We start from the raw sequence: 72,089 nt of genomic DNA, 5'->3' as shown, positions 1-72,089 counted from the left end.
TATATACACACAGTCGTGTGTGCGTGCACGTGTGTTTAACTTCATCAATGTTACTCATATCGTGTGGAATGACTGTGTTTTTAAGGGATACGGGAGCATTTGGTTATAAAGGACACGACGTTTTTAGTTTGAAGACATATAGTTTAGGAATCTAACGTCATCCATGTATCTTTGTGGTATAAAGTACAGTTTTGACGCATTGCAATGTTGCATACAACCATAATGTGTCTATGCACGCACACATATAATTACATAGTTAAAGTAAACGAGTAGGTAAGCATGATTATGGAAGGTCGCAGAGGAACTGTCTTCGGCTCTTCGCATTATAGTGATGACCGAGTGCTCTCATCGCTACAAGCAAATTCATATTTATCAGTTTGGTAAAATTTCCCATTTATCATTTCATATATAGTTAAATAAAATTTTTTTTTTTTACTAGAATTAACATGTTTATGGTATAGGTTAGTGTTATGGTGTGTGTTCAACACATAATCAAATTTAAATAGATAATTGTGAAGTTCATTCAAGCATTCGTACTTAATGCTCAGCAAATATTATATGAAAGAGATGTGTCTCGTCAATCATGATTTAAACCGTAGATATAAATGTCCATCATGATTGTCTACTTCAAATTGGTTATGTATTGAATGATCCTTAAGTGTTTCTAATACATGTAAAACTATATATACATTATGCTTCATGCTATTTGGAATTTCTTGGGTTGTATCTGACCCATTGTTTACCTCTTTTTCACGCATCTCGTAACTATAGAGGTAAAAACTTGTATGATATTATCGTATAAATACACTAAAAAAACAATTGTTTCTTTCTCATGATTTTCTGGTTAAATCTAACTCTAAAATCAAAATATTGATTAGTATTCACTTTATTATTTGCGCATATGTCAACCAAAAAGTATTTATTAATCTTATGTTGTAGCTTAAACTTATATAACTTACCTTGGCCGATATATTGTTTGACAACCAATCAAGACCTTCATATAGCCCTTCACCAGATGTTGCACATGTACTCTGTATATACCTGTTATCATTTTTATTTACATAACTTAAAACTATATACAATAAAATTGGCTTATTGTCACAAAGTTATTTTTTTCATTTGGTAGAGGAGGAAACATATTACCAACGACGATTACGTAACGAATGAAGTCCAAGTTTATCAGTGATTTCAGCAGCCTTCATTGAATTTGGAAGATCTTGTTTATTTGCAAACACGAGTACCGTGGCCTCACGAAGTGCATCCTATAAAAAACGACGTTTGCTATTAGATTCTTGACCCCCATTCGTGATGATAAAATATTACTTTACTTTAAGGGAAAATCAAGGATTTTGACGGAATTTATAAAGGCATGAAGGCTGAAATTGGAAGGTCTGGCCTTTAATAAAGTTATTGTAAAATTTGGATCGGAATACCTTTTTAAATACATTTTTCTTAACATAACTTTTTCTCTGGTAACAGTATTTCTATGAAAAATACTCTAAAATAAAATCTTGTCTAAGGCCGGTAAATAAGTTGAGCCATATGAAATAATTACCTCATTGAGTATGCGGTGAAGTTCATCTCTAGCTTCGGTAATCCTGTCTCGATCGTTGCTATCGATCACGAATATAAGCCCCTGTGTGTTTTGAAAGTAGTGTCTCCACAAGGGTCGGATCTTCACATAATATGAAAACAATCAAAACATAATCATAGTTTGAAAGTAGTTATAACTTATAAGTGATGAGTTCCTTAGTGAACTAAGTTTTGTGTACCTTGTCTTGTCCGCCGACATCCCATACCGTGAAGCTAACATCCTTGTACTCCACGGTTTCGACATTAAAACCTTGTTTAATTTCATAAAATTTTGTTTAAACGACAAAACTAAACGAGCTAAAGGGATATAAATATGAACAAGGATTGAGGTACCAATTGTTGGAATGGTAGTAACGATTTCTCCTAGTTTAAGCTTGTACAGAATTGTGGTTTTGCCTGCAGCGTCGAGTCCTACCATTAGAATCCTCATTTCCTTCTTCGCGAATAACATTTTCACCAATCGCGATATTGCCATACCCATTTTCTCTCGATACGAAACTTGGTTTGGTCGAATCAAGTGTTTAAAATGATGATATTAAAGAAGTAAGGGGTGTTTTAGACTTTTAGTGGCCAATAAAGGAGCAAGGAACTTGATTCCAATTGGAATCAGATGTCATGAAAGAGTAATCAAAAGAGAATAGGATCACTTTATTTAAAGACTTTTGAGTGTTGTTTTTCAAAGGAAAAGGAGATTCCAATTCCATGGTATTAATCTTATGTAAAATTCTACATGTTTGAACACTACTGATAGGCAAAGTCGACGATATTGGTTGGCATAAAAGACCGGATGTTACAATAAACACAATGGCATAATATGCTAAAAAATACTTTATGAAATACCAATGCATTCTTATGGTAGGCAAAGTCAACAGGTTGGATGTCACAGTAAACATAATATGCAAAAATAAAAGTTTGAAACACCAATTCTTTACGTTGTCGGATTAAAAAATATAAACTTAAATCTAGACGATTAAAGATCACAAGGTCATAAGAGGTGACCCCTTTGAATGCACATCAGAAGCATCGGACACCCTCAACCTTGTGTTAGCAGCGTCATCAACTTCCGCATCAACAACCGTTTTCCTCTTCTGCGAATCGGGATTTGACAGGTCAACTTCCACAGTTTGACCCGCACCCACATCAGTTTCACTCATAAGAAGCGTAGCTTTCGCTTCTTCCATAACGGATGTATCCTCTTCAGCAGCATACAGTACCTTCTTAATAACTTCAACAACCTATAAAAAAAGTAAATATTTGTTCAAACATTTTCAACTTTTTTTGTCCAAAACATGTAAACGAAATACGTGTTGTAGAACAATTACAAGCAAATTTGAGACGGTGGGAAGTTGGCATATCATTTCAACATCTCTCAACTTTGTAAAGTAGAAATCTCTCTCTTTTTCAAGACTCTCCGATGCTGATTTCAGGTCAGCAACCTGTATGTAACAAAATAAAATTTAACATTTATGTTTAGTTATATGACTAAGATCAAAGTTTGAATTTTAAAACTGTGGTACTTGTAATATAAATATACTAATACCTGTTGATCATATGCAGATGTGCCAGCAGTTGAAGATGGTTTAGTGTTCTTGACCGAGGGTGCGTCTGCTTTTCGAGTATTATGAGTTTTGAGTGCAGCTGTGGTGCCACGAGTCGGTTGTGATTGAGCAGATTTCTTTGTTATGTCTTTTCCACCTTTGCTAGCTTCTCTACGCTCCTCGGGATTGTAACTGAAAATGTAAAGTTTAAAAAGTTAATTTTCAAAGGATTGTGTAAACTTAAACTTAGGGCATTATGAAAAGGATTAAAAAGTTACTTTTGATAATCGCCGCTAACAGAATCGCAGTATCGCTTCATCCATTGCATGAATTCAAGATTATCAAGAGGTCTTCCTTTCACTAGCCTGCTCACCTCAATGTGCTGTCATCAAAGAGCTTATTGTTTAATTAGTATATGAACAGAGTATTATACTTTATAGACATCATACTTTTTGCTAAAGTGAGTAAAAGAAGATTAAGTATGTAAGTGAATCTCAGCATCATGCATAGTTTTTTTTTGCAAAACAACTATTGCAGACTGCTTAAAATTGCTCAGTCTAGCATAATAAACGAGTGTGCATTTGAATTTTAGCAAGAATAATGGTATGTATACAATGAGTTGCATCTATGAAACTAATTCACTCATTTGGATTATTTAGTGTATGATATCAGAAACAGTCACAGTGTAAATCTTCCATTTATTATGTTGTTTATTTAAATTTTGGCAGAAATAATGGTTAGTGTATAACTATACATGAACTGCATCTAAGAAACTAACTCACTCATTTGGAATACTACATTTGTGTATGGAATAACAGAAACTGATCACAATGTCAAACTTCCATCTATCATTTTGTTCATTTAAATTTTGGCACAAATAATGGTTAGTATATAAACTATACATGAATTGCATCTAAGAAACTAACTCACTCCTTTGGAATATTACATTTGTGTATGGAATAACAGAAACAGATCACATTGTCAATCTTCCATCTATCATGTTGTTCATTTAAATTAAGGCACAAATAATGGTTAGTATACAATGAATAGCATCTAAGAAACTAAATAACTCATTTAAAATACTACATTTGTGTATGGAATGACAGAAACAGATCATAATGTCAACCTTCCATCCATTATGCTACTGATTTGAATTTTAGCAGGCATGAGGATTAGTATGCAATGAATCACACATTCGGAATATTACACTTGTGTATTGTATCAGAAACAATCACAACATTAATCTTCCAACTATTATGTTATTCATTTGAATTTTAGCAAGTATGATGGTTAATACGCAATGAATTACTCATACTACACTACAGAAATTAATCCACTCATTTCGAATTACAATTGTTCATGAACAAACTTAACAGAAACAGATCACAATGTCAAGCATGAACAAACTTAATTAGATCAGAAAATATTTTAAATACCTTAGTGATGTTGAGTTTGGTGAAAACATCCTGAAGAATCTTGAAATTCTGAATCATCTCGTACTCCGTTCTGGCGTCAAAATTGACCTTGTGCATTGGCACCATTCCAGGATGAGCGGCGTCCATCAATTGACAGTGAACAGCACCGGTACACGCCTACATTCAGTCAATCCATTGAAAGTGTACACTTATTTCGAATTATATACATACACTCAACACTATCAACATTATTAGGTCATATAATATCGATTATTAAACAGCACCGATACATGCCATGCCTACATCCAATCAATTCAGTGAAATCGTACACTTAATTCGAATTTTTAAACACACATTCACTGCTATCAACAATTAGGCCATATAAAACCGCTTTCCGCGGATATAAAACAGAAAATAATAGCAATTATCAAACAGCACTGGTACATGCATACATCCAACATTCCAACCAATCCATCGAAATCGTACACTTAATTCGATTTATACACACACACACACACACAACAGTCACACTATCAACATTATTAGGTCATATAATAGCGATTATTAAACAGCACCGGTACATGCCTATATCCAATCCGTTGTAATCGAACACTTAATTCGAATTTTAAACACACATTCACTGCTATCAACAATTAGGTCAAATTATACCGATTTCCACAGATATAGAACAGAAAACAATAACGATTGCATACATCCAATCAATCCATTGAAATCATACACTTAATTCGAATTATATACACACACTCAACACTATTAGGTTATATAATAACGATTATCCAATAGCATGTGATATTAGTGTTTGAATTATGATGAAATCATACACTTAATTCGAATTATATACACACACTCAATGAAATTAACACAATTAGATCAAATAATACCGATTATTCAATAGCATGCGATATTAACGTTTGAAATTATGATGAAATCGTACACTAAATTCGAATTAGGTCATATAATAACGCTTATTAATCAGCACCGGTAATTCGAATTATATACACACATGCAACACTATCAACATTATTAGGTCAAACATTTCACAACGATTATTGAACTATATACATAAACTAAATGCTATTAACACGATTAGTTCAAATAATCATACGATTAACGTAACGTACCTCTTCGACTTTGTTGAGAGTGAGATGAAGAGTGTGTTTGATCCACGCTAATAACTCAGACCGGCCGACGAAGTAAGCCGCGTCCATTATTCCGATGTTCGTTGCCATTTCTAGAGAGAGAAACTGAAACTGCGGTAGAGAGAGAGAGAGAAAGTGTGTTCGAATGAAAGACAGAAACGGGCTTTTGTAGGCGAATTATTAAAATATTATTTAAAATTAGGCGCTGTGATTTTTTTTTTAATTCTTTTCCAAAACTGAAATATCTATTGGCATAAATGCATAATTTCACAAAACACGACAAACTTTTCCAAACAAGTTTTTTTTTCTCTTAATTTGTTAAGCAACTGTAATTTTTAAATTTGAAGAATCTTGTTGTCCTTCTCTAACCGGCATATGCTGTTTTAATCGGGCATACACTGGCTTTCAAAGTTTGGCTTGGGCGTTGAAGAAGTGTGTATCGACTTATTTGTATACGATCAACGTTCCTCGGGTATGAGTGTGCTATATCACCGATGGTTTTCCGAGATACGAGTTCTTCCACCTACAAAACGAACAGCACCGTGAGCTTACCTCTCAGAAAGGGACAGAGGGGTCCTCTTTGGGGTAACCCTCCGGTGTGAGAATCAGATATTGTAGGAGAGGATAATCAGGATGTGAAAATGAGTAAATGACTTAGAATATATTTTCTTGCTTGCCTCCAACTGTGGAGGCGGCCTAGTATTTATAGTGCTAGGGTTTTCAATGATTTGGCTCAGACCCAATTAGGGCCTTTTTAGCCTCCCCCTATTGCTTCGCGCCACGTGTATTTAGGACACCTGGTGCTCTTTCATTGATTATTCTCTGACCAAGGTATTTCACCTGACCCATGTGCCATCACGTGGTAGCACATGGGCTTTGCTGAGTTGTCCACCTTTCATTGGCAGCTGTCAACCTCAGCACATTCTTTATTCCTTAAAAGATACCTTCTGGAAGGTTGTCTGATGAGCACAATCACGGTTGTCCTTATCCTGATTTGGATTAGATTATTGTCTCATTTATGCGCCTATCCTGGGGATGCGCGGGGTCTTCTCTTATTCTCACACTGAGTGTACGCGCTGTGTGCATATGCGATATGCGCCACGCACAGGTGTTTCGTGCGCTTGCGCATAGGTTTCGGCTTTGTGTCTTCGTGACATATTGATTTCAAGCTTCTTATCCGTACTTTATGGGTTGACCCGCCCCGCTCGATGTTGGGGCGGGTGCATACCCCTTCAAGCCCCCCAGTCTAATGTGTGTCTTGTCTCGCGCGAGCGAGGTAAGGGAGATATTAGACTCAATGGTTCGCTTTTTTAATAGGGTTTGTCTTTTCTTTTTCATTTCTCATATGTGCGTTGCGCGAAATTCCATCCCTTTGGTTAAAACGAATCGTCAATGCACGTGGTTGGTTGGTGTTGACATGCATCAGAGGTGGAGGCGTTATGTGTCAGACCTTTCGTGTGCTCGAGGTGCTACAGTGGCCTTTCATGTCTCCTCATACAGTGTCAGGAACACGTGTCGCGCTTATGTTGGCCTACGCCTGCGAGTGGGGGCGCGTGAGCGTAGATCTGATTATTACTTGTTTATCTTTCTCTCCCCTAGGCCTATAAAACCAAACCTTTTTGAACGGTTTTTTCTTCATCTCCATTGTCGCTTTAGAGCTTTACTTGTCTTCTAACCCTTCGATTCAGAGCCTTTATCTTTGCTTCCGGATTCTGTGTTTAAACAATCGGATTGCTCTTATTCTGCAATCGCATGTCTCTTAACCCAGACACTACCGAGTCCCCCAGTAAAGGCCGTGTGAAGTCGATGGTTATCTCTAACTTGAAGAAGACCGGCAAGGGTATTCGGGTTGCCGAGGCTTCGTCGGAGGAGGGGGGAAAGAATAAAACGGCGAAAAGATGGGACGAGATCCCCTGCAAGTTGAAACAGCCTGAGCTTGATAGTCTCATTGCTTCTCAGGGTTTTCTCCCTGAGTATGGTTGTCTGCTCCCGGCAGCCAGGCAGACGGCTGCGGATCCTCCTGCCGGCTATATCTCTCTATATTCTCATTTTTTTACTCACTGTAACCTTCGTCTTCCGATGACAAGGTTTATAGGTGCGCTCCTTCAATTTTATGGGATTCACATATCCCAAGTTCACCCTTTTGGGTTGGTGCGCATGACTCATTTTGAGTTTATGTGCAAAGCTCAGGGCGAAGAGCCTACTCCTCGCCGCTTTCAATATTTCTATAAACCAAAGGTTCAAGATTCTTGGTTTTCGTTTATTCCGCGCAGTCAGAAGGTTAAATGCTGTACTGTCACTTTTAAGAGCCTTCATGACTGGACTGAGAAGTTTTTCTACGTCAAGGCTGGTGTGATTCCAATCCGCATGGCTATGCGCGCGATCACTTCTGCGCCCGCGGATGACAATGTCCTTAAGAACCCAACGGGCACATGGGTTAAGAAGTTATCTGCCGAACCATCCCCCGCCAAGAATATTTGCGAGGAAGCGCTGGTGGGGGTTGGTATGAGCAAGAGGTGGACTGACAGCGAGACTGAGCCTGTCATCCGTGTTGATGGCTCTGGTGGGTTGTTTGTTCATTGCATTAATTCTGCGCGAGTATAATTCGTTTTGCTGATATCACTTGTCTTGTTTTATGCAGACAGCAAGGAATACATCCACGCCGCCTATGACGAGCATACGGAGGGTGGATCTGCTGCGCTGAACCCTGGGGAAACCGCCTTTCCTGATCGTTTTGACGATATGTTTATTCCTGTTGACTTAGAGTTTTGCCTTGTCAGCGATGTGCCTGGTAAGCCTTTGTATTTGTGCTTAGGCCCTTAGAATACCAAATTTGGTTTTATCATTTCTGTTGCGCGTATTGTAGGTGCGCTCGCTAATTATGAGTTAGAGCCTGTGGAAGAGGAAGGGGAGGAGGCAGAAGCTGAAGCGCAAAAACTCAAGCGCAAGGCTAAAGGCAAAACTGGCGCAGGGGCCAGTAAAAAACAGAAAAAAGATGATGCTTCTGTTGCCCAGAATCTTCCTCCTACTCAAGTGAAGGGACTTGAGAAAACCAAGGGTTTTACTTCCAAGTTTTCCTCGTCTTCTTTGCCTCAAGGTGTGGGCAATCCTCCAGTCCACACGAGGTATGGTGCTGCCACCTCATCTCTGCGCGCGGCGGACAAGGGAAGCGGTGCTGCGCCTGCTGTTTCGTCTTCTCCAACAGGTATACTTTGTTTATATTTTGTGGTTTTATGAGCGTGATTCCGATAGAGTTATTAATGAAGCTTTTTTCACTCAAATGTTTGTAGAGCCGGCAACGTTGGTGGCTCAACCTCAGGCGCAGCAAGGTGCCAAGGCTATGCCGAAGGTTGTTTTGAAGTCCTCTGTTTTGCCCTCAAAAAGGGGGAAAATGGACTTCATGGCGATGCTTAATTCGCGGACTGCGGTGCGCCAAGGTATTTATTGCGCTTTGATTGTCTGATTTTTTCCTTTAGTTCAAGTCATGAATCATTTCTCCTTGTTGGTTTTTTCATAGGAATTATAGCTGGCACACAAGCTGCTGGTGGCACTGCTAGCGCTGGCGCCATCAGTTCTGCTCCTGCTCCAACAAGTACTGAATCTCCCCTCATTGGGATCACTAAGGAGCAGGAGACTATTTTTCGCGCTGCTCTAACAGCGTCAAGACCTCCCTCACCTCCTCCTGCGCGCAGCCCTCCTCGTGAGACTATTTTTGATTCTTCCAAGTCGCAGGAGAAGAGACCTGTTATAGAGGATGATGAGGAGGCTAATTTTGAAAATTCTGATGGTGGCCGCGTAAGCCCTATAGCGCCACGAGATTTCGTGGCGCAACCTTTTTCTCATGGGGCAGGCAGGAGCTCATCAGCTGGCGCTAACTTTTCTGCCGGTTCTCCCCAGGTATAAGTTTATTTTGCTCCGCTGTGCAGACTTCCAAATTAGTGTTTAGATAACTAAAACGTTTCTTTGCGTTGCTTTGTGTTTGTAGGGAGCCGATCACATATACCGCCCGAGCTGGAGTATCACTGAAGAGAGCTCATTCCAATCCTTGGGCGTATGTGAAGAATTTTGGGCTCACTCTGTTCCTCCAGCTGAAAGGAGGTTTCAAGAGGACCGCGCTCGCGTGGATTTGCTTAATGACCACCTTTTTGCTGGGTCTGCGTTTTTTGTTGCCTCCCAAGAGCTTCGCAATGATTATATAAAGGTACGTGATGCCCTTGCGGAGGCCAAGCAAGAGGCTAAGATTTCTGCTTGGAATCTTTCTGATGCCCGAGAGAAAGCTGAGAAACTCCAAGCAGAACTTAGCGAGAACCGGGCAAGTTCCAACGCTGCTTTTGTGAAGCGCGGGCTTGAGCTGCAAGCTGCGCGGGAGAAACTGCAAGTGGCCGAGGCAGATGCGGCCAAGTACGCGCGTCGAGCGCGTGACCTGGAGTTGGCAGTGGAGGCGCATGACCAAACTATTGCGCATGTTAATATTGAAAAATCTTTATTGGAGAGTGAGGTTGCGCGCCTGAAGAAAGAGCTCGATGCTGCGCGAGCGGAAAAGAATGAAGCCTTGGCGGCAGCAGCGTCTGACAAAGAAGAGCTAAAACAAGCCAAGGAAACTGTTAAGTTGTTAAACTCTCAAATCCCTGCTCTTGAGACATTTTAACCTTAATGAGTTTACTTGACTTATTTTCATAATCTTTTGTACTTATACTGTTCCTTGTGACTTGCAGATAGCCGCGCTTGCTGACCAGCCCGATCTTGGCGCTTTAAAGAAATTACTTGATGAATGTGAAGGGACTGGTGGCAATGATGATGGCGCGGGCAACGCTACCTCTGCCAGCGGCTCTGGCGTGGCCAAAGGACCTACTTCTGACGCTATCATGACAGAAGACGACTATATTCAAGACGAACAACTTGATTATGGTAAGTTTGGAGATGACGAGGAGCGGGCTGCGCCAGATGCTGAGGGAGGAAATAATGATGAGGAAGATGAAGAGGCTGATATTAACATAGAGACTTGAAAAGCCCTTCTTGTTTTTTTTTTTTTGTGTTTGTAGTTTTTACCTCATCATTTGTAAATTTGTAAACTTCTATGTTTAGGAATGAAATTTTGTTTTTCCCTTATTCGCATCTTGCGCATTCCCAATTCATCTCTTTATATTGCATGTGTGTGCTTGTTGAATATAAGGTATGCTTACACATTGAAACTTGAACAAGGTTGTAAGGAAATTATTTTTACTTAATCCTTAACAATTGTCATATTTCAAGTTATTTTGCGATATTCTGAATATGCTGACACGTGCCTTGGCATTTCATTATTCCTCTTTTGCGCGACGTTATCGTGCATTTATTATAGGGAATTATGAATGAGTTTTTTAGCCTTTACGTGTCAGTATGTGTTACTCTGCCTATATCCATTATAATCCCATGCGCGGCCCCGACCTGAGACCTTAACAACTATGCTTTGGCATGTGCTTTGCCTTAGTTGTGCTTAGGTATTTTTATGGTCCAGCTGCGCAATACGTAGGATGGATGCTATGAGTAATTTGAGCTAAGGCTCATATTATTGGGCTAAGGCCCTGGCGTTTTAGAGTTAAAACTCGTTAACGCGTCTGAGCTTGAAGCTCGCGCATGTATGTTTTACTTCGTTTTATTTTTAGTTTGATGTCAATACAATGTTGTCATATTGCTCAAAATTAATAAAGGGAAGTGTGAAACATGTATGCAAAAGGTAATAGAACGCATATTAAGAAAAAATAGAGCGTATCATTATTCATAATGGCTTAAAAAGCCTTGATTACAAACTTGACAACTTTTACATGAAACATTTTCTAAGTTGTGCTGCGTTCCATGTGCGCGGGATCTTCTTTCCATTTAAATCTTTTAAAGCGTATGCGCCTTTTCCCAATTCTTCCGAGACTTGATAAGGTCCCTCCCAGTTGGGAGACATCTTTCCCGGGGGTATTGCGCGACTAGCTTCATTGTTCCGAATGACAAAATCATTCTTCTTGAAGTGGCATTCTTTCACGCGCTGATTGTAGTATTTTTCTAGCTTTTTCTTGTATTTTGCTTCACTGATGATAGCCGCCTCTCTGCGTCCCTCAAGTAAATTGAGATCCAACCTCCTTTCTTGCTCGTTATCCGTCTTATTCATCATGAGCACTCTATAGGATGGGCATCCAATCTCTGCTGGAATCATAGCCTCCGTTCCATAGGTTAGGCTGAACGGGGACTCGCCATTGCTGGTTTTGCTTAATGTCCTGTGCGCCCGCAGGATATTAGGTAACTCCTCGACCCATGCATGGGACTCTCCCTCCAACCTTCTCTTCAGCCCATTCAGCAAGCTTTGGTTCGCGCGTTACACTTGGCCATTCCCTTGAGGGTGGTATACTGAAGTGAAGACCTGATTGATGTGCAATTCCTTGAACCAACTGGATATCTTCCTGTCAGTGAATTGTTTGCCATTGTCGCTCACGATTTCCATGGGCAGGCCAAAACGGCATACGATGTGGCTCCAAATAAATTGCTTCATTGCCTCGGCTGTGATTTTTGCCAGTGGCTTGGCTTCAACCCATTTTGTGAAATAGTCTACTGCCACTACCAAAAACTTTACTCGCCCTGGCGCTTGTGGTAAGGGACCCACAATATCGATTGCCCACTTGTGGAAAGGCCATGCAGAGGTCACCGGAATCAAGTTTTTCTTTGGCCGCATGGTATTTGGCGCATAGCTCTGACACGCTTAGCATTTTTGGATCTCTTTTAACGCGTCCAAGTACATGCCTGGCCAATAGTAACCTGCGTTCATTGCCTTGGCGGTCACCATGCTCGGGCCAGCATGTATTCCACAGATTCCTTCGTGTATCTCTCTGATCACATAGCTTGTTTCCTCAGCGTCTAGGCATTTCATGAGTGGTCAAAGATAAGAGCGTCGATATAACGTACCATCGAGCATTTCGTAGTTCTGCGACTTGTGTCTTATCTTCCTCGCCTGTGCGCGATCGTCTGGTACCTTTCCCTCCTTCAAGAATTCCATTATTGGAGTTATCCATGATGAAGGTGTTGTATGAATTACAAGAACAGACTTCGCTCCCACTGACGGGTTGCTCATTACTTCCACCCTGACATCTTTGCCAAAATGATCGAAGCTGGTTGATGCCATCTTGCTTAGCGCGTCGGCAGACTTATTTTCACTGCGCGGAATGTGTATGATTCTGAAAAAGTCAAATTGTTCGGTGAGTTTCTTCGCCTGCTCTAGATACAGAGGCATGGTGTTCTCCTTGGCATCATAAAGGCCATTGACTTGTGCTGCTACCAAGTATGAATCTACATGAGACTCTAGCTTTTTAACTCCGAACTTGTGCGCGATGCGCAAACCAGCCAGCAGGGCTTCATACTCAGCTTCATTGTTGGTGCTCTTGAAATCCAACCTGATTGCGTAAGTATACTCATGATTTTCTGGATCCACCAGTTTGAGGCCTGCGCCGGACCCTCGTTGTTTGAAGCTCCATCAGTGAATAATCTCCAAACATTTTCTTCATTATTGGCTTGCGGAGGGTCTACTTCGCGCTGAGCCTCTTCGACTTTTCCTTCAGGGATTTCTGCGATGAAATCAGCTAAGACTTGTCCCTTGATTGCTGGACGAGGCTTATAGGTGATCGTGTGCTCCCCTAATTCCAGTGCCCATTTTGTCAGCCTTCTTGAGAGCGCGGGACGTCGCAAGACTTGCTGGATGTTGTAATCAGTCAGGACTTCAATAGGATGACCATTGAAATATCTGTGAAGCTTGCGCGACGCATGCGTTAGTGATAAAACTAACTTTTCTATGATGGTGTAGCGCGTCTCAGGATCTGTCAGCACCCGACTTACATAATAAATTGGTGTTTGGATTCCCTTGCGATCCACCAATAATACTGCGCCAATGGCGCGCTCTCCTGCTGACATGTACAACGTTAAAGTTTCACCAGGTAGTGGACCTGTGAGCGCAGGCAGATTTATCAGACATTCTTTTATCTCACTGAAAGCTTGCTCGGCCTCAGGCGTCCACTTGAATTAGCTTTTCTTTAAGCAATTTCTCAATGTGTTAATGAATGGGGTAGATTTGCTTGCATGGTTTGCTAGGAACCTGTTAATTGATACCAATCTACCATTCAACTTTTGAACTTCCTTCATGGTGGATGGTGAGGGCATGCCGAGGATAGCCTCCACCTTCTCTGGGTTCACCTTGAAACCATCCTTGGTGACCATTACGCCGAGAAATTTCCATTCTTCCACGCCGAATGTGCATTTGCTCGGGTTGAGCTTCATGTTTATTTCCTTTAGGCGCCGAAGGGTTTCTTCGATGTCTTTGAGCATTTGTTTTTCCTCCCTGCTTTTAATCACCAAATCATCCACGTAGACTTCTAAGTTTTTTCCAATCTGCTCATTGAAAATTGCATCCATGAGTCTTTGGTAAGTGGCTCCTGCATTCTTCAAACCAAAGGGCATTTTTGTGTAACAGAAAACACCCTTGTTAGTTCTGAAAGCAGTCTTGTCTTCATCCTGTGGTGCCATTTGAATTTGGTGATAGCCCTTATAGGCATCCAGGAAACATTTGAGCTTAAATGGCACCACAGAGTCCACCTTCATGTCAATGTCTGGGAAAGGGTAACAATCTTTTGGACACGCCTTGTTGAGGTCCTTGAAATCAATGCACATTCTCCATGACCCATTGCTCTTCTTTACCATCACAGGATTGGCTACCCATGTTTGATATCGTATTGGGCGAATGATATTCGCACGCAGTAGATCTTCTACTTGCTCATTCATGGCCTCTGTCTTCTCGTCTCCCATGACTCTTTTCTTTTGAGAAATTGGCTCCACGGACTTGAATGTGTTGAGAGAGTGCTGCGCCAGGTCTCGCGGAACCCCAGTCATATCAGAATGTTGCCACGCGAAGACTGACATATACGTTGTGAGCAATCTTTTCATTCTCACTCTTGTGTCATCTGATATCGTGGCTCCGATTGTGATTGTTTGTTCTGGGAATTTTGGGTTGAGAATCCATTCCTCTGGCGCGTTGTTTGCCACTGGAAGCTTCATTCTCCCCTCTCGAGGTATACTTATTACTGCACATAAATGATCTCGGTACACAAATGTTACTCCTGTTGGTGTTGGGAACCCCAACGCGCCATGCGCTGGTGACGGTATGGCGTTGAATTGGGCAATCGTTCCTCTACCCAAGATCATACTATGGCATGAAGTGGTGGGCAAGACCAGGAAGTTGACAATTTCAGCTCGCTTGTGCTTCTCATCCCCCATAGTTAGTTCGAATTGTATCTGACCTAGGGGTGAATAATTTCGTTTGAGACACCCGAGATTGGTGCACTCACAACTTCGAGCCTTGCTTGGTCTGTTGGATCCAACTTCCTGAAACATTGCTCATACATGATGTCTGACTCACTACCGGTGTCCACCAGGACTCTTGACACCTCATAATGGGCGATGTGTGCAGTGATGCCTAGAGGACTGCTGATAAACGGGCCTCCTCTGATTCTTGGAAAAATTATTTGTTGCTCGCGCCAATCCCTTTGGATTTGCGCGCTTCTCTTCCTCGATCCTTGCCCTTGCCTTCTTCCTTCAGCTACACAGATTCTTTTGAATTTTTTACTGGCTGAGGCTCCGTCTGGTTGTTCGTTCTCTGGTCTTGGATTTTTTACCAGGTGAGCCAACTTGCCTGATTTCACATCTTTTTCGATCGCATCCTTCAAATGATGGCATGCATCGGTGTTGTGCCCTGTGGATTTGTGAAACTCACAATATTTGCCACTGTTCGGTGGTCCCTTATGGAGTAATGGCCTGGGGTTTTTAAACTGGACATTCTCTGTGCTTAACACTTGCGAAGGCGTTTTGGTGAGGGGAGTCCATATTCTTGGTAGAGGTCTGTTAGGCTCTCTGCCGCCTTCCTTCTTGTCACCTTCTCCGCGATTAAGAATGTCTTTTTGGGGTTGGGGTGAACTTTGTTGCGTTTGCTTTTCTGCAGGAGAATAATTGGTTTGTTGCAACCTGGACCATACGGAGTTTTGTTTGCCCCTCCTTTCATTGTTGCGTGGTGCTTCTGTTTGATGCCCTTTATCTCTTGCTCTGTCTTGGGCAATTTGTTTTTCATTTCGCGCGAAGACTCGCGATGCTTCCATAAGCTTAGCCCAAGTGGTTGGCATGCCTTCTCTGCTCACGAGAGCTCTGCGGAGTTGATCACTGCGCGCACCTTGTATAAAGGCCACGCGCAAGAGTTGTTCAGTGATGCCTCCAATTGCAAGAGATTCCTGATTGAAACGAGTTATGTAGTCTTCAATGGTTTCATCATTCCTGCGTACGCAGTGCATGATGTCATCGGGGTCGCGCGTGTGTCTGCGCTGCTGTACAAAGTGAGGCCTGGAACTTTTCCAATAGCTCTTCGAACCCATCGATTTGTCCTGTCGGCAAGCTTTCGAACCAGACACGCGCTGCACCCGTGAGGCAGCGAGCAAACATGTGAAACCATGTTGGCATCGTCCAGCTTTCTAAGTTTCCAGTGTTATAAAAACCTTGTAAGAAATCATTTGGATCTGTTGTACCATCGTACTTGCCTAAACCACTTGGCATCTTGGTTTTGTGTTGAATGGGAGCCTTCGCAATGCGCTCAGCGAATTTTGAATGTTTTACCAAGATGGCTGGCCTATATGGTGTGGTTACGTCCACTTGCCCTTTCGCTTGTGGGTTGTATGGTGTGTATAAATCCATATCAGCTTTGGCTCCAGGTGCTATGTGCATGTGTGCGTGAAGCTGTGAACCTCCTGCATGAGTATCTCGCACCTCTTCCTCATGCTGTGCACCTCTTCCTCATCACTAATATCAGCTTGTTCGGTGTGAACAGAATGACCGTCTTCCAGCGCGCGCGTCTTTTTTGTTGTTCCCTGCATGGTTTGTTTATCAAATGCGAGCCTTTGTGTTAAATCAGCTAACTTTTTGTGTTTTACCAACTCATTGTATATGACCCATTCTTTAGGGTCATTGGTTTCAACTTCCGGGCCCATTGGTCCTTTTTGTTTTGTACCGGTCAGATTTTGGAACGTGAGATCGTCTGGGGGAGTTTCAATTTGACTATGAGGTGTTGTGTTGAAGGGATGGTTACTGGTGGTGCGCGCAGTGTCACGTGGCGCCCTCAGAACCTGATGTCCCTCATTAATATCCTCAAGCTCATTATCCTCCAGAACGTGATTGTTGTTTCGAACACCGGAAACCATGGTGAAGATTTTCAGAGAGAAAATTGATGAAATAGTGGTTTTGTTGCCGCTGTCCCACGGATGGCGCCAATGAAGAAGTGTGTATCGACTTACTTGTATACGATCAACGTTCATCGGGTATGAGTGTGCTATATCACCGATGGTTTTCCGAGATACGAGTTCTTCCACCTACAAAACAAACAGCACCGTGAGCTTACCCCTCAGAAAGGGACAAAGGGGTCCTCTTTGGGGTAACCCTCCGGTGTGAGAATCAGATATTGTAGGAGAGGATAATCAGGATGTGAAAATGAGTAAAGGACTTAGAATATATTTTCTTGCCTGCCTCCAACTGTGGAGGCGGCCTAGTATTTATAGTGCTAGGGTTTCCAATGATTTGGCTCAGACCCAATTAGGGCCTTTTTAGCCTCCCCCTATTGCTTCGCGCCACGTGTATTTAGGACACCTGGTGCTCTTTCATTGATTATTCTCTGACCAAGGTATTTCACCTGACCCATGTGCCATCACGTGGTAGCACATGGGCTTTGCTGAGTTGTCCACCTTTCATTGGCAGCTGTCAACCTCAGCACATTCTTTATTCCTTAAAAGATACCTTCTGGAAGGTTGTCTGATGAGCACAATCACGGTTGTCCTTATCCTGATTTGGATTAGATTATTGTCTCATTTATGCGCCTATCCTGGGGATGCGCGGGGTCTTCTCTTATTCTCACACTGAGTGTGCGCGCTGTGTGCATATGCGATATGCGCCACGAACAGGTGTTTCGTGCGCTTGCGCATAGGTTTCGGCTTTGTGTCTTCGTGACATCTTGATTTCAAGCTTCTTATCCGTACTTTATGGGTTGACCCGCCCGGCTCGATGTTGGGGCGGGTGCATACCCCTTCAGGCGTCCTCCAAGAAACCATACCGTTGACTGTCAATTGATTGTCGTTGTGTCACCACAAAAGCAGAACGCTTTGGCATAACACACGGTGGAAATAAAATCCGGGTGGGATCAAGGTTTGAAATAATAACCTTTGCACAATGTTTGACTCAAATGCTTTATTGTCAATATCCGCACAAAGTGACACAAATGAGAATCGAACTGCGTTCCACCAGAGAACTCAAACCTCCTACCATTATGTCATGAGTGTGTGGGGTGGAGGGGGGGGGGGTGGTTTGGTAATTTGTTTTTTCTGCTACAAATTCATTCAAGCTTATTTTTTTAAATGGATAGAGTTACTTAAAGTTCTTTTTTTGTTTCATAACTTAACTTTTGTTAGATCAACTCATTTGTATTGGTGGTGAGAAATTCATTAATGTTTGACATAGTGAATAAAATTAGCTGATAGTTGGTAAAAGAAGGTGATTTGGAAAAAGAATATACATGCAAGTGTTTGATGAAGGAATGGAGCAGCAAAACCTTTTGAAGTGGGGCAGCAATGGTTTAGATCGTATGCTTTGATACCATTATAGAATAGGATAAATGGAAAAGATGATTCTATTACTTTGAGAGATACAATATATGATATGTACAATGACTAAAATCAAGGAACAAGTTACAATCATAATAAATTCAAATGTATGCTAATAATATGCAGTTGATATTAGGCATAATATAAGCATAAATATTAATTCAAAATATTTGAATTAATATTGTCTTTATCTTGTATATTTGATTTGATATTATCTTCATGATGTGTGTTTATACGCCCCGCAAGATGGGCGGCCGTGTAGTGAGCCCAATCTTGGTTATGAGATAATGAAATCGTGAACGTGGAGTCGGTTTTGTAAGTGCATCGGCTAGTTGACTGTCTCCGGCAATGTGAGTGACATGGATAGATTTATCATGAACTTTTTCACGAACAAAATTGAAATCAAGTGCAAGATGCTTCATACGAGAGTGAAAAATGGGATTGACAGAATATTGGGTGGCGCTTAAGTTGTCACAAAATATTGTGGGGGTGGTAGTGGGTATGAAACCAAGTTCATGTAGTAGAGCTTTTAGCCATAGGACTTCGGTGGTCGTTGATGCGACCACCCAAAATTCGGCTTCCGTGGAGGAGTGAGCAATTGTGGGTTGTCTTTTAGAGCTCCATGAAATTGGGTTGGAACCTAAATAGACAATATAACCAGTTGTACTTCGATAGCTGTCTTTGTCATCGGCCCAATCTACGTCTGTGAAAGCATCCAGTTGTAATGGTGAATTTTAGCGGAGTAAAATACCTTTGTTTATTCACCTGTGGAAATATCGAATGAGGCGTTTGAGGCCATTCCAATGAATGGTGGTAGAAGCATGCATAAATTGTGATAGCTTATTTACCGTGAATGCCACATCGGGTCGTGTAAGAGATAGGTATTGTAGAGCCCCAACTAGAGCACGATATTCTGTATGTGATCTAATGGGTGTGCCACCGTGGAGTGTGATAGGCTCGGAACATGTAATTGGTGTAGTCATCGGCTTGCAATCACTCGTATTGGCTCGTTTGATGATGTCATAAATGTATTTAGTTTGGGATAATAACATGCCATGAGGGTGTGGAAGTACTTCTACACCAAAGAAATAAGAAAGGGTTCCAGGGTGCCAAGATCTTTGAGTGAGAATTTGTTTGCAAGAGAATAGATTAATGAGTCAATAAGTTTGGAGTTGGGTCCGGTGACGATAATATCATCAACATAGACTAGGATGTAGATTGAAGAGGAATCGGAAGGTCAAGTAAATAGAGACGGATCCGATATGGTGGGTTGGAAACGTTTAATTGGAGGTGGGATTTTAATTCTTTGTACCAAGCACGTGATGCTTGTCGAAGACCGTATATAGCTTTATTTAGTTTGCATATGTGAGATGGAAATGCGGGATTAATAAAGCCGGGTGGTTGGACCATATAAACGTTTTCAGTTAATGTACCTTGTAAAAAGGCATTATTAACATCAAGTTGGCGAATAGACCAATTTTGGGAAACGGCTAAGGAAAGAATAAGACGAAGAGTTGCGGGTTTGACGAACGGACTAAAAGTTTCAACATAAACGATTTTTAGAGTTGCGGGTTTGTGTGTGTACGACAAGTGAACCAACATGAGTACTTTTTAGAGATGAACCATCACCAATTACGATTTAATCGGTTCCATCATAGGGAGCATGGTTAGCCAAGGCGTTGAGGTAATTGGTTACATGGTGGGTGGCGCCAATATCCATGAGCCATTTGATATTGTTTTGCAAGGGATTATTTTGCATGGCTAGCATGTTGGCTTATGGGACGGTTTTGGTTGGGGGTGGCGGATGAAAGGAGGAACAATGATGTGTGGCATTAGTTTCTTGAACAGCGTACAATTGGTGAGGGTGTGGCCTTTAGTGTGACATCATTGGCATTTGCCAAGGACGGGACAACTACTATTGGGTGGTGGGTTGGTATGTTGTGGGGGTGGTGAGAAATTCATTAATGTTTGGCATAGTGAATGAAATTAGTTGATAGCAGGTAAAAGAAGGTGATTTGGAAAAAGAATATATATGCAAGTGCTTGATGAGGGGATGGAGTAGCAAAAGCTTTTGAACTGGGGCAACGATGGTTTAAATCGTAGGCTTTGATACCATTATAGAAAAGGATAAATGAAAAAAATGATTCTATTACCTTGAAAGATACAATATATAATATGTACAATGACTAAAATCAAGGAACAAGTTACAGTCATAATAAATTCAAATGTATGCTAATAATATGCACTTGATATTAGACATAATCTAAACATAGATATTAATTCAAAATATTTGATTGAATATTGTCTTGATCTTGTATATTTGATTTGATATTATCTTCATGATGTGTAAAGAGACCGAATTAGAGTTAATTCTGAGCATGCGATTTTGAGTGTGTGTCATATGTAGCCTTCTCTTCCCTCGACTCTAAACACATCGGCTGACTAAACCAAACCCGAGCTGGACGATGACAACAGACCATGGGCCACAGTTTGAGAGGCTCAAAGTGCTACAACCAAATGTTGCACTACTTCATTAAAGCTTCAGCTCCTTCAAGCACACAAACATTCATTCAGCTTGAAGCCTACATCCTCAATTAACCCACTCTCACAAAATATGTAATTAAACAACAATTTAGACAAAAACATAATGTTCTAAAAAAATTAAAAAAAAAGTTGTTTATTGAATTGACAAAATTATAACCATATATTTCAACAATTATTAATCAAGCTGATAATTGTATAAATCAAACGAAGAAATCAAGAACACGAGCACAATAACTTTAACAACAATACCAAGAAATAGATTTATCCTAATATATTCTTAGAATCATTTACAAGCTAATGCTAAACCAATAAAGATTCATTTATCACTAACTAAACTATGGCATTACAATGGTTAAATCTATTATTGGTATTGGTTGTGACTTGCGACAACGTGCCTCGAGCGATGGCAAGTTGTTCGTCATGTGTAACCGACTTAATATTCAATATCATGATCATTGAGCGGTTGTAAGTCTTAGCAATTGTAACTCCCGCATTGAAAATCTTCTAGAGTTGACAGATTACACAAAAGCTTGACAAAGACTTGGTGAAAACATTATATAGTTGAAACATAATGTTGATAAACAAAAAACATAAAAAGATACCAAAGACTGGACTGTTAAGTGTCTATTATTTGTAAAGGTTTTCGTTCACACGTAGTCCCTCAGTTAACAATTAACATACCGGTCTAACCATACCGGATTTGATTTTGGTAGGCCACCCGAATCAATATTTGTGACTTTGAATTTAACAAATAAGTAGCACACGCTTTACATCTATATAAAATAGATTAGATTAGTAATAATATACAACCATTATTAAAAGTTATGATATACAAAAATGTTTAAAATCGGCATTCTACATCAGCTCTACTTGTTTTAAAATCAGTTATAAACAAGACAATAAAACTTTAAGTAAAAACAACCAATTATTAGTTTAAATTAATCATAAATAACACATCTCTCCAAATGGAAATTTTTCAAGAGCATGTAGCACCTCTTTCATATGTGGCCTCTTTTGTGGGACCGGTGATATACAACTGTATGCCACTCTCAACAACGCCAACAAAGCCTCCTCTTTCCCCTCCATGTCAGCACGGATCGCCACGTCAACCATTCGCAACACCTTTTTCTTCTCCTCAATCGTCAACGTGGAATTCCACGTCATACTAGCAGGCCCAAACTCGTCCGACACGAAAACCTTTCCGGTTAGAAGCTCTAGCAATATAACACCATACGAGTATACATCCCACTTTGGGCTTGGCTTTAGGTTCCTAAGCGACTCGGGTGCATAATAAGGTGAAATGCAGCCCATAGAACTTGGGCTTGGGCTCAACTTTGGCCCAACGACCATATCTGTGAAACTGTCTCGTGAAGTATTTGACCTCTTGCTACCAAAGGTTCGGGTGGATCCACCCACTTTACAACTCTGATCGACTGCCAGTAATCTCTCAAGCCCAAAATCTCCTATCTTGGGCTCCATATCGGACCCTAACAAAATATTACTCGGTTTGAGATTCCCATGCACTTGCTTCTTGTCATGGATGTACAATAGCCCACGGGCCGTGCCTATTGCTATTGTAAGCCGAACTCCCCATGGTAGCGGACAAGGCGATGATCCAACTTTTCCTACAAAAGGTACAAGTCAAAAAAGCGTGTTAATGATTTGGGACACAACAGAAAATAATTTGTATACTTTCGGAGAAAAATATATTATCTAGTTTGTTTTGTAAGGAATTATTTGGTTAAGGTTATATTTTATAAACCTCGTGGATACAAGTAGTCAAGGACCTTTATTGCTATCATACGCCATGGCCCATGGGTCAGTGCATTAGTAAAACAAAGGATTCAGTTACAACTACTCCACCTCGGTCACCGTCAACAGCTCATTTTAGCGTTAGTAAAGTTGGAAAGCTAGATTGCGCATGTGCATGCTGAGGAATTTTGTGAAAATATAAAATTATATTTATTATTCCATACATTATTACAGTATTTAGTGTTTTATATTCTTTTAATCATAGCCTTCATAAAATAATTATTGATATAATTCCAAACTTGAAAGGTAATGCAACTTGATATCTTGTTGAATAAAGTCATTATTTTAATAATAATATTATAATTATGTACGATTACAGTATTAATTATTGTAAGTTTATAAACAAAAAATTATCCCAAAAAAGTATTTAACTTATTACTCTAACATGTATAGTGGATCCAATTTTTATTTTTATTTTTTACAGAGGACGTGTAACAAATTAGAACGATAACTGTTATTAAAAAGGGATGACGATGCAGCTTGATGCCCGCTTACCTGCTTCTCTATTGTAATTCGATATTTTTATTATAATGATTTAACAAAACTTAAAAGTAAAAAAAAGTTATGAATTGCAAATAAAAATAAGTATTAAAAAAAATCACGGAAGTCACTTCATCCACTACCAATCTAATTGTTACCAAATTATTTTGTCTTTCACTACTAAAATGATTTTTTAAAAGAAAAGAATTAGTGGTAACGAATGCTAATGTGCACACATGACATGCTATATTGTGCCGAAAGATAAATAATAGAGTACAAGATGACTTACTATAACGTGCATTAGCTAAGTTGCCATAGGGAACGTAGTCGTAAATAACAAGCTTCTCTTCCGCACCCCAATAGAACCCACGGACCCGAACCAGGTTCGGGTGAACCAGTCTGGCAATCACCCGAACCTGATTCTCAAAATCCTTAAACCTTTCCAACCCATTTTCCCCAATTCGTCTAACCGCCAATGCGGTCCCATCCTCCAACACCGCCTTGTAAATAATACTCGACCCAGACGTCCCAAGTATATACGCGGACGCTTTCAACAACGTCTCGAGCTCGAGCCCTTTTCCTCCCCCGTCAACCGTCACCAACCCGTTTGTTAAATCCTCGGTTTTATTATTATTATTATTACTATTACTATTATTATTTTCCGATTCTACCCTTTTGGTATCCGAGCAATCCGAACTAGACATTTCGCTTAACTCTTCGCCTTCGACACTTCTTCGCTTAATAATACACCCCCACGACCGCAATGTTTTACGCTCGTCTTCATCCGATGACGCCTCCCACTCGTTATCTTGATTATTCACACCTCTATCATTACATTTATCTTTATCTGCTGGTGAACAACGCTGATGTCTTTTCAATATATAAATAAAAATAAACACTAAAATCGCCACCACCGCAACATCTCCAACCACAATTCCCACTATCGTACTCGTTTTAAATCGATTTTTTGATTTCCCCCCAGACGTATCATTCGAATAATTATTATTCGAATGAGACGACGGGGTGGTTTCAGGGAAACCCGCGATAGCAGGAGGGTACGTGGAAGCCGTTGAAGGAATTACACATAATTCCTTCAACGGCTTCCCACAAAGACCTCGGTTTCCAGCGAACGAGCTCTCACTTTGGTTAAACAACACTCGCGACTCCGGAATAGCTCCGGTGAGATTATTATACGATAAATCAATCCTCGCATTTGCCGGAATGTTTTTTGCAAAACTCGCCGGAATCTCGCCGGAAATATTATTATGTGAAACGTTAAAGTATTCAATTCCACCACCGGTAAAATTCTCCGGTAACGTCCCGTTAATAAAATTGCTTGATAAATCCAAAACTTTAATATAATCAAAACCGCCGGAGATCTCGCCGGAGAAATAATTATCGTTTAATAAAGCCACCGTTAAGTTTTGTAGCGTCCCAAGGGTTTTGGGTATCGTTCCGGTTAATAAGTTACCGGAAAGATTAAGTGACCGGAGACTATTCCAACCTCCGGCGTGTTCAATAACCTCGCCGGAGATTAAATTATTCGACAAATCAAACACCTGAAGCTCCGGTGCAGTGTATAACGATAAGGGTATTGACCCGTTGACTGAATTGTTGGATAAGTTGATTTGTTGAAGGTGTTCGATTAAACCCAAATTGGCGGGAATGGATACGATGAGTTTGGAATTAGGAAGTGAGATTCCGGTGACACGTGTATCGGTGCAAACGACGCCGTTCCATGAGCATGGAGTGTCGTCGGAGTAGTTCCACGTGGATAATATGTTTGACGGGTCGGATAAGACGGAGTATTTGAATGAGAGTAAGAGGATGCCGTCGGTTGTGAGACTGAAGGTTGGATGGATTGTTGTTATTATTATTATGAGTAGAAGATGAAATGGAATGTGTTTGATCATTGTGTTTGAGAGTAGGAATCATACATGGTTTGTTTGTTGTTATTTTGTTGTTGAAAGAATGTGAGATTTATGAGTTATGATGAGTGAATAAAATCAGAATGGCATTTATGATTTATGTGCGAGTGAGAGAGAGAATAAATATAGTATAGTTATAGTATAGGTATAGTTGGTGCGTAGATGTTCAATTATATGAATTTGACTTTATCAAACTTTAATTTACTGCATTTATGATTTATGCAGTAATTTTGTTTTTATTGAAGTGTTATTGAGTTAATGTTAAAATATTTAATGTTCTATAATTTTTTTTTTTATTTCTAGCAACAGGTGAAAATACATGATTTTGGTTTCAAATATACTCGAGTAAGAGCATTTATAACACATTCTCTATTATTAGTGTTCTAGAAATCGTTTAGCGTTAATTAGATGGTAAGATAGAAACTAATAATTAATTGTGATTAATCGGATTGGATTTATACGTTCAAATATAAATACAAATACATATGTAAGCCAAATTTTATATATAAACTTTCTAATTTTGACCGATTTTGACCAAATAACAATTAATTTGTGAATATTAGGTGAGGTATTGATTAACGATTAATTGGGATTAATCGACGTCTAGAGGTAATTTTTAAAGCCATAGTTATTCTCTCTATATTTTATTTAGCTAAAAGTCATTTATTTATAAAACTGGCTTGATATTTAAATAGCTGTCTCTTACATCTCATTTTAAGTTTCTATCAATATTTTATTAAATAATAAATTTTTCTTTTGTTTTTCCCACTCACAAAATATAGAGAAAAAATAGATGGAGAATTCATAATAGATTTCTATATATAAAGAATGGAGGGCTGGTCCTTAATTTTAATCTCAATACTAGAAAATGAGATGAAGTATCATCGAATAAATTTTTTTCTCTAAATGACAGAGAATGAGTAATGAGATATGAGTTAGAACAAGTTTAAAGTACTTAGGAATAAAAAGATTTTGTACTTTAATAATAGAGTTTGTTAAGTGTCTTCCAGTAGTTATTTAAAGGTTTTTATTCATCTCTAAAGTCACGTAACTTTTATAAAGTGTATATTTTTTGTAATAAAATGTTATAAATATTTAAAGGTTATTTAAATGTTATAAAGTGTTTAAATATTTAAATGTTATAAATAAAATGTTATAAAATGTTATAAACATGATTGAGTGCTATGTGCCTTATGTCCAAGGCTTGATGCAAAACTACTATTGAGCCGGGGGTCTCACCGGAAGCAGCCTCTCTATCCCTATGGGGTAGAGGTAAGGCTGCCTACATCTTACCCTCCTCAGACCCTACCATAGCTTTGCTATTGGTGGGATATACTGAGTACGATGATGATGATGAAATATTTAAAGGTTATGTTTATTTTTTACAAACATAACCACTAAATAATAGATAACAGTTTATAAACAAGATATAAGCACCCAAAACTAAGACTTCTGTTTTTTGAGATTTCATGTTCGTGACAACATCGACATGTAGATTGGGACATGCTGCAAAACCTCATAATCATACGATTGACTTTTATATCATATATGTTTGTACTTTATAATATTGAAGTATCAATACCAATGTAAACATAAAAGTAGTGTTTTTCTTTTTATGTGAAACGTTTTCACAATGTGAAGAAAAAAAACCCACTAAACGAGCTTTATAGAATTTAAGACTTTTAGTGGAATCGATGGAAACAACCTTTTGTACTATAGTACTTGTGTTTACATTTAAAATGTTTAAATTCTAAGGTAGACAGTCGAAATATATAATAGCGTGTACATAAGTTTTCTACAAGAAAATAGATCGTTCAAACATGAAAAACATATACAATGTTATGTTTGTTCTCTACATAATAATAACCGATCAAAGACTAAGTTTGTTTTACTTCTCACGACTTTCGGGTGTTTACAAGATTTTGTATCTACCACTAGACCACCGACCCCAAACCCCCTCTAACCAGATTAGCAGTGACATCGTTAACACAAAATTTCAGCTGCTAGATTTCTACTTCCAGATGATGCACTTGACTAATAGCCTAGCGGGGATTATCAGCAAGGTATCATGAGATGAGCCGTAGATCAAATGAATAGCTTTACATTAATTACAATTGTTAAGAAGACTCCTCAATACATTTAGTCATGCAAACACACTATAATGATTCATATTTAGGTTTCTTCGCTTACGCTCAAGTGAATGATGGTAAAAGCTAACGACAGCCATGGAGTGAATGTTTTTGACACAACATGGTTGCTAACATATAGTACCATACTACAAGCACATATGCCCCAAACCAACTAGACAATATAATTTAAAAACAAGCCAATATGGAGCTACACCAACAAGATTAATTAATCATCTACAACCAAGTTCTGTAAGAAATCCACATGAACAATTGAGATTTGATGCCTTTGATTACTTTGCATTTGAGTGCTTGGCTTTGCTAAACATCAACACACTCCATGCTTTTTCCACAAAAATAAGAAAGGCATCGTGCATGGATTTCTTTACTTTCTTTGAAGATATATTGCAAAATACCTCGCAACATATTGAATAGTCGAGACTCCGGATGAGTCTCATTCGCTCCACTGAGAGATCTCACTCTAAACTTTAATCGCAAAGCTACATGAAATAAAGACACGAGCAACGATTTAAAACTAGGAAGCAAAACAAGCAAACATCATATGATCATAAGGCCAAAACCTTGATGTCATTATCAACTTATTACACCTAACAACATCTTTTTAAAGCTTTAGATGATGGGTTTTTTTTAAAGAATGTTAATTAAGCTAATAAGCTTTTCCTCAAATAAAAAAAGAACCATAGGCTTTTTATTTAAAATGTACTAACCCAAACACCCTAAGTACTCACTGTACTCTTAAAGTTGTCCAAACATATTAATATTAAAGCTTTAGATCAGGGGTGTTTCTTTAAAGAATGTTAATTAAGCTAATAAGCTTTTCCTAAATAATAATAATAAAAAAGAACCATAGGCTTTTTATTTAAAATGCACTAACCCAAACACCCTAACTAAGAGTTAGTCCAAACATATTAGCAATTCATGTTTTTTGTTACCTGTTTTAGATAAAAATTACTACTTTAAACCAATAAATAATGAATAAACTTTTCACACACTCATCACTCATGTGCCACCTAGCCACTCCCATGATGGGTTCAAGCCAATAGAAAGTTAGGCAAGGCTGTTGTAGTAAAGTCAAACCTTGATCTATGAATCCACATTTGACCCGGTCTCGTATATCACAGTTATTACTATACCAATCACCCATTAAAATAATTTAAATCCTTTTATACGTTACTGACTTAAGAGTTGAGATAGTTCTCAAGTCATTGAAGTGGATGTGACCTAGACAAGAAATTAATTACATTAAAAAATTATAAGAAAATAACAAAATTTGTTGAATTCATCACAAAATTTTACGTTTATAGCCCTTAAAACTTTTTCTTTGTTTCATGCTTATAATAAATAATATAACATATAAAGTCAATTAGGTACCATTAATCATTCTTAAAATAAAAAGCATTTAAATTAACTATGTTAGAAAAATATTCTAGAAGAACATGATGGATCTAGTGTTCGACCATGAGTCTTCTGTCTTAAATCTATTTCCTGGCCAACTTAACTTTACTTTCGAGCCTTAAATACTAATTTGAAGTTATTCTTTTAGTTTTATGTATTAGAAGCTGTTTATCTAATGAGACGAAAAGTAAATAAACATCTTACATATTCTTTAAAAATGTTTACATAAATGTTCTAAACAATAACTTTGCTAGCTGATTCTTTAATCTTTTGAAATTAAGTGTTAGTAACCATACGAACTAGTTATATAGTCACAAACATACTTATCAGTACCTTAGTAACCAACTAGACCAAATAAACCGAAACTTACATTATATAAATAACTTTTAAGATGTTATGATACGAAATTAATATTTATGCTAGAAGGGAATAATTCATTAAGTTTTCCTTTCATATTAGTGGCCTATAAAGCTATAAGTCTATAACTTATCAAATTATAAACTTATATTTAACTTGAACATGGTTTGTTTTATATTTTGTATACAAGAATCATGGTTGTCGTTAACCATGTGTTTGATGCTCGGGAAGACCAATAATTCCTAAAAATATACCCTTGGCCAGAGGATTAAAAGAAGCAGGAAGAATAGCTGTACGTTCTGCAGAAACGGTTGTACGAGTAGGGCATAGTGGAAGCTTTCACTCACTCCCACTAACTCAAAAGTCACCTTTACAAAAGACTTATGCAAATGATTACATTCCAAATCTTAAATTAGTCAAAAAGAAAAGCTACATCCCAGCTGTAACACCACGTGAGTACACATAATATTTTCCTTTCTTTTTAACGTAAAAACAAAATTATATAGTGTTTCTTTGAACTTTTTTAACTCTATATTCCTATTATGTTACATAAATAATAATAAGACTGAATTAAATACATATATTTAACAAGTGTATGCCACTAACAGGGAGATCACAACTGTTCTCCAATTCAAACTCGGATAAAATTTGTTGTATACAAATGATAAATTTTTCAAAGTCACCTGACAACCGATTACACCCATTTAGTTCAAAAACAGAGAAAAAGTTGTATTTCATCACACTGCCATCTTTGATATCTCTCTTCTACAACTACCATAACACGGCATCACATCACCCATCCCACTACCATAAAGCTTCATCTTTGGTATGCAAACAATATGCATAGCGAAACCTAGATGCGTCATCTATAAATGTGATTACATACTTTTTGTTTCCTGATGATGGAGTTTAATGGAAATCACATAGATGGGCTCATATTCATGACTATGGGCTTCTCCTCAAGCAGAATCATTCTAATGGGCTAATAGTGAGCTCAATTCTCAAAAATGATCCAATAAGGCGTTCATATACTCTGTCTATTAAAGTACCTATTCTCACGTCGAAGGCCAGTCACAACACCCATAGACTCCGTCTATTAAAGTACCTATTCTCACGTCGAAGGCTAGTCACAGGACCCGTATATCCGCCTATGGCGAGTCTCGCCAGGCGAGACCAACGATTGCCGTGATCATGCGATGGATAGTACACGCTAAAACAATTACAAGGTAATTAACACACTAGTGTGACCTTTATACATATGGTTAGTTTAACAAGAGATAAATTTTAATACAACACAACTCCACTAAACCAATCAAAAGGTTAACACATTGTTTCAACTGATCCAAATCATTGTATTTCTCAATGTAATTATATAATATAATGTGTAAAAATTATATAGTAAGTTACATTCATGTCACACAAGTAAAAATATAAAAATACACCAAAATAAAATAACTGCCACAACATATTTCCCAACAAAGCGAGCCGGACTAAACCGAGTAAGATCCACAATGGTGGAGCAACCATCCATGACAAGCTCGGCCATGGCAGCCCCCGTGGCAGGCCCGTTAAGTATCCCCCAACAACTGTGTCCTGTCGCCACATAACACCCTTTCATGCCCGGAACCTCACCGATCACAGGAACACTGTCATCGGGACAAGGCAAGAAGCACGCTTGTTCTGCTTTCACCCCACTTTCTTCCCCTAAGTGGCTTGACACCGTCCCAGCAACCCGTTTTAAAACCCTAATCGAGTCAGGGTTTGGTTCGATCTCCTCCGGGTTATCGGCAACCTCTTCTTGGGAAGACATTCCACATATGTACACTTCTCCTGTAAAACTTAAAACAATTTTACTCCCTTGTTGATATAGGAAACCAATACTTATTCTTCAATTTTTTTTGCATATTTGTTTCAAATTACAAATTTACATCATTTTATAAACATTTATAGTTAAAACTGAACATGGCCCATGTAACTAAACGTAACGTGTACGAGTTAAATGCAAAACTGACATGAGCCCGTTTAAACTATTCAAAAGCCCAAATTTAACCAGAGCCCGTTCAAAATACACAAAGCCCAAAATTAGCCCGAACCCGTTTAAACTACACAAAAGCCCAATAATAATATGAGACCGTTTAATCTACCCAAAAGCCCAAAATTAACTCGAGCCCGTTCAAACTACACAAAAGCCCAAAATTAGCCGGAACCCGTTTAAACTACACAAAAGCCCAATATTAATATGAGACCGTTTAATCTACCCAAAAGCCCAAAATTAACCCGAGCCCGTTCAAACTACACAAAGCGCCAAAATTAGCCGAACCCGTTTAAACTACACAAAAGCCCAACATTAATACGAGACCGTTTAAACTACACAAAAGCCCAAAATTAACCCGAGCCCGTTCAAACTACACTATAGACCAAAATTAATCCGAGCCTGTTCAAACAACACAATAGACCAAAATTAACCATAGCTCGTTCAAACTACACTATAGACCAAAATTAACCCGAGCTCATTCAAACTACACTATAGCCGAAAATTAACCCGAGCCCGTTCAAACTACACAAAAGCCCAAATTACCACGAGCCCATTCAAACTACACAAAAGCCCAAATTAACACGAGCCCATTCAAACTACGCAAACACACAAAATTAACACAAGCCCGTTCCAATTTAAGCTGAGACTTTTTACCTAAACCTTCTTTTAAAACAAAAATATAAAATTTATTATTGCAACAAAAACATACCAGTGGGCCGAGGATAAATTTCAGGGTCCATGGGCTGTCCATCATGGGCCGGGTAATAACTAAGAAACAAAGCATCAGCCGATATCGCATCCACATCTTTTGGTTCCAGAACAACACTATGGGCCTTAAGCCCATGAACTCGAACCAAAGATGACAACAACTTAAACTTACTAGTCCACGGCCCAAGAGCCAACACGGCCGCATCACCGTCAATCACACCGTCATCCACCACCACTGTTACCTTCCCTCCACCTGTATCCACCGTCTTAACTTTCCCGGTAACCACCTTTACCCCATAGTCCGCCACCGCCTTCTCCAACAACCTCCGAGTAAACAACTGCGGGTGAACTTGGGCCGTAGTGTTTGTCGTACCTAGGGATGAGCAACTTAACCGTCATAACTGTTAATCAAACTATAACCGCCATAATCGAACTAATTAAACCGATAACCGACATAACCGGTGGGTCGCTTTTAACATATTTTAAAAAACGGCAAATGCGGGTCGGTTTTCGTTAAGGATAATTTCAAAACCGCCATAACCAAACCGACCCATTTATTTAACGAACAATATGTTTGGGATTAACTTTCACCAAACATATTGTCGGGTTATACCATTTTGAGGTTTCCGGTTCAACGTTTGTTATCGAATTAACTTGAATTTCATTATAAAATTATACAATGCCGTTTTTTCTTAATGTTTGGTATTAAATAATCAGGGTTGTTCAAAAAGCTTGCGGTTCGAAGCACGGGCTCGCTCGAAAAAAACATGATTTTAAATAATGAGCTAAGTTGGCTCACTTTTGTAACCGAGAGAAAATCGATCCAAGCTTGGCTCGGGTCATGACTTGGCTCGTTGGCTCGATCTTAGGCTCGTTTACCTTCAAAATCGAGCTCAAGCCTAGTTGAGCTGACTCGTATAATTTCAAGCTCGAGCTCAAAAACCACCCCTGATCGACTCGTGAACAGTCATAGGCATTAATATTATGAATTATATATTTTTGTTAGATTATGTCATGTAGTTTTTTATAATATATGGTACAAACTTTTAAGCTCAATTAAAATGTTTTGGGTATAGTCTCGACATAACTTTCAAAATCGATTAACCAAAACCGTCCTAAATCAACTCATGTAGTCATGCACACCCTAGACATTCATACCAATAGTTTTTGGGCTTTTAACTGGGCCGTCTATCCAACCCGGAACCGTTGATTTTTTCCCTCTGCGTTGACTTTCTGACTCAGTAACTGAAAGGCTAAGCGTATTAACTGGACGGTAACCATACGATTCTTTACCGTTTAATTCTTCAGCGAGTGAACGGTGAAGATTAAAACTGGCACGTGCGAGTGAAGACACGGGCCCACCATCGCACCAATCCAAAGCTAAGAAGCCGCCGGCTTTGCCTGACGCGGCGCAGGCGATGAAGAGGTAGGTCCCAGCAGAGCCCAGTTGGACCCACAGGACTCACCTTGAAGAGGGACGTCTGCGCAGAAACCAACTGGATCCGCAGGACCCACCATGCTCAGAGACGTGACGTCCTTACGCGCAGTACGCAAGCTGTTCCCGCAGGAAATGCCTCCCAATGGTGAAGTACTCCGCCTGTTCCCACAGCTGCGGATACAAGCCATCAGGGAAGGCCACCCGCGCAGCAAGGCTACACGCACAAGGCACTTAGCTCTCAATAATTCAGTAGTCACTTGAAGGAATGAGCAAAGCCGGGAACAATCCCACACAAAGGCGGGAGGGGGAACTCCCGCCCAAATGAGCCAGTCCGTATGATACTGGAAGATCTTTTGTACTGTACCTGACGAGGTATGGGCAAAAGATCTGACCAGAGATACGACAGCCCACTGACAACAGTATGGCGAGCAGCATGCTCTTGTACTGTATGTCACTATTAGCCGCTACCTACTCACCAACTCCTGTCATACCACGTGCATAGCCTGCAGTTGGTGGAAAAGGAATAGTACACAGCAGGCCTGGTCACTGTCAGCCGCTGCCTACCCACCAACTACCAGCATGGCACGTGCGTAGGCCACAGTTGGTAGAACAGGAATACTATTCAACCGGCTATACCCTCTTGGAAACCTACCTTCGGCTATAAATACCCCAAATGGTATGATCATCTCATCTTATCTTGTATCTTACATCTTATACCTGATATCTGCTCTAGCAATCTCTTAATATACACTTACATTCAAGAGCAATCTAGTCTGATTCTCACGCCGGATGGTGGTCACAAGAAGGTACCCCCCCTTTTCAGTGACGAGCTCACGGTGTCTGTTTTGCAGGTTATCAGAAGAACCATCTTTGCCGGATCTAACCCCTCGTGGGAAACATCTATTTAACCCCCAGATTATCCGTAATCTGCCTGGGGTCAATTAGTGTTTCTACATTGGCGCCATCCGTGCATAAAAGCTAGAACTTCATTTCTTTTCAGTTTTTTCAAACTTCTGGAAAGATGGTTAAAGAAACTCCGGTAACCACAACCCCAGCTACAGAGGGGAATACCGGCGACTACACAGTTTTTACGAACACTACCCCGGTTACCCAAGCCGGGGCAAGTGCAGTAAATTTTACGAACACTACCCCACTTACCCAAGCTGGGGCAAGTGCAGTAAATAATCGCTCACTGGGATTCACCGATACCCAGTTAGAGAGACAACGAACGAGGCTCCCTCGCCAAACACTCGATGAAGTTAAAGCGTGGGCGGAAGCACGTCAAAAAGAATTCCAAGCCGAGTTGGATGAACGCTTACGTTCACTCCAACAGTCTGAGGAATTCGGAGAGTACTGGGACAATGATTCGGAGGAATCCGATAGTGACGCAAACCCTCGTCATAGGGCGAAAGGGAAGCGTAAGGAAACGGACTCCCAACCGAGAAGGCGTTTTGGAGAAACCTTCAAACCAAAAAACGCAGGTGGAAACCCACGTGACTTCTCCAAAACATTTACACCAACTGCTGCAAAGGCGGGAACGTCCAAATTTGCAAGGGATATTGCGGAAGCAATCGTCCCGAAAAGTGCCAAACAGATGTCCAACATCGGCACTTACGATGGTATATCTGATCCAGACGATCATTTGAACAGGTTCATAGCGGGGGCAACCGTCAGTAGTTGGACGGAACCTACGTGGTGTTACATGTTCCAAATGACGCTTGTTGGGGCAGCTAGAGCGTGGTTCGATCGTCTACCGGTCCACCACATCTACGATTGGGAAGACTTCCAGTAGAAATTTAGCCAACACTTCAGCCAACAAAGAAAGTATACCGAAGAGCAATGGACAATCCTCAAATGCATTCGAGAGGAAGATGAATCTTTGCCAGACTTCATCACTCGCTTCAACTCAAAGAAGCTAAGTCTGGGTAATATTAGCGAAGATCTTGTTCGCGCTGCTTTCATCCAGGGCGCGAACGACCCAGAGCTCATCCGCACCTTAACGGGTAAAGATGGCATGCCATCCACATGGGATGCCATCATGACAGCAGCTAAACGCTTTGCGGAAACGGATAAGCAACTGGGTAGAGATCTCCCCCAGAGCACAAACCTCTACACCCAGAAAACAAGAGAAGACAACGTCCTTACCGCCCGACTAAACAAAAAGCGGAAGCTAGGCATTTGGCAGTCAAGGGTAAACTTTGACACCTCATCCGGCTTGCAACATCGGTTAGGCGGAAGGGATAACGTACAGTCGAACCAGAACTCCAGATGGACGCCATTCACCGAAAGCGTCACCGAGATATTCGCCACTGAGGAGCTCCCATGGCCAAAGGCTCCAATAATCCGACATCGTCACAATGCTGATCAGAGCAAATACTGTGACTTTCACAGGACAAAAGGCCACAACACTGAAGAATGCACAGACGTAAAGGACATCGTCGAAGCATTTGTCAGAGATGGGACGCTCGCACACCTCGTGGCGTAACGAACGCTGAGCAGGCTGATGCGTGTAGAACCCCAGCTGGGGAAAACACGAATAAAATTGCAGCTTCAATGCCGGAGACTACATACTGCGTAAACAACGAGATCCCGAACCAGGTGCATATCGGCTCGATGGCACTCTCATCCCAACAACATGGAAGGGAGCTCAATTACACAGTTTGCATGTAGATCAATTCCAAATTTGTAAAGAAAAGGCCCAGAGCCACTTCTAATGGAAATGATTCTCCTTAGAACATCGACGCTGATGATTTTACATTTATACTTTTGAACTTTCCACACGGATATGCCAGTTTTCACCGCATAATTATGTGGAAAGTCGTTGCGTGGGGAAGGCGACAAAACCCGCATAAACCCAAAAAACGGCAAACCTTCACGCAGGTCAGTTAAAGGTAAAGTTCAGTCATCCCACTAAATGAAAGTGCCGGTCTATCCGCACGAATCATGATAGAGGAAACTGAACACTAACCTACTAACAACCGCGCGTCGAACGGTTAATTTATTCAACACTGATGCCGGTACTCACCGCATAATTACGTGGAAAGTCGTTGCGTGGGGAAGGCGGCAAAACCCGCATAAACCCAAAAAACGGTAAACCTTCACGCAGGTCAGTCATAGGTAAACTTTGGTCATCCCACTAAATGAAAGTGCCGGTCCTAACCGCACAAATCATGAGAGGAAACCGAACCTATTGACAACCGCGCGTCGAACGGTTAACCTATTCAAAATACTTTAGAAAATTTCTAACAGAAGGATGAGGAAAACCTCCACGCAGGTTAAATGTAGGTAAAGTTTAGCCATCCTACTAAGTGCAAGTGACGGTCTTACCCGCACAATCACGAACGAGGAAGCAAAACTTCAACCTATTATCTACCACGTTCAAAGGTTAACTTATTCTAAACACTTAGAAAATTTCAAAGGAAAAGATGAGGAAAACTTCCACGCAGGTCAGATATAGGTAAAGTTTAGCCATCCTACTAAGTGCAAGTGACGGTCTTATCCGCACAATCATGAAAGAGGACGCAAAACTTTAACTTATTATCTACCACGTTGAAAAGTTAAATTATCTAAGTACTAAAGAAATTGCTAAGTTAAATCAGAATATGCGTGAAATAAACAAGGCAAGGGATTGGCAAATAATCTTTATTCCATCGAAATTCAAATATTACAAAGATTGCTGGGTACATACCCGCATACAAAAGAAGCTATACAAAAATAAAAATCTACTCTAATGGTGGAAAGGGATCTTCAGGATCAAGCCTCAGGACCACTTCCACTTGGACCCGCACCATCAGTAGAGTGTGGCGGTTCAAGGAAAGCTTTAAGGATAGCTAGCCCATCATCAGCAGCGGCAACTTCGTTTACATTCTCCACCACCGGATGCGGGAAAGCGGCATACTGATTCACTGCTTGGTCATATACAGCTTCAGTATCCACATCAAATAAAGGGAAGTTGGAAGGCGGGATGCCTTTCTCAACGAACCCTAGACCAAGCAGGAAGCCGGTCTTTTCCCCATCCTCATGAGAAGCGTTGAGGGCTGCGCTCATAGCATCGTCATAAGACGTATCCGTGAAGACCCGATGCACAACCTACAAAAAGAAAAAATACAAGTATCAAAACCTTTTCTATTTACAAAGAAAAGCGTAAAGACATTATGAAGTTAAGCTTACCTGAGACAACGCTTCTCGAAGAAGCCATTCCTTGGCAACCAGAGCCTCTTGGAGGGCGGCTTGAGCTTGGTTACGGGCGCGTTCGGCTTCACTTTTATTGAGGTTGGCAAGCAACACTTCCTTTGCAGCAGCCTCTTCAACGCCCTTTAGCTTCCGCTCAGTGTGGTCAAGCACGCCCCTCTGGTCCAAGATCTCTTGGAGCTTCTTGGCGTCTTCCATCGCCAAGGCATCATGAGCCTGTTGGAGCGCCTCTAGTTTGGCTTTAAGTTCCTTATTCTCGAGGCGTAGAGGCTCAGCAACAGCTTCAGCCTTGGTGGCCCTCTCGGTTGCGTTCCGTGCGGTTTCCTTAGCCAGCCGAAGTTGTTCGTTAACAGCTTGGGCAGCCTTGGAACGGGCCTCGAGACGGGCCTGAACATCAACCTCAAGGGCCTTGAAGGCCTTCTCCTTCTCCGCAGCCACTGCGGTAAGCCTCTTGTTCTCCTCCCGGACAGCCCGCGCCTGAGCTACTTCTTGAATACAAGCTGCTTTTAACTTGTCGTTTTCACGACAAAGCAGCTCGACGCGCGGCTGCATCCGGGCCAGGATAATCCGAAGCTCATTGGTTAGCCTACCCTCCTGGTAGCTAGCCATTGCTTCCCCCAACGCACCACTGGGAGCTGCGTGACGAGCCCACTCCACGCACTCCACAGGCGTGCGAAGGGTTGTTCCTCGGCGGATGTTCCATCGTGGAACATACACTTCATTGGAATCCGACACTGCAAAAAACAAAAAGCAGTTAGGAAAAGATGATATATAAAAAAAAAAAGGCCAAAAGAACCCTACGCACCTGTAGGGTCGACAACAGGCCGATAGCCGCCAAACCCATCACCTGAACCCAAGGGAAATCTATCCAAGAGGTCAGGCAGATGGGAAGGGGGCAGAGGTTGGCGAGAAGCCCCAAGCATACCTGAAGGATCGGCCGTAGCTGCCGACGTCGGAGGAGGCATAGACGCTGCCGCGGTAGAAACCAACGGAGGTGAACTCACCGGAGGTGAACTCACAACCGTGGTCGCCGCTGCGGAGGTACCCGCAGGAATAGTCACCGCCGGCTCAGTGAAAGATTCAGTAAATATGGCACTGACAGCCGGCGGTGATGTCATCACAGTTGGAACAGTTGGCTCAACTGGGTGAGCAACTGAACCAACTGAAGCAGGCGCAGCCGCCTGGGTCATCGCCTCAGGTAGGCTGAACAAGCCTACCGTCATGGGTCCGGAGGTGCTCCTCCCCGCTCCACCCTGGAATGCGGTAGCATCCACGCCTGCACAAAGAAGATATATAAGTATAATGGCGGAAAGATATGAAGTTAAAAGTAAAGGAAGTTTGTACTTACGGGTTTTCTTGAGCCTAAAGGTGTGAACAGGCGGGGACGAACCCGATGGAGCCGGCCTCTTCACGCCGCTCACCGTCGTCATCCTGGGCTCTCCGGAGGTGACAGTCGTCGCAGACTCCGGAGCAGTGGTCTTATCACCACCAGGGTTCCCCGCCACCTCCTCGCTCTCGGTTTCTGAATCAGACCGAGGCACCGGATCGACAGTGGAGGCCACCTTCGCCTACCCCTTCCCGCCGGCAGCCTTCTTTTTCAGCACCAACGGAGGACCATCTGCGGATTCCTCATCAGAAGATGACAAAATTAAAGGAATTCCAGCAGAGGTTTCAGCATTGAGAGGTCGAGGGTTGAATAACGCCTTACCTGGCCGCGTGGCGCTCAGAATAGGGTGGCCTGGCGGGTAGACCTCCACAAACCGATCCCTCGTTTACTCCAAGATGGGCAACTCGTTCTCATCGAGAGCACGAGTACCCATCCGAGCGGGACCATCACTCTCCTGCGGCTGCAGGAGAGACTGCAAATCGTTTCCCTCTGAAAATAAACAGGAAAGAAGTTAGAAGAGATTCCAAATCAACAAAAAGAAATGAAGCATACCGTAAGGGACAGAGTTCAAACCGTATTCAAGGACGATCGGGATCTTTTGCGCCTCCGCATCCTTCCACACCCGGCTCATCCCGAGCATCACCATCCCGGACTCCGCAAAGCGGTAAACCGGAGATTGGACTCGGGAAATCTTTGAGAACCATTCCGCCTCCTGGTAGTTGGAGGCGTGAAGGCTGGGGAGTGCTTGCCCATTCTTGAACTTTATGGCAAGGGGGATGGCGCGAGCGGAGATATAAAAGAACTCCCGCTTCCATGAACGAAGACTGCGCTCAGTTGCGCAAATCTTCAAACCCTTGATCCGGGTTATCAGAGTATACCACCCCTGGATGCACCTCCAAGAGTAGAAGGTCATCAGGCGGTCGACGAAGTGCTCAACGCCCAGAATCCGGCACACCCACTCGAAGTGGCGAATCTTCGCGATCGCTATCGGGTGTACCTCGGTTAGGTGTACACCGTGCCTCTCCAGAACACGGTACACAAACTTCGTCAAGGGGAACCTAAGATTCCCATAGACAAAGAATGCGGCATATACCCCGATCTTGCCTCTGGGGGCATCATACACCGTCTGGTGAGGTTCAGGAAACTCAGGCTCGAAAGACTCGAGCATGAACTTCCTGACGATGTACTGATATAGATCGACAGGCAGAGCACACTGGCACTCGCCAGCAGTACTCTTGTAATCCTTGTCAGACGTGGATGACGGGTTCTCGGCGTACACCCCAGCCTCCTCGGCTGTAGCCTCAAGATCGTGAGCAGAAGACATCTTGCAGGTATGAAAGAAGAGAACGATTTCAAGAGAATGCTCGACTGAAAAGGTGAGTATTCGCCGGAAATCATTTTGAAGATGAAGAGAAAAGTGAAAGTGTGGTTACAAAGGACCCTCTCCCCCTTTATATACTAATCGCAATCAATGCGATGAATTTAATGCGGAAGAGAGAGAAATCGCAGGTGCAATGAAACTATGACACGTGGCAAAGAGCAAGCTGGCAACAGCTGTTGAAAGGACGCGTGCCATTAAATTCGCGGCCACGCGCCCGAAAAATCGCGCCCACGCGCCTGAAAAAGCGTCTGGAATGACCATGTACTGTCACGTCACCATAACTTCCTGCACGTCCTGACACAGTCAGAAGAAACCGTCGGACGACGTTTCAACAGTTTGGACTGTTCTTATCCTTTCACCAACTCTTCGAATTTCAAAATTTCAAAAAGATTCAAAAGTAAGCGGGAAAATACCCCTTACCTTGGCAACCAAGTAACTGTAAGACAGGTGCGAGTACAGTGTTAAGGCAAAACCCTTCACATACTTAGCACCTGCAGGGAATTGAAGCCAAGAATACCTCGGCGACCTAAGATTCCCATAGACAAAGAATGCGGCATATACCCCGATCTTGCCTCTGGGGGCATCATACACCGTCTGGTGAGGTTCAGGAAACTCAGGCTCGAAAGACTCGAGCATGAACTTCCTGACGATGTACTGATATAGATCGACAGGCAGAGCACACTGGCACTCGCCAGCAGTACTCTTGTAATCCTTGTCAGACGTGGATGACGGGTTCTCGGCGTACACCCCAGCCTCCTCGGCTGTAGCCTCAAGATCGTGAGCAGAAGACATCTTGCAGGTATGAAAGAAGAGAACGATTTCAAGAGAATGCTCGACTGAAAAGGTGAGTATTCGCCGGAAATCATTTTGAAGATGAAGAGAAAAGTGAAAGTGTGGTTACAAAGGACCCTCTCCCCCTTTATATACTAATCGCAATCAATGCGATGAATTTAATGCGGAAGAGAGAGAAATCGCAGGTGCAATGAAACTATGACACGTGGCAAAGAGCAAGCTGGCAACAGCTGTTGAAAGGACGCGTGCCATTAAATTCGCGGCCACGCGCCCGAAAAATCGCGCCCACGCGCCTGAAAAAGCGTCTGGAATGACCATGTACTGTCACGTCACCATAACTTCCTGCACGTCCTGACACAGTCAGAAGAAACCGTCGGACGACGTTTCAACAGTTTGGACTGTTCTTATCCTTTCACCAACTCTTCGAATTTCAAAATTTCAAAAAGATTCAAAAGTAAGCGGGAAAATACCCCTTACCTTGGCAACCAAGTAACTGTAAGACAGGTGCGAGTACAGTGTTAAGGCAAAACCCTTCACATACTTAGCACCTGCAGGGAATTGAAGCCAAGAATACCTCGGCGACCAAGTAACTATAAGACGGATGCGGGTACAGTGTTAAGGCAAAACCCTTCACATACTTAGCACCCGCAGGGAATTGACGACAGGAATACCTTGGAAGTAAAGTAACCGTAAGACGAGTGCGGGTACAGTGTCAAGGCAAAACCCTTCACATACCTAGCGCTCCGCAGGGAATTGAAACCAAGAAGGATCTTCTGGGCAATGCTTGCGGAAACGGGAATAACATCCCCGCATAGCGGGAACGTCGAGAACTACATTGTTTGAAGCTTCAAGATGGAATTGGTGGTTTTAACATAATTGATCACTATGTTCAAAACTACCAAAACCTCATGGAGAATCCACACAAGTGTGACTCAACGCTCCTGACTTGCGAGGAGGTTACAGACCTACCCGCATCATACCCAAAGATCAAGCAGGAAAGTCGGGAATTTCTGCAAGTGACATAAGGACTTCCGCGGGAAGAATCCCCATGGAAAACCTTAAAACTAAACCCTTTTCAAAAACCCTTTGATTAAGTCCAAAAGTTCACCTCACTTATTAAACACTCATGAGAAGAACATTGGACTGGGGGGACTTGAAGAGGTAGGTCCCAGCAGAGCCCAGTTGGACCCACAGGACTCACCTTGAAGAGGGACGTCTGCGCAGAAACCAACTGGATCCGCAGGACCCACCATGCTCAGAGACGTGACGTCCTTACGCGCAGTACGCAAGCTGTTCCCGCAGGAAATGCCTCCCAATGGTGAAGTACTCCGCCTGTTCCCACAGCTGCGGATACAAGCCATCAGGGAAGGCCACCCGCGCAGCAAGGCTACACGCACAAGGCACTTAGCTCTCAATAATTCAGTAGTCACCTGAAGGAATGAGCAAAGCCGGGAACAATCCCGCACAAAGGCGGGAGGGGGAATACTCCCGCCCAAATGAGCCAGTCCGTATGATACTGGAAGATCTTTTGTACTGTACCTGACGAGGTAGGGGCAAAAGATCTGACCAGAGATACGACAGCCCACTGACAACAGTATGGCGAGCAGCATGCTCTTGTACTGTATGTCACTATTAGCCGCTACCTACTCACCAACTCCTGTCATACCACATGCATAGCCTGCAGTTGGTGAAAAACGAATAGTACACAGCAGGCCTGGTCACTGTCAGCTGCTGCCTACCCACCAACTACCAGCATGGCACGTGCGTAGGCCACAGTTGGTAGAACAGGAATACTATTCAACCGGCTATACCCTCTTGGAAACCTATCTTCGGCTATAAATACCCCAAATGGTATGATCATCTCATCTTATCTTGTATCTTACATCTTATACCTGATATCTGCTCTAGCAATCTCTTAATATACACTTATATTCAAGAGCAATCTAGTCTGATACTCACGCCGGAGGGTGGTCACAAGGAGGTACCCCCCCTTCTCAGTGACGAGCTCACGGTGTCTGTTTTGCAGGTTATCAGAAGAGCCATCTTTGCCGGATCTAACCCCTCGTGGGAAACATCTATTTAACCCCCAGATTATCCGTAATCTGCCTGGGGTCAATTAGTGTTTCTTCAGATGACTGTTCGATTAATGTTACGGCGGCGCCTTTTTTGGATAGGAAGTAAGCCGTGCATACGATGACGCCGCCGCCGCAGACGAGTACTCGTTTGTTATTATTATTATTGTTAGGTGGGTTGGTTTGTTCCATTGAGGCTTGAATGGTGAATCTGGAAGGTGCGAAAGGTGGTGTGTTCCGACAACATTGTAGTGCACTGCAGTGGGTGTGAATCAAACGGTGATAAGACACGTGTCGGTGTTGAGTAAGTCAATAAACCCATTTTTTGTTTGGGCTGTACATACGACCCAAAATAGAATATTTTGCACTATGGGCTTTTTGTTATTTGTACTCAGGTTAGTCCAAATATATTATCCAAATATCTATTAACTATGAAATATGAACTATGAGGGTTAAAGGTGAAAAAAAAAAGACCCGAAACTGAAACTGGACCCAAAAATAACCTAGAACTGGGTTTTTTATACGTAGGTTTTTTTGTATCCGACCCTACACGTAATGTACGGAAAGGGTATGCATTTTAGTATCAAAATATGTACCTCGAATAGATCCAATTTATTCCCAGTAATACCCGAAAAAATGAACCGATTTCATACCTGTAACCAGGTTTTTCCAATACCGCATGGCAACACCGTCTCACACCATGTGGGTAGAGTGCATGGGTTCATTTCATGGCAAAGGTTTGCCATGAACTTGATTCAATGACAAATGTTGGAGAATTAATCTTTCTTAATAATTAAATTATTACACATATAGGTAAGTGCCACAAATAGTTTTGTAGTTTGTGGGTACTTAAGGATTAAAATGAGGTGGCAATATAGGCTGGAGAATTAAAATTTTGTAATAATTAATTTATTACACATGAGTAGGTGCCGCCAATAGTTTTGTAGTTTGTGGATACTTAAGGGTTAAAATGAGATGGCAATAAAAGATTGGACGGTTCAAGGGTAGTAAATGTGAGTGTCTCTTTCCCTCACAGTTTATATTAAATTTTTAGTTTATATTCAATAAAATTATATTGAACCATATTAATTACACTAAAACATCAACAATCTATAACTTACGTAGATGAGTTGGGCCCGGCTAAAATGAGCTACGTAAATAATATGATTACGTAAAAGTAACATTGGATTTATATTGGACCAGATGTTCGCATATAGAACATTTTCAAACTTTCCTTAATAACACAAGTTAATTGACGATAGGAACATTTTCCATTAATATAAATCTAGTTTTAACTTAAAGTCACTTATTTCCATCGACGTGTTGCTTTATTTATATGGTACTATTATCCATGTTTTTTTCTTTCTAAATTTACATTATCATATACGTAATATTTTAAACATTTTATAATCGTTAAATTTTTCTTGAGTTTCATCATACGAAACCTATTTTTATAAACAAAAATGGAACGTAAAGGATGACCATAGTGATATTCAAATCATATCATCTCGATTTTTTTTTCTTTTAGATAAATTTTTAATTGAAAGTTATCGTGTACTCGGAGAAAACTCACAGGATCTAACATGAGACTTTAAAGAAAGGTAAAACATTGGATCAAATTGAATATTGTTTTTTTGCCTCATATCAAAAAAATTTTCCCATCATAAAAAGAAGCAAGTTTCCAAAAATTATAAACAGATTAAAAAGTGTTACATTTTCTATATTTTCGGTAGCCAACTTCTGTTTTCCATCATAAGATTTTTCACTATTTTTTACACTTATTAGAAAACATATTAATAAATATTGATTTAATAGATTAAAAGTGGAGAGGTAAGGAACTATTCAAGAATAATGATTAGAAAGTTGGTAAGTTTCATAAAAAGTGAATTTAAAAGTGTATATCTACTAATATTATTTTTAAATTATTTGTGTTAGATCTAATACCAGTTACTAGGGTGTTTACGGTTTGTTTCAATCACTTTCTACAAAACTGTATGGCCAATCCGCTAGCTATGATTTTGATTTTGAGAAACGACTAACCAAATAGTTTGATCCGTTCAATTGGCTTATTTTGACAGCTTGACAGTTTCAATCCCTTTAAAATCGTTAGTTTTTTTTTTATAAAATCCAATCGTTTAGTTATTGAGCCGATTACAACTACTTTTTCAACAGCGGCAGTTTGAGTTCGGCCACAATTAGACAACCGTCCATAAAAACTGAAAGCCCATCATTAAAAACAAATGGGTCCATAGGACGGCCATAGGTAGAGGCCCACTTCTACCCAAACCTACCCTTGTTCTTGTTGGCTTGCACTAGAACGACTCCTTTTATTTTTTGTTATTATTGTTCTATGCATATGTGGTAACTTTATATATAATTACTTTTGTCTTTCCCTTTATAATGCTACTTCAAATATATTTACAAATTATCTCTGTGTCTACATTTAGGGGTGTTTGGGACTGGTTCTTGAAATTGTTTATGGCTTTTTGGAGAGACAAAATGTCCAAAATACCCCACCAAAAGCACCTAAATTTTAGATGCTTTTGATGGGACATTTTGGACATATTACATCTCCAAAAATCCATAAACAATTTCAAGAAGCAATCTCAAACATGCTCTTAACCTCTTTATTTTTTTCTTTCCTTTTATATACTAAATTCAAATATATTTACAAATTAGGAATCAAAAATACATAAAATACATCAAACTAAATACATTGTCCATAATAATGGGCTTATAACCTATGCGTTATAAGCTTGTGTCTCATTAATTTTTAAAAGGTGATTAAGTCAGGTGTTGATGGCCTCCCCATATCTGCAATCTTGCAGGGTGAGTATACTTGACGGTCATGGTGTGTACATCTTCGTGGTTTATGAATGTGAAAATTTTCTTGACAATGAAGATCACAATATTAGAAAATGTATACGGTTTCATTATAGAAGATTACTTGTGCATCCTGGGTGGAACTAGGTTTTGAGTTCGGGGCGACCGCCCACTTTAAAAAAATAATAAAAATTATGGTGTTATCAGTATGTAAAAATTTCGATCACTCCCCACCCTCTAAAAAAATGATGTTAAACCCCTCATATAGTCACATGAAATAATTTTTGGGTTCGTCACTACTTGTTAATTGTGCAACATCACTGGTGTAATTTCAAAACCAATAGCGTTTCCTCTTATCATTCACATCATTCGATCCCTCTCTTTAAGCTAATGTATTAAAGAACACTTTATAACTTTTGGTTGATAAAACACACTTCATATCATATTCTATAACTTTAATATTGGGAATGAAATGAAAGTCGATTAAGACATACACTTGAAATGAATAATTGTGATAAATGTTATTGATTAATATTATATAATGTAGAATATCTTGGGTGTAGCACAGAAGATGATGACACAAAACCTAACCAAAGACCAGAAAGGAAGGGTGAGTTATGAAAAGGGCTCCACCACTTTTGACAAACCTCCCTATATGGCTCCTTAGCCGTGGACTGGGGTTTTTGACTTTTCTTCCTTTCATTTTCTTTCAATTATTATTTCTTAATCAATCATTCAATTTAATTGTAGGCAACCGTCCGGAATTTAGTCTAGTGGTAAAATGTTTGTCCTCTCTAAATGAAGACGTGTGTTCAATTTCTACTTGAACCGGTTTGAATTATATATGAGTGAAAGGGCGAATCAAAGCTTTAACCCAGGTTCAAACCCCAGGTTTACAAATTTCATCCGATCGTCGTGCATCAAGGGGTATGGTCTCGTCATGTTTTCAAAGGACATAACAAAAATCCAAGGATTTGCACACAAACACCGAACAGTGACGGGTTCATGATTTTTTTCGTCTTATCATGTTTTAGTCATCAAATGTCCAAACAATTCTTTCCAAGTCGGGTCACCAAAATCTATTAGTAACATATATCTCACGATCGACAAATAAAATCAAAGGTAATCACACAGTGACTATGAAACCTTACAATATATACTCACATGAAATTATAACATGTAAGACAACATTAGCGCCAACATATGTAAAATCTCACTACGGAGATTCGATGTTCAAAAAAGTTGGTAAGCACATACAAAAGTTTAATCAAATTTGGGTGAAAATTATATTTTTGGTGCATATATGGACGTTTAAACAACTTGAAAAGAGGAAAATATGATTTGACAAGCAAACGTATAAAATTCAATTAAATTTGAGTCAATTAAATTTGAGCTTAGAAATATAATCTTGGTACGTAAATTAATATTTAATCAACTTGAGATTGGCTTCGCATTCAAGAAGCATATTTGTTTTAGAAAACAAAATGAAGACAAAGCTTAAGACAATAGCCTTCAATAGATCTGCCAATAAGTAAAAAAAGTCATGTGATTTAGTATGTACATAATTTATGATGTGTTCACAAGTAGTGATGGAATGTAGGTTTGAAAACTTGTAGGCCATGGATAACTTATTAAGTCATGTTAGACACTTATAAAATAAACTATTTTTATAATAACATACAAAACAAGAAGTAATATGTATAAAGGTTTTTAAAAAATAAAAACGTATCAAAAACCTTCGTTATACAAGGGATGGACCCTCACAACATTTTACACTCACAAAACATAATCAAGTGTTATTAACTTATTAGGAAACTAATTACAAATTCTGTATTAAACTTGCAACTTACGATCATAATCATATGTTCATATATGCCATGAATTCATTGTTTGTCAGATTCCATCAAATGATGACATTTGCTTTACTACATACGAAATTTATAATCTTAATCTCATGCTTCTTTTTCTAATAATGTACATAGTTGATAGTTTTATAATTCAAAACCAAATGACTTTAGTTTCTTGTAGAAATTATGGCCACCGAGTATGTGTCATGTGGCCCCAGTCCAATATAGGGCATGGATAACACTTGAATAACGGTTTATGTGGGATTAGATAAACTAATAATAACAATAATTAAAGTTGATTAATGTTCAACAGCTGTATTAACACTTATAATATATTTAATGAAGATTAATATATTTAATGAAGATTTAGATATGACAAATCAAGAGTCCCTTTTGGTTTTCTTTGTGAAGATAAATGACTACTGTTTTTTAGAATGACAGATAAATGACTACTTAACTCGTTAGAGTATTTAGATTATCTATTTTAAATAAATTAAGAAATCAATAAATACATTTCCATGGAAATATTTGAATCCAAATCTATGAACACGAGGTATGTAGATGTGGTTAACGCTGGTGTGGAAACTGTCACGTATATGTCACCTCATTAATTTCCACATCACTTCACAAATACCCAGACTAGAGGAACATTGTTTTACTTTTCAAACAACATGAAAAGTGTCATGTTTTGTTATGAAAACTTTAGTTCAACTAGTTGTTATGGAATTTTGAAAGGCTTATCACCCACATACAAGCCAACTTTACCCTAATTTCGAAAGACTTATAACCGGCGGCATACACTTGTTGGAAACAAACCGGGACCCAAAGAGGATCCCGAAAAATTCTACAATTTGTGCCTGGTGAATAATGTTTTAAAATAGAACACAAAACATTTTAAATTTTAATAATTATATAAACAAGTAAATGTAATATTATTAAAAATAAATATGATTAGTTTGTAATTTCAAAATGATTAACAGGCAAACTATTGACCCCTTTACCTGAAAAAAAAACTTTGGAAGTGCTTATGGACATAGGTCTCTTGCTTACTTGCCTAACAAGTAACTCTTTTCTTGATGTTGACCTCTTAATCTACATAGCCAACTACTACTCAATCAACACAATATCATGTTAAAAATTTCAAATATGGGACTCTCTCTATAAATAGAAGAATGATCTTACAAGCAATTTACATGTGTACATATTGTTCATTTGGAGAGCAATCAGCAATCAGCAATCAAATAATGATTTGAATCAGACAAAGTTTATTAGATTAGTATAATCAAAATGGTACGTATTACATTACATCCAATTTCAAACTTGTTTGTTAAAGAAAATTTTAAAGTAAACAAAAAGATATAAGTAATGACTGAAAATATGAACAATGGTTGATCGAAAAATGATTAGAAAACGCTCGAGTCGGTTTGTGACTGATCAGGTCGGTTTGTAAACAAGCCACGCATGAGCAAGCCCTCAATTCATCTCTTGAATAATCCTATGTATAATGCTCTATCTTTTAGTAGCCACACCGAGCACTACTCTCAAGGACGACCCTGGTTAGATACATGTTTTAGACTTTTAGTTGCCTAAAGGTTGTCAATTAAACGGACGAAAACACCACTCACGCTAAAGTTTATGTATCATGCATGTGTAAGCAAATAACTGAATTAACTCACTTTACTGAATTGCTTGATTAATAGACGGTTTGTTTAAGCAATAGCCGAATTAACTGACTTAACAGAATTGCATGATAAACACATGGTTAAGCAATAATCGATTAACTGAAAATTGATTATCGGTTTTAGTTCTAGCATGTCATATCTGAATTAAGTGAACCTAACCAAATGCCATTAGTTTAAAATATAATCTTAGACTAGGATGCTCTTGATGGTGTTACAATCACACTGATTACTTTACACATCTATAAATTGAAGACGTGATATTAGTCGTCCATACTGGTTTTGACGTTTTAGACATGACTCACTCAAGAACACATTCATTGAGTGAATTCATCATTGTGAGAAAACCCTCTTAAGTCAGGTTTTAAACTTAACACCTTAAACTTCTCAAATCTTAAACCATCACCTGATGCCATTGAACAAAAGCCCAGTTGTGATTGAATCAGTTAACAGTATTTCTCGAGTTCCATCCTGAAACCACATTTTCCTACCTTTTCAAGTTGCTATCAAACCAGTGACTCATTATTTTGGATCTTTTTGTAAGAAAAGAGCATTGTCCAAATTCATTATACAAAAAAATAATAAAAAAAGAAATTTGTTAACTAATCCACAATTGAATCAAAACCAAAGCAACAACCCAACAACACAGGGTAAATCAACGTAAAAGGAGATCTTCACGTATGTGATCATAAGTAACGTTGGGTAGCCTAAGCCAACCATCTCATGTTTCAAGGAAAACCCGTCATCCGAAGGCCCAATGTAGTAAACCTCGTAGTGATAAGATTTGAATTTGAGATCCTACGGTCTTCGGCACAAATTTTTTTTCTTCTCTTTCATTGTTAATTGAGTTAAAGCTCACTAGTGTATGCACATCTCTTAAGCATGAACTTTTAAACTTAGATAATAGTACTCCAATATTTATGATCCCTCAACTTTAGGTTGGCTTACATTATAAAGCGTACTCTTTTTGATTATACGAATTGCATTTGTTACTTTAAAAAATTGAATACATGGTGGTAATTGGTTTATTTCCAACATTCTTATATAAAATTCATTAATGAAAATAAATTGTATTCGTAATAAAACATTTTTTGGTATCTAAAAGTTGTGAACTATACCAAGTGTCGTTAGCGCACTTGTCTTTGACGAGTCAACTGATACCGATTAAACAACATAGGTACAAGTGTTGGTATTTTCAGGATGATATTGGTATTCGTTCATATGGTTTTCAATAGGGGTAAATATAAACCGAGTAAGGCCCACGAGACCCATAAGATCCTCAAGACCTATACCAATCAGACCTATTTATACTACAACATGATCAGTTCCCAGATCATAAGAATACATTAATCGGGTTTGGCTCGGGTAAGACCTGTTTGCTCCTTATATGCCCACGTAAAGCCATCGTTTAGAACATAGTCATTGATGTTAGTACTATCGGAACCCAACGGCACTTGTTTTTGTGAATCTTGATCTATTTGAATCTTCGGTGCAACGTGTGGGTATGTATATTTACCAATTTTAATTTGAATTATTAAAAAAGGATAAATATGGTTTGTACTTTGGACTTGCCTAGTCCATCCATATCCATTAAAGTAAGCATCATAACAATAACAACGATATTATTATTATTATTATTATTATTATTATTATTATTATTATTTGTAGTAGCATAATAATAATATTAATAAAATATATAAAGAGGACAAAAGGTTAAATGCGTTATAGCTGGCTGTGGGGTCCACAAGGATGGTGACGTGTCAGTGTAAATGATGTTTTGAAAGCAGACACCAACAGATTTAAGGATAACTACAAAATATACAACGGAGGGTGGGAGTAGGAGGGCCATTATCTGCTGCCACGTAAGTCATCCAAGTAAACGACAAAATTGCATGACCTTAATTTCAACTAACTGCCTACATGGCGCTAAAATTCGGGAAACTCTATGTTGTTGTCCACGTGGCTACTCTACGACGCGATATTATTATGTTGTTGCTTCCTCGTGCCTTTGTATTTCCCCTGTCTTTTTCATTTATTATTTATTAAAATTAAAATTTAAATTTAAATTATTTAATTTAATATGCGCCGGTCATTCGGCTTCTTTTGGTGCTCAATTATTTAGTTATTTCGCACGTTTTATATTAAACTACAACCATTTGTACTCAATAATTCCAAAGGACTCTTAATATAATCTTGTTAAACACATATTTGTTTAAACGTTATAGAGATTTTCCTGTACGAGTTTAATTCTTAATTTTACAAAAGCAGTTATTTTAATACATATTTAATTTAATCAATCATCATAAAAGTTTTTTAAAGGGATAAAATGTGTTCACGTCTATATGTACGCCTATATGTTTGAGTAAAGAAATGTTATTTGAGTTTATAAATCACGTGTAAGGACGTTCGGTAAAATCTTTACTTATGGGTTAATTTCACCTCAAAGCAGGTTCATAAGGGTGTAAAATTTGGTTACAATGAATTGTAAAATGTTGAAAAATAATTAAAATGGGAAAAAGAACTTACGGGATCGGTGAATTCATTGAAATCCCAAAATCAAGGAGCACAATTAAAGCCATTACAACCAATTGACAGCTTTATTATCCTAATATATTTTCCTAATTTAAATCTTGTAATTTATTATAAATATGTTTTCCTTGTCATTGTAAAGATTTATTCACAAATATATCAAATACATTCACAAGCATCGAGCTCTTTGATTTCCAACATGGTATCAGAGCGGTGAAACGATTCATTTAGCTCATAGTATTCCCGATCTCAAATCAAGACTGTCATGTCTGGGGATAGCAGTCCGAACGAACTCGCAATTCAACTTGCGAACCTTCTTCAAACCAATCTAAATACTCAGAATCAAATCCCAAAACAAACCCTTTCCGATAGCTTGAAGATCAGTCTCAAGCTAAACAACCATAATTACGCCTTATGGGCTCGAATGATTCGAGTCGCCATAGGGGGGAATCCAAAACCCTATTAAGTCACCTGTCAGGAAACCCTACACCACCAAACCCATCAGATGAAAATACGAGCAGTGGGAACATGACGATCTCGTCGTGTTCTCGTGGCTCATACAGAACATCGAACCTGCTCTAGCCGCCAACCTCACCGAGTTTCCCAAATCAAAAACACCGTGAGACGCCTTGGTGGTTACGTACAGTAGCAGAAAAGATAAATTACAAACCTTTAACTTACACGTCAAAGCAAACGAGTTGAAACAGAGCGGTTCGTCTCTTGAAGAGTTCTGGATAACGTTACAGGGCATATGGGGAGATATTGATCGACGGGATCCAAATCCCATGACTTGTACCGTAGAAATAGCAACGTACAATAAAATTAGGTCAGAACAAAAACTGTTCCAATTTCTAAACTCTCTTGACCGACAGTTTGATCCAATAAAAAGGGAAATTCTCCGGTGTGACCCACTTCCCTCTGTTGAGGAGGCCTACGCGGCAGTCAGGAAGGAATTGGCTCACCAAGGAATTCTTGGAACCACCTTTGAAAATCCACAATCTGGTGTGACGGCTGGACTCGTTGCCAGCGGAACAATTGAGACCGATGGTCTAGGGTTGATTACAAAGGGGCAACGCCGGTCAGACCTCACTGGAATATCATCGTCATCCAAAATTGATAAATCAAAATTAAAGTGCACTCATTGCGGGATGTCCATGTCACACCCTCAAAATCCGCTAACGGAGTTTTACCATCAGAGGGTGTGAACTAACAGGATCGGAATCATTAGTTATAATCAAACCATAAGTAAAGTTTTCAAAACCACGAAAACATTTAAGTGTAAATAAGTGCGGAAGCGTAAAATCATAAACCAAGTGTTGCGTCACGCAGGACGACTTAAAACCCAATTAATAACAGTTTAAAAACAAGTTTGCAAAAACGATAGAGTTCAGTGTAATGCATGTTCCTATACCGCGCGCCCGCCTCGGCTACCTGAGAACAACATACTAAAAGTGTCAACACAGAGTTGGTGAGTTCACAAGTTTATATAAATAAAGCGTTTGCGTTTGCGTTTACGTTTTGCGTTTGCGTTACCAGATAATGTTAAATCAATTATATATCTATAGGTAGCTAGCCTATAAAACAAGTATTACTAAGTGTTCGACACCGAAGCTGACTGTTTATCAATTGCCTTGCCACCATGTCTATCCAGACCATGGAAAATGTGTTAGCCAAGATTACACCCGCTCGACCTCCAGTCGAGTTTAGCGTTGGGTGGGGTTTGTCAAACCCAGTAGTACTACTCAACAATGACTCGCTATTATACATTTACTAAACGGTTCGATGTTATAAAGGACTTTAGTTGTTTCGTTTGCCACTTAGCCTTTACAAGTGATATATAACTAAATAACAAAATCTAAAGCGTTTTGGAGTATGTATTCTCCCCCAAGTAAAAGCGTTTAAAAGAGTAAAAGGGGAACGTAAAACTCACTGTTTGCGAAGAATTCAAAAACAAGTCAACCAAGAGATGCGCGTCACAGAAAATCCTCACTAGCGTTCTAAAACAAGAATGAGATTTTTTAAGTGTTGGAACTATTATTGAGTCTCTAGACTCGGCACATTATACCTATGCATAAGATACGTTTCGTGTTTCGTTTGTGAATTGTGTGTGACTCAACAAACACATTGGTGATACGTTACATGTATGAACAACTATTTACGTGTCAAGTATTAATATCGTACATTACTAGCAATCATTCCCCACAAGGGCAATTTAGTCAAAAACATAGCAATTATCTAGCAACAAGCACGTTTCATGTATTTTCATATAGTTCAGCAGCTAGTTCTATCAAGACAGATTTCTACTTGAAAGATTACTCTATTCAACCGATCATAACATATAAATTAATTCACAAAAAATTGTCACAAAAGCACACATGAGTTAGGTTTCCAGAACTATTTTTATTGTATTTTTATTCCACATAGATTTCTCACAATGATCAAAAAATTACAGTAAACTCACAGAAGACAAAATCATGCGCAGCAGAATGTTATTTGTTATTCCCGTTAAATGAAAAATCCAATTAATGCAAGACCAATTGGGTTAGGTTCTTAACTCAACATGTTAACTTCCAGAAGTAGAACCAACCCATTTGGTCTTGTAGTTTATGAGATATGATAATTACAAAACAGCCTAACAACAGGTCTCACAATTCAGACTTCCACTTCAGTTTTGTAAAATAATAAAATTTAACTTTTACCCGTCAAAAAATTACAAACTTGGACTTTATAGAAACTAGACTCAACCTAGTACACTGTAGTGTTAACAAGCTCGACCAATTACCACATTAACATTCAGTTACAGTTGTCTAAACATAACTTACAATCTGTCCAGTACCAGTTTTGACCTTTGATCACATTTAAATCGTTTGAGCAATCAAAACACCTCCAAATCAGGCGTGATTGGGTTTTCTGAAAACTAGACTCAGAGCACTACCTTTTAGACTCATAAATAATCCAGTTTGGTTTTATATTTAACAAGTTACATCTCGTTCAAGTTTAACTATCACTGCTGTCAAAAATCAGCAAGCACACACAATCGTCTAGCATGCATCCTAAGCATACGACATATCTCCAAACATGCAATAAACATAATTATCCATAAAAATCAGTAGTAAACCCTCTAGGGTTTACGAACAATCGATGCTCTAGCAATCTTTCACCGTTCAATATCACACATGATCATTTAAAACAATAACCAAAGCATAATTAAGCATCATCTAATTCATACAAAGCATAAGAACACTTAACACATGATTTACAAAATTTGTTTATACCTTAAAAACGCAGAAACGAGCAAGAGGAAGGTGAGAGATGCCTAGAAACAAGTGCGGGATGCTCCGATTTTGAAAAACAAGGCCAAAACGAAGGTGATATGGTGGTGGTGATGGCTGCCGTCGCAAGAGAGGGGTGAGGGGGGGGGGGCGATCGGGTTTGAGGAGGGAGGGAGGAGGTTACGGTTTTTAATATTATTAATAATAATATGTTACACAAAGGCCCCTCAACTTTTAATTATTACTTTTCTAGCATAAAGTAACTTGTTTGCATCTTGAGTTAATGTTCTATACAATATTATCAAATAGCACATAAGCTTACCACATAATTATCAAATAATTATTGTTTGGATGTTTTTCGTTTATTCACCAATGGTTTGCGTCAACTCGTTTGCGTTTCGGTGCAATCCCGAAAGACTACATATGTAGTGATTGTCAAGCGTCATTTAAACCCTAGTTTAAATGTAATGAGATGTGCGTTATAGATCAAGTGATCTTAAGTTTGAATTGACGGAGTTTGGATTAACAGAGTTAACCTGAAATTGACGAGTGTCACAGTCCAAGCACACCAAAAACCAGTGCTTCAAACTGGTCGGTTATCCCGAGTGGTGGAATGACGGCCACAAAAAATCGAATACGCATTCTGGAACTCAATGGAGGAAAGTGGCAACCACCTCCGGCAATGGTACTGACCAATCAAAGAAAAATATGGAGAATGGATTTGGAGGAATTGCGGCATACGTGGAATCAAAAATGGGTGAGGAAAGTGACGGTGCAGCATTACAAAAAGAACCCTTTAATATTGGAAAAGTCAATATGGCTAAAAATTGTCAAGTACAAGATAATCGTTGGATCTTTGACTGTGGGGCCACCGACACGATGACATTTGATATATCCAACATTGTATCAACCCATAAAGCAAAAGGAAGTCATACTCAAACCGCAAACGGGGGGGGGGGGGGTCATGACGGTAAAAGGGGGAGGGACGGTTGAAATATCTCCAGACAATTAAATTATCCAACTGTCTTTATGTTCCATCCCTGTCACATAAACTATTGTTTGTTAGCCATGTAACAAATGAGCTCAATTGTACCGTCTTAATGCACCCTACTTTTTGTATCTTACAGGACATCAGGACTGGGATGATCATTGGGCGTGGCACTGAACAACAAGGGTTGTATTATGTGGATGAGGTGACTTCAAATGGTACTGTAATGCTTGCTCATGGAACAACGGATAGAGAAGCATGGCTATGGCATAGAAGACTGGGGCACCCTTCTACCGGTTATTTACATATTTTGTTTCCTAAATTTTCCAATAGTATGTCTCCATGTGAAACCTGTGTTTTGGCCAAAAGCCATAGACAAACTTTTAAACCAAATAATACCAGAGTTGATATACCTTTTCATTTGATTCATTCTGATGTTTGGGGTCTAGCTAAAGTTAATGGAGGTCAAAACTTTCGTTATTTTTTTACTTTTTGTGGATGATTGTACCCGCATGACGTGGGTATATTTCTTAAAAAACAAGTTAGAAGTTTTTGGAAAATTTGTCATGTTTCATACCATGATACAAACCCAATATAAAACCAATATCCAAATCTTACGATCCGATATGAAGGTGAATTTGCTAATGCCTCCATGAAGCAGTTTTCTGAAACCAAGGGAATGATTCACCAAACCACTTGCTCAAGACACTCTGAACAAAATGGTGTCTCTGAACGAAAGAACCGGTTGTTGCTAGAAATGACTCGGGCTCTTATGATCGAATCCGGTGTGCCCACATCTTTTTGGCCTGAGGCTCTTGCTACTGCCTCATACCTTATCAATAGATTACCAACCAAGGCACTCAAACTCAAAACTCCTCTACTAACTATTTCATATTACAAAAAACTTCCATCAGTCCTTACCCTTGAACCCCGAATCTTTGGTTGTTCAGTGTTCGTTCATATACCAAAAATCAATCGAAATAAACTAGGTCCATGTGCTGAAAAATGTGTCTTTGTTGGGTACGGGGTCAACCAAAAAGGATATCGTTGCTATAGTCCAAAACGCGGTACTGTAATTACCACCATGAATTGTGATTTCCTGGAAACGGAGTATTATTATAATTCCCAACACAGTGGTCAGGGGAGAGAGAATTCCTAAGTTCAGAAGACACACTGAGTTGGCTGAAATGATTCCCGTCTTCAGAAGAAGTTGATCGATGTAATGTAAGTGAGTCACCTCATATTACCACACAACCGCTGAACCTTTAGACGGTGCCACCCAAGATTATCCCAACCTAGAGCTAGAGGTAAATAATTCTCAAACCCCAAAAACTCCTTTTATTCCTAACCATGAGGAAAATGAGATGACGACGGAACAGGTTGAAGTTCACGAATCTGTTAACCAAAGTTCAGAAGGTGAAACCTCTAGACCAGATGAAGAAATACAAGAAAGTACAATCGAAAAATATGTACTGCCACAAAGGGAAAATAGAGGTGTCCCACCAAAACGATACTCCCCAGAAAAGGATGCTCGAAAATCTAAGTATCTAATGGCAAATATTGCTAAAGGAAAATTATCTAACGAAGCTAAAGCCTTTTTAACGTCTCTATGCTCTGAACAAACTCCGACTACTGTTGACGAGGCTTTGAAGTCAAAAAACTGGAGAGAGGCTATGGAAACCGAAATGGAAGCCTTGAAGAAGAATGACACATGGGAGATGTGTGCCCTCCCACGTGGAAAAAAACCTGTAGGATGTCGGTGAGTTTTTTTCTGTTAAACATAAACCGGATGGAACGATTGAAAGGTATAAAGCCCGACTGGTAGCTAAAGGTTACAGTAAAGACATATGGAATTGACTATTCCGAGACCTTCTCGCCAGTTACCAAGATTGACACAATTAGAGTTCTTTTCTCTATTGCCGCCAATAAAGAATGGCCACTCGACCAGTTTGACGTAAAGAATGCTTTTCTTCATGAAGAACTAAAAGAAGAAATATACATGGAGGCTCCTCCGGGATTCCCAAGGGTAAATAAAAATCAAGAAGTCTGTCGGTTAAAAAAAATCAATCTACGGGTTAAAGCAATCTCCTAGGGATTTTTTTGTAAGGTTTACTCTCGCAATGAAAAATTATGGTTTTAAACAAAGTAACGCAGACCATACGTTTTTCCTCAAAAGAAGAAACATTCTTGTAACATGTCTAATCGTATATGTTGATGACATGATTATTACAGGAAATGACAAGGGAGAAATGGAACAACTAAAAAGGAATTTATTTGCAGAATTCGAAATGAAAGACCTGGGAAGATTAAAGTATTTTCTGGGAATTGAAGTATTAAGATCTAAGCAAGGGATCTTTATCAGTCAACGCAAGTATATACTTGATCTTCTAGCAGAGATTGGTATGATGGACTACAAACCAATAGAAACCCCCATGATGGTGAACCACAGATTGCACATGGAACCTGAAGCGGAATTGGCAAATAAAGAAAGATACCAACGATTGGTGGGAATTGTTAATATATCTCGCACACACTCGACCTGATATAGCTTACGCTGTTGGAGTTGTTAGTCAATTCATGCACCAACCTCAGGCTGCTCACATGGAAGCTGTGTTAAGAATCATTAGGTATCTCAAGGGGACAACTAGCCATGGGGTTCTATTCAAACCAAATGGGCATTTAGATATTCAAGTATATACTGATGCTGACTGGGCAGGAGATAAAGGGAATCGAAGGTCTACATCAGGATATTTCACGTTAGTTGGCGGGAACCTGGTAACTTGGAGAAGACAAAAACAGAAGGTAGTTGCTCTCTCAAGTGCAGAAGCTGAATTCAGAGGAATAGCACGCAGTTTAACAAAAGTCTTATGGGTTCGGAAGCTCTTAAAAGAAATCTGTTTTCCTCCAAAAGATAGAAGTAGAATTATGTGTGACAATGAAGCTGCAATTCAAATCTCAGAAAATCCAGTCCAGCATGATCGAATAAAACATGTAGAAGTTGACAGGAACTTTATCAGTGACAAGCTCGAAACGGGAATTATAGAACTCCCGTTTGTTCGTTCAGAAGATCAGTTAGCCGACATACTAACAAAAGCAGTTAATGGGAGAATCTTCGGCCATTGTCTAGACAAGTTGAGTATCGGAGACCCCGCTACTCAACTTGAGGGGGAGTGTTGAAAAATAATTGAAAAGGGAAAAAGATCTTACGGGATCGGTCAATTCATTGAAATCCCAAAATCAAGGAGCACAATTAAAGCCATTACAACCAATTGACAGCCTTATTATTCTAATATATTTTCCTAATTTAAATCTTGTAATTTATTATAAATATGTTTTCCCTGTAAAGATTTATTCACAAATATATCAAATATATTCACTAGCATCGAGCTCTTTGATTTCCAACATATGACTAGTGAAGTGTTTTTTACCCACACTGTTTAGTTGACAATTTGAACGAGTTCCAATTTTACAAGTTTATCTTAGGTTTCCTGGCCAACATCGTTCATTAACCACTTGCATTTGATTTCCCATTTACGATTTAACACTGATCCATTATCTTTCCTCTACGCAAATATGCAGATCCATAAAACCATGGGCTATCTCGGACTTGAGAGTTTATCTCGCATTGTATAGTTATGAACTCTCATGTTTTGATAGGATAAAACAAATAACTTTGTTGTCAACTAAATGTCTAAACTGACATGGTTTTAATTAGTTTTCTCTAATTCGATATATGTGAACGACTATAAACTAACATTGAGTATGTGGCAACCAGTGTAGAGGAGAGACAGAGGATGACACCTAATCCATTGAATGGGAGAAAACTAAGAGAGTTGGTTGGCCAATTTTACTGCGATTGAGTGTGTGTGTCGCCGGAGGGAGGTTATTATTCCTTAAAGCTTCGTTAAAGGTGGTGCAGCGTTTATGTGACAAAATAACATATAAGGGTGTTCAGGGCGTCTCCTCCATGGACATTCGATTACCTCGGTTATATCAGCTACATTGCCGCCAAGATCTCAATATTGGGTAGCGGTCCTGTGACCGTTTGACGCTATTTCAAAACAGTTTTATATTATATTATTTTAAACATTATTAATTATTAACCGTCTTTCTCCAAAATGTTTACACCAGACATACACTATTTACTATTACACAAACATTTTTTCTTTCAAAATTCGCATGACAAATTGGATAATAACATAGTTTCAAGTATCACGTGACTGAATGTGTTAAATTCTTAGAACATAGTTACAAAGATATGAACATTCATAAAAATAACAAGTTCGTATTTTAAACTTGATTAATTAAATAAATTAGTTGCTCATATGAAAGGTATTTAAAAACTAGCCAACTAAAATGAGATAAAAAAAACAAAGCAAGTTCTGGTTCCCGAAAAATATATTCTCCGACCACCTTGTGTAGGTCACGTTGCTTTCCGCAATTCTGTATATTATATACTTTAATATTTAATATTATATTTTTAAATTGTTATTATATACCATTATTAAGTTCCTAACTTTTAAAAGGAATAAATAACGTACAGGGAAGTTGCATCGAAAGTACATGCACGCTTTTTATTTTGATAATTAATATGTATATTACCGTTATTTCTACAGTTAGAAATGTTACAAAATATGTAAAATTCTATACCAATAGATTGTTTTATAAGGTAAAGCGTAAAATAATATTCATGATTTTCTTTTGATCATTAAGTTAACCTCTAAAATTGGCATGGTATGTAAAGTGTGTTTCACAAATAGTCAATTCAATTTGAAGGAAAGAACTCTAAGAACAACGCAATGTAATTACTAAATACTAATTTAGTATAGTGTTTGCTAGATATAACGTAGGTAACCGTAATCATAACCGTAACCGACTTATGTACCATAGTTAAAGCAAAAGCTTAAATTGTTTATATTAGGCTCGAATTGATGAATGCCTCTTTTATTGTTTCTTGTTTATATTAGGGTCGGGTTCAATGTTGGGTGGAATATTGAGAAGCAAGGGGAGGGCCAATTTAATTATTTAATTTAGGGCTCTTTCATTGTTTCTTGGTCACTAAGCTAGTTGTCGTAATTTTCTCATATTTATATTAACACGTACTATAATTATAACATTGTTTGGGCTCATAAGAAAAAACATAGTTGCAGCAGCCATAGATATAGGATTCACATCGAATCCGAGCAATGTCATATTATTGTGTTCTCTTTATGTTCATGTGTGCAATTTGTTTGTGACATGTTATTCCCTTATTTGCTCGTTGCTAAATGTTATATTTGGTATAAAAAATACTCAAATAGTTCAAGTTATTTCATACACACCTTTTAAAATTAAATAACAAATAAATGGGTCAGCTCATAAACCCGTTGAGGTAACACGAAAACGTCTCATTAGCTGAACGTGCTTATGGTTAGACCCAAAGCTGACCCAACCCGTTTAGAGTGAACCCAAACCGGCAAACTTTATGTTAGTTTTTGTCATTTCAAAATTCGTACCTAACACATTTCCTGTTATATTTATGTCGTTTGAAAAAACTTTTTATCCGACACACCAACGTACTATACAATATATCATAATAAAATTGATAAAGTGAATGAAACGAATACAATGTTGTAAATTGCCGCCTTCGTCAAAAACTTACGAGGTTCTAAACATATCCCTAGTATATATATTCGTTATATATTGAATGTTATAAATTTGATTGGTTGGTAAATAGGTGGAAGGTTGAAATATGTGAAGATACAGGCTGGAGTCATAAACACAGTGAATGAATGATTCCCGATATCCAGCTCACTTCAAGAATTCAATCCCTATGCCCCCTTTCCTGCATCCTTCCTATCCTTGCTTTCCAACTTAACCTAATCTATATATTTTATTATACTTATTTTCGTTAACTAATTTGACTAGCTTCTAAACTGTTTTTTCCCATTTAACAATTAGCTTTTTATGCTTTATATGAATTAAACTCGTAACCTTTAATTATACACCACAACTACCTTACCATCCCATCAAAGTAGTAATGACTATAAACTTACGTAAAATAAAATACAATCATTTTGTTATTCTTTTCAATGTGAAAACAAATTTATATTTTTAAAAGTTACTTAACAACAATACAATCCAACCATCATCTTCTAAATCTTTTATGTATCATGTTGAATAAGTTACTAACAGACAACAGTCACAAGTTCTCTTCTATATTTAGTTGAGAATATTAAAAGTTATCACCTAAATAATTTAGCGAAAGATATTAATAATATAATGCAATATTGATAGCCTATAATGATACATGTTTACGGGTAAAAGTGAGAAATATACTTTAGCAAGAGTGCATACTTTGTCGAGACAGGTTTGGTCAAATGCATAGGAAAAGTGCTTACTTTAGGTATCCCTCATGTGACCTCATTTTCTATATGTAAAACATGCAATATATTCAAATGCATTGTATACTACCATTCTACCAATATCACATTGTGTTTTAATTTTATTTTTTTTATCTAAAGCATATAGATAACTTATCAAGAAGAGAACTTGCATGAAGATGACCTACCAAGAACATTTTATCATTTTTGAAGAAACACTAACCGAACCCCGGACAGATTACTGGTAACCTGGGGGTTAGATAGATGTTTCCCACGAGGGGTTAGACCCTGAGAAGATGGCTCTTCTGATAACCTGCAAAACAGACACCGTGAGCTCGTCACTGAGAAGGGGGGGGGGGGGGGTTCCTCCTTGTGACCACCCTCCGGCGTGAGAATCAGACTAGATTGCTCTTTAAATATAAAAGTATATTAAGAGATTGCTAGAGCAGATATCAGGTATAATATGATGATAATCCGATAAGATATGATAATACCAGATAAAATCAGATGGTCATACCATTTGTGGTATTTATAGCCGAAGGTAGGTTTCCAAGGAGGTATGGCCGGCTGCAACAGTGTTCCTGTTCCTCCAACAGTAGCCTACGCACGTGCCCTGCTGGTAGTTGGTGGGTAGGTAGCGGCTGATAGCGACCAGGCCTGTTGTATACTATTCCTTTTCCACCAACTGTCAGCTACGCACGTGGTATGACAAGAGTTGGTGAGTAGGCAGCGGCTAATAGTGACATACAGTGTAGGAGCATGCTGCTCACCATACTGTTGTCTATAAGCTGTCGTATCTTTAGTCAGATCTTTTTCCCATACCTCGTCAGGTACAGTACAGAAGATCTTTCTGTATCGTACGGACAGGCTTATTTGGGCGGGAGTATTCCCCCTCCCGCCCTTGTGCGGGATTGTTCCCGGCTTCACTCATTCATTCAGGTGACACTGAACGATTGAGAGCTAAGTGCCTTGTGCGTGTAGCCTTGCTGCGCGGGTGGCCTTCCCTAATGGCTTGTATCCGAGTCTGCGGGGACAGGCGGAGTCCTTCACCATTGGGAGGCATTTCCTGCGGGACCAGCTTGCGTACTGCGTGTAAGGACGTCACGTCTCTGAGCATGGTTGGTCCTGCGGATCCAGTTGGTTTCTGCGCAGACGTCCCTGTTTGAGGTGAGTCTTGCGGGTCCAACTGGGCTCTGCTGGGACCTACCTCTTCAAGTCCCCCCAGTCCAATGTTCTTCTCATGCGTGTTTAATAAAGTGAGGTGAACTTTTGGACTTAAGCAAAGGGTTTTGAAAAGGGTTTTTTAAGGTTTTCCATGGGGATTCTTCCCGCGGAAGTCCTTGTCACTTGCAGAAATTCCTGAGTTTCCTGCTTGGTCTTTGGGTATGATGCGGGTAGGTCTGTAACCTCCTCGCAAGTCAGGAGCGTTGAGTCCCACTTGTGTGGACTCTCCATGAGGTTTTGGTAGTTTTGAACATAGTGATCAATTATGTTAAAACCACCAATTCCATCCTGGAGCTTCAAACAACGTAGTTCTCGACGTTCCCGCTATGCGGGGATGTTATTTCCGTTTCCGCAAGCATTGCCCAGAAGATCCTTCTTGGTTTCAATTCCCAGCGGAGCGCTAGGTATGTAAAGGGTTTTGCCTTAACACTGTACCAGCGCTCGTCTTACGGTTACTTTACTTCCAAGGTATTCCTGGCGTCAATTCCCTGCGGGTGCTAGGTATGTGAAGGGTTTTGCCTTTACACTGTACCCGCACGCGTCTTATAGTTACTTGGTTGTCGAGGAATATTTGGCTTCAATTCCCTGCTGGTGTTAGGTATGTGAAGGGTTTTGCCTTTACACTGTACCCGCATCCGTCTTACGGTTACTTGTTCGCCAAAGTTTACTTGGCTTCAATTCCCTGCGGGTGCTAGGTATGTGAAGGGTTTTGCCTTTACACTGTACCCGCATCCGTCTTACAGTTACTTGTTTGCCAAGGTTTTACTTGGCTTCAATTCCCTGCGGGTGCTAGGTACGTGAAGGGTTTTGCCTTTACACTGTACCCGCATCCGTCTTACGGTTACTTGTTTGCCAAGGTTTTACTTGGCTTCAATTCCCTGCGGGTGCTAGGTACGTGAAGGGTTTTGCCTTTACACTGTACCCGCATCCGTCTTACGGTTACTTGTTTGCCAAGGTAAGGGGTATTTTCCCGCTTACTTTTTAATATTTTCAAAATTTGAATTTTGAAATTCGAAGGGTTGGTGGAAAGATAGGAACAGTCCAAACCTCTGAAACGTCGTGCGACGGTTTCTTCTGACTGTGTCAGGACGTGCAGGAAGTTATGGTGACGTGACATTATATGGTCATTCCAGACGCTTTTTACGGCGCGTGGGCGCGATTTTTCGGGCGCGTGGCCGCGAAATTACTGGCACACGTCCTGTCAACAGCTGTTGCCAGCCTGCTTTTTGCCACGTGTCATAGTTTCATTGCACCTTCGATTTCTCTCTCCTCCGCATTAAATTCACCGCATTAATTGCGATTAGTATATAAAGGGGGAGATGCCTCTTTGTAATCCACACTTTCACCTCTCTTCTTCTTCTTAGTGATTTCCGGCAAATACTCCCCTTTTCAGGCAAGCATTTTCCCGAAATCACTTTCTTCTTTCTGCAAAATGTCTTCTCATGATGCTGAAGCTGTAGCCGACGATAGGAGTACTGCTGGCGAGTGCCAGTGTGCTCTACCTATCGATCAGTACCAGTACATCGTCAGGAAGTTCATGCTTGAGTCTCTTGAGCCTGAGTTTCCTGAATCCCACCAGACTGTGTACGATGCCCCCAGTGGCAAGATCGGGGTATATGCTGCATTCTTTGTTTATGGGAACCTTAGGTTCCCATTGACAAAGTTTGTGTACCGTGTCCTGGAGAGGCACGGTGTGCACCTGACCGAGGTGCATCCGATGGCGATTGCCAAGGTCCGGCACTTCGAATGGGTATGCCGGATTCTGGGTATTGAGCCCTACGTGGACCGCCTGATGACCTTCTATACTTGGAGGTGCGTCCAGGGGTGGTACACCCTGACAACCCGTATTAAGGGTTTGAAGATCTGCGTGACCGAGCGCAGTCTCCGATCGTGGAAGCGGGAGTTCTTCTACATCTCTGCCCGCGCCATCCCCATTGCTATGAAGTTCAAGAAGGTTCAAGCGCTTCCGAGCCTTCACGCTTCCAGCTACCAGGAGGCGGAATGGTTCGCGAAGATATCCCGGGTCCAATCTCCGGTTTACCGGTTTGCAGAGTCCGGGATGGTGATGCTGGGGATGAGCCGGGTATGGAAGGATGCGTCCCGGTTTCCCATCCTTCTCGAATACGGTTTGAACTCTATTCCTTATGGTATGTCTTGTCTTTTTTGCTGATATGAGTCTGTCTTCTAACTGTTTCTTTTCTTTCAGAGGGGAACGATTTGGAGTCGCTCCTGTACCCGCGGGAAGCTGACGGTCCCGTGCGGGTGGGTACTCGTGCTCTTGACGAGAACGAGTTGCCCATCCTGGAGCAAACGGCGGATCGGTTTGTGGAAGTCTATCCGCTGGGCCACGAGATCCTGAGCCAACGGCGGCCAGGTAAGGCGATACTCTATCCTCAACCCCTCAATGCTTTACCCGCTGCTGGAATTCCTGACATCCTTTCTGAGGAATCCGCAGATGGTCCTCCGCTGGTGCGGAAGAGGAAGGCTGCCGGTGGGAAAGGGAAGGAGGCGGCCTCCACAGCTGATCCGGTGCTCCTATCTGACAGTGAGTCAGATAATGAAGAGGTGGCGGGGCACCCCGGTGGTGAGAAGACCACTGCTCCGGAGGCTACGACTGTTACCTCCGGAGAACCGACGACGACGGTGACCGGCATCAAGAGACCGGCTCCATCGGGTTTGTCCCCGCCTGTCCGTACGTTCAGGCTCAAGAAAACCCGTAAGTACAAACATCATTGTTTTTGTAGATTTAACATACTTCATAAATTTATTGTTTTAACACTTATCTTCTTGTGCAGGCGTGGATGTTGACGCATTCCCGGGTGGAGTGCCTAGTAGTACCTCTCCGCCGATGACGGTAGGCTTGGTCAGCCTACCTGAGGCGTCGACCCAGGCGCCTGCGCCTGGTCCCGCTGGTTCAGTTGCTCACTCTGAGCCGACTGTTCCAGCCGAGTTTATGCCACCGCCGGCCGTGAGTGCGATTTTTACGGCGTCCTTCACCGAGCCGGCGGTTACGATTGCTGCGGATTCTGCGGCAGCGACTGCGGCGGCTGCCACCATGCCCCCGCCACCGGCACCGATGGCCGGCCCATCAGGTACGCATGGGAGTACTCGCCAGTCTTTGCCACCTTCCCATCTGCCTGACCTTTTGGATGGGTTTCCTTTGGGTTCAGGTGATGGGTTCGGCGGTTATCGGCCTGTTACAGACCCTACAGGTGCGTAGGGTTTCTTTGGCCCCTTTTTCACTTTTATTTTTTATCATCTTTTCCTAACTGCTTTTTTGTTTTTTGCAGTGTCGGATTCCAATGAAGTGTATGTTCCGCGATGGAACATACGCCGAGGAACAACCCTTCGTACCCCTGTGGAGTGCGTGGACTGGGCTCGCCACGCTGCTCCTCATGGTGCGTTGGGGGAAGCCATGGCTAGCTACCAGGAGGGTAGGCTAACCAATGAGCTTCGGGTTCTCCAGGCCCGGATGCAGCCGCGCGTCGAGCTGCTTTGTCGTGAAAACGACAAGTTGAAAGCAGCTCGCGCCAAGGACGTATCTCAGGCGCGTGCTCTTCGGGAGGAGAACCAACGATTGACCGCAGCTGCTGCGGAGAAGGAGAAGGCCTTCAAGGCCCTCGAGGTTGACGTTCAAGCGCGACTCGAGGCCCGCTCCAAGGCTGCCCAAGCTGTTAACGAACAGCTTCGGCTGGCTAAGGAGACTGCGAGGAACGCGACTGAGAGGGCTACCAAGGCTGAAGCCGTTGCTGAGCCTTTACGCATGGAGAACGAGGAGCTCAAGGCCCAATTAGAGGCTCTCCAACGTGCTCATGATGCCTTGGCCATGGAAGATGCCAAGAAGCTCCAAGAGATCCTGGACCAGAGGGGTGTGCTTGACCACACCGAGCGGAAGCTTAAGGGCGTTGAAGAGGCTGCTGCAAAGGAAGTGCTTCTTGCCAATCTTGCTAAGAGCGAAGCCGAACGCGCCTGCACCCAAGCTCTGGTTGCCAAGGAATGGCTTCTTCGAGAAGCGTTGCCTCAGGTATTTTAGCTTTACGTCTTCACGCTTTCCTTTGTACATAGAAAAGGTGTTTTGACACTTGTATATTTTCTTTGTAGGTTGTGCATCGGGTCTTCTCAGAGACTACTTATGATGATGCCATGAGCGCAGCCCTCAACGCTTCTCACGAGGATGGGGAACGGGCCGGCTTCCTGCTTGGTCTAGGGTTCGTTGAGAAAGGCTTCCCGCCTTCCAACTTCCCTTTGTACAATGTTGATACTGAAGCCATATACGACCAAGCAGTAAATCAATACGCCGCCTTCCCGCATCCAGTGGTGGAGAAGGTGAACCAAGTAGCTGCTGCTGATGATGGGCTAGCTATCCTCAAAGCTTTCCTTGAACTGCCACGCTCTACCGATGGGGCTGGTCCAAGTGGAAGTGGCCCTGAAGCCTGATCCTGAAGATCCCTTCCCACTGCTAGGATAGTTTTAGCTTGTATTGATTTTTTTTTTTTTTCTTTTTGTAGGCGGGTAGTTACCCGGCCATTCTTGTAATAATTCATTTGTGAAATATTAATCTTTTTGCGTATAAGATTGTTATTTCCTTCTTTGGGTTTCTTGCTTTATAAACTTATGACTTGCATACTTAGTTTAAATTAGCAATTTTCCAAGTGTAGAATAAGTTAACCTGTTGAACGTGGTTGATAATAGGTGTGAAGTTTTGCTTCCTCTTTCGTGATTGTGCGGGTAGAACCGTCACTTGCACTTAGTAGGATGGCGAAACTTTACCTTTATCTGACCTGCGTGTAGGTTTTCCTCATCTTTTGAGGATAAGTTAACCTTTGAACGTGGTTGATAATAGGTGTGAAGTTTTGCTTCCTCTTTCGTGATTGTGCGGGTGGAGCCGTCACTTGCACTTAGTAGGATAGCGAAACTTTACCCTTATCTGACCTGCGTGTAGGTTTTCCTCATCCTTTGAGAATTTTGTTTTGAACCGTTCGACGCGCGGTTGTCAATAGGTTAGTGCAGTTTCCTTTCATGATTCATGCGGATAGACCGGCACTTTCATTTAATGGAATAATTGAACTGTTCCCCTTTGACTGACCTGCTTGAAGGGTTTTTCCTGTTATTGGGTTTGTGCGGGTAGGACCGCCTTCCCACGCAACGACTTCACGTAATGTGAATGCCGTTACCAGTGTTGCATAGTTTAACCGTTCGACGCGCGGTTGTTGATAGGTTATTGTTCAGTTTCCTCATTATGATTTGTGCGGATAGTCCTGCACTTTCATTTTTGGGTGCTGAACCTTTTCCCTTCAACTGACCTGCGTGAAGGTTTTTTTCTGTTATTGGGTTTGTGCGGGTAGGACCGCCTTCCCACGCAACGACTTCACGTAATGTGAATGCCGTTACCAGTGTTGCGTAGTTTAACCGTTCGACGCGCGGTTGTTGATAGGTTATTGTTCAGTTTCCTCATTATGATTTGTGCGGATAGACCTGCACTTTCATTTTTGGGTGCTGAACCTTTTCCCTTCAACTGACCTGCGTGAAGGTTTTTTTTCTGTTATTGGGTTTGTGCGGGTATGACCGCCTTCCCACGCAACGACTTCACGTAATGTGAATGCCGTTACCAGTGTTGCGTAGTTTAACCGTTCGACGCGCGGTTGTTGATAGGTTATTGTTCAGTTTCCTCATTATGATTTGTGCGGATAGACCTGCACTTTCATTTTTGGGTGCTGAACCTTTTCCCTTCAACTGACCTGCGTGAAGGTTTTTTTTCTGTTATTGGGTTTGTGCGGGTAGGACCGCCTTCCCACGCAACGACTTCACGTAATGTGAATGCCGTTACCAGTGTTGCGTAGTTTAACCGTTCGACGCGCGGTTGTTGATAGGTTATTGTTCAGTTTCCTCATTATGATTTGTGCGGATAGACCTGCACTTTCATTTTTGGGTGCTGAACCTTTCCCCTTCAACTGACCTGCGTGAAGGTTTTTTTTCTGTTATTGGGTTTGTGCGGGTAGGACCGCCTTCCCACGCAACGACTTCACGTAATTATGCGGTAAAAGCCGGCATACTAGTGTTCAGAAAAGTAAAATCATCAGCTTCGATGTTCTAAAGAGAATCATTTCCATTAGAAGTGGCTCTTGGCCTTCTTTACAAATTGGAATTGATTTACATGTAAACTGTGTAAATGAGCTCCCTTCCATGTTGGGATGGGAGTGCCATCGAGCCGATACGCACCTGTTTCGGGATCTCGTTCTTTACGCAGCATGTAGTCTCGATATTGAAGCTGGAATTTTTATTCGTGTTTTCCCCCGCTGGGGTTCTACACGCACCCGCCTGCTCAGCCTTTATTGCGCCACGAGGTGCGCAAGCGTCCCATCTCTGACAAATGCTTCGACCATGTCTTTTATGTTTATGCATTCTTCAGTGTTGTGGCCTTTTGTCTTGTGAAAGTCACAGTATTTGCTCCGATCAGCATCGTGACGATGTCGGATTATTGGAGGCTTTGGCCACGGGAGCTCTTCAGTGGCGAATATCTCAGTGACGCTTTTGGTGAGTGGCGTCCATCTGGAGTTTCGGTGCGGCTGTACATTATCCCTTCCGCCCAATCGATGTTGCAAGCCGGATGAGGTGTCAAAGTTTACCCTTGACTGCCAAATGCCTAGCTTCCGCTTTTTGTTTAATCGGGCGGTGAGGACATTGTCTTCTCTCGTCTTCTGAGTGTAGATGTTTGTGCTCTGTGGGAGATCTCTACCCAGTTGCTTCTCCGTTTCCGCATAGCGTTTTGCTGCTGTCATGATGGCATCCCATGTGGATGGCATACCATCTTTACCCGTTAGGGTGCGGATGAGCTCTGGGTCATGCGCGCCCTGGATGAAGGCTGCGCGAACAAGATCTTCGCTGATATTGCCCAAACTTAGCTTCTTTGAGTTGAAGCGAGTGATGAAGTTTGGCAGAGATTCATCTTCTTCTCGTATGCATTTGAGGATTGTCCATTGCTCCTCGGTATACTTCCGTTGCTGGCTGAAGTGTTGGCTAAACTTCTGCTGGAAGTCTGCCCAGTCGTAGATGTGGTTGACCGGTAGACGATCAAACCAAGCTCTAGCAGCCCCAACAAGCGTCATTTGGAACATGTAGCACCACGTGGGTTCCGTCCAATTGCTGACGGTTGCCCCCGCTATGAACCTGTTCAAATGATCGTCTGGATCAGATATACCGTCATATGTGCCTATGTTAGGCATTTGTTTGGCACTCTTTGGGGCGATTGCTTCTGCAATGTCCCTTGCAAACTTGGACGTTCCTGCATTTGCAACGTTTGGTCTGAACGTTTTGGAGAAGTCTCGTGGACTTCCACCTGTGCTTTTTGGTTTGAAGGCTTGTCCAAAATGCCTTTTCGGTTGGGATTTCATTTCCTTACGCTTCCCTTTTGCCCTATGGCGAGGGTTCGCGTCGGACTCGGATTCCTCCGAGTCATCCTCCCAGAATTCGAATTCTTCGGCCTGTTGTACGGAACGCAAGCGTTCGTTCAACTCGGCCTGGAATTCCTTTTGTCGTGCTTCCGCCCATGCCTTGACTTCATCGAGAGTTTGGCGGGGGAGTCTTCGTTTCTCAACCTGGGTATCCGTGGATCCCAGTAGGCGATCATTTACTGCACTTGCCCCAGCATGAGTAACTGGGGTAGTGTTCGTAAAATTTACTTCACTTGCCCCGGCTTGGGTAACCGGGGTAGTGTTTGTAAAAACTGTGTTACCGGTATTCCCCCCAGTAGCTGGGGTTGTGGTTACCGGAATTTCTCTAACCATCTTTGTAGAAGTTTGAAAAAACTGGAGAAAAATGTAGTTCTAGCTTTATGCACGGATGGCGCCAATGAAGAAACACTAACCGAACCCCGGACAGATTACTGGTAACCTGGGGGTTAGATAGATGTTTCCCACGAGGGGTTAGACCCTGAGAAGATGGCTCTTCTGATAACCTGCAAAACAGACACCGTGAGCTCGTCACTGAGAAGGGGGGGGGGGTTCCTCCTTGTGACCACCCTCCGGCGTGAGAATCAGACTAGATTGCTCTTTAAATATAAAAGTATATTAAGAGATTGCTAGAGCAGATATCAGGTATAATATGATGATAATCCGATAAGATATGATAATACCAGATAAGATCAGATGGTCATACCATTTGTGGTATTTATAGCCGAAGGTAGGTTTCCAAGGAGGTATGGCCGGCTGCAACAGTGTTCCTGTTCCTCCAACAGTAGCCTACGCACGTGCCCTGCTGGTAGTTGGTGGGTAGGTAGCGGCTGATAGCGACCAGGCCTG

The 72,089-nt window shown here is 40.6% G+C and overlaps 5 protein-coding genes across 5 annotated transcripts in view; 1 reads left to right on the top strand and 4 right to left on the bottom strand.

Annotated features, from left to right (window-relative positions):
* The window catches only part of LOC143555119 (cyclin-D3-2-like), a 2,840-nt gene extending 2,636 nt beyond the window's left edge, over nt 1-204 (top strand). The window contains exons 4-5 of the mRNA XM_077044740.1: nt 1-12; nt 112-204. The exon at nt 1-12 is cut by the window's left edge and continues 487 nt beyond it. The gene's annotated coding sequence lies outside the window, so the exon portion shown is untranslated. The remainder of the gene's footprint in view (nt 13-111) is intronic.
* LOC143555120 (ADP-ribosylation factor 2-B-like) lies at nt 171-2,116 on the bottom strand. The gene is made up of 6 exons (XM_077044741.1): nt 1,927-2,116; nt 1,773-1,843; nt 1,556-1,675; nt 1,144-1,262; nt 960-1,041; nt 171-351 (listed from the first exon to the last, which is right to left on the bottom strand). The coding sequence occupies exons 1-6, from the start codon at nt 2,072-2,074 to the stop codon at nt 346-348; spliced, it is 546 nt and encodes a 181-aa protein (XP_076900856.1). The 5' UTR covers nt 2,075-2,116; the 3' UTR covers nt 171-345.
* Nucleotides 2,117-2,427: 311 nt separating this feature from the next.
* On the bottom strand, nt 2,428-5,836 carry LOC143555103 (microtubule-associated protein RP/EB family member 1C-like). Its single transcript, XM_077044728.1, has 6 exons — nt 5,689-5,836; nt 4,568-4,723; nt 3,410-3,513; nt 3,134-3,323; nt 2,916-3,029; nt 2,428-2,828 (listed from the first exon to the last, which is right to left on the bottom strand). The coding sequence occupies exons 1-6, from the start codon at nt 5,794-5,796 to the stop codon at nt 2,571-2,573; spliced, it is 930 nt and encodes a 309-aa protein (XP_076900843.1). The 5' UTR covers nt 5,797-5,836; the 3' UTR covers nt 2,428-2,570.
* Nucleotides 5,837-21,531: 15,695 nt separating this feature from the next.
* LOC143555118 (putative LRR receptor-like serine/threonine-protein kinase At4g37250) lies at nt 21,532-25,251 on the bottom strand. Its single transcript, XM_077044738.1, has 2 exons — nt 23,527-25,251; nt 21,532-22,570 (listed from the first exon to the last, which is right to left on the bottom strand). Exons 1-2 carry the CDS (start codon nt 25,148-25,150, stop codon nt 21,888-21,890), a joined length of 2,307 nt encoding a protein of 768 aa, XP_076900853.1. The 5' UTR covers nt 25,151-25,251; the 3' UTR covers nt 21,532-21,887.
* A 5,197-nt stretch (nt 25,252-30,448) lies between these two features.
* On the bottom strand, nt 30,449-55,860 carry LOC143555109 (D-amino-acid oxidase-like). Its single transcript, XM_077044733.1, has 4 exons — nt 55,788-55,860; nt 32,966-33,268; nt 31,809-32,180; nt 30,449-30,894 (listed from the first exon to the last, which is right to left on the bottom strand). The coding sequence occupies exons 1-4, from the start codon at nt 55,858-55,860 to the stop codon at nt 30,479-30,481; spliced, it is 1,164 nt and encodes a 387-aa protein (XP_076900848.1). The 3' UTR covers nt 30,449-30,478.
* Between the last annotated feature and the right edge of the window lie 16,229 nt (nt 55,861-72,089).

The sequence above is a fragment of the Bidens hawaiensis genome, unplaced genomic scaffold (genome assembly GCF_021521415.1).
Source record: "Bidens hawaiensis isolate Kalapana, Puna unplaced genomic scaffold, B.hawaiensis_p1.1 tig00017971_1, whole genome shotgun sequence".
NCBI classification, from domain to species: domain Eukaryota; kingdom Viridiplantae; phylum Streptophyta; class Magnoliopsida; order Asterales; family Asteraceae; genus Bidens; species Bidens hawaiensis.
Note: the sequence above shows the minus strand (reverse complement) of the source record. Positions and strands in the feature narration are given on the sequence as shown.

Excerpts from the sequence above, each read along its gene's own strand:
- LOC143555120 (XM_077044741.1), bottom strand. The coding sequence starts at position 2,074 with ATGGGTATGGCAATATCGCGATTGGTGAAAATGTTATTCGCGAAGAAG. Across the intron at positions 1,844-1,926 it reads TACTACCATTCCAACAATTG|GTTTTAATGTCGAAACCGTG; the intron begins GTACCTCAATCC and ends AAATTAAACAAG. Across the intron at positions 1,042-1,143 it reads TCGTTACGTAATCGTCGTTG|GTATATACAGAGTACATGTG; the intron begins GTAATATGTTTC and ends AAATGATAACAG.
- LOC143555103 (XM_077044728.1), bottom strand. The coding sequence starts at position 5,796 with ATGGCAACGAACATCGGAATAATGGACGCGGCTTACTTCGTCGGCCGG. Across the intron at positions 4,724-5,688 it reads CTCTCAACAAAGTCGAAGAG|GCGTGTACCGGTGCTGTTCA; the intron begins GTACGTTACGTT and ends GACTGAATGTAG. Across the intron at positions 3,324-3,409 it reads GTTAGCGGCGATTATCAAAA|TTACAATCCCGAGGAGCGTA; the intron begins GTAACTTTTTAA and ends TTACATTTTCAG.
- LOC143555118 (XM_077044738.1), bottom strand. The coding sequence starts at position 25,150 with ATGATCAAACACATTCCATTTCATCTTCTACTCATAATAATAATAACA. Across the intron at positions 22,571-23,526 it reads CTTAGCTAATGCACGTTATA|GAAAAGTTGGATCATCGCCT; the intron begins GTAAGTCATCTT and ends TACCTTTTGTAG.
- LOC143555109 (XM_077044733.1), bottom strand. The coding sequence starts at position 55,860 with ATGCGTATTCGATTTTTTGTGGCCGTCATTCCACCACTCGGGATAACC. Across the intron at positions 32,181-32,965 it reads TAAAAGCCCAAAAACTATTG|GTACGACAAACACTACGGCC; the intron begins GTATGAATGTCT and ends GCTCATCCCTAG. Across the intron at positions 30,895-31,808 it reads AATTTATCCTCGGCCCACTG|GAGAAGTGTACATATGTGGA; the intron begins GTATGTTTTTGT and ends TAAGTTTTACAG.